Below are 72,089 nucleotides of genomic sequence, written 5' to 3'. Positions count from 1 at the left end.
ACATTACATAATTGATTAAAATATTCTGTTCGATTAATGATGACTATTCTTTAGGAGTTAACGAGTGGATAAAATATTATAGGTCTCAGTAACAACGGTCTACCTGTACTTTATAAAGCATTCATTAGTGTTACGGTAAATAACTTACCATTCGTAACCGTGACAAACAATGTAAGAAATCCCCTGTGAACCAGCAAAACAGAACAAAGACAAGTTTAAAATATTCAGATATTATTAGTTAGCAACTAGAGCAAGTTATACAAAGTCACAAGTTAATTTCACAATACAGATTTCAAATATAATACAAATGCGGTAAAATCTAAGGCAATAGGTCACAAAATATATAGTATAGCAAACTCACCAAAGTCTCAGTTTGAGAGAGAAACAGTCGTGCAGAATGAACACAGTGAGCGGTCTGACAGCAGTAGATCAGGCGTTGACGGATAAAGCGTTGGCAACGTAACTCCAGTGAATGTCCGAATGTGTGAATATGTGTCGCTCACAACACGACAGCTTGCATTTCGTTTCCCGAAAGTACGAGCACTTACTGCCATCACCAACACTGTAGAATGCTCTAGCAACGTCTCCCGGAAGTGGCAAACAGGAGGTCAAGGGCAGATAATTCATGGACAAGCCTGCTGCCAAATTTCTAAAAATGCGGATCATCTATTATACGAAATGTGACCCATTATAATTATTATTCAAAACACTAAACATTGTGACCCAATAATAATTATTACTGAATCAATAACAAAATATAGAGAAAATACACACTTGTAACATTAACAAAAAGAGAAGTTCTTATTAAACGAAGTGTATACCCTTAAATATATACGTAAATATCTCCTCCCCACTCGTGGATATGGGCCAGAGGCCTCTCATACAAGAAACATGTTTTGACTTTGACTACTGTTACATTTAAGAACTGTTCCTTATGCCATGCAAACATCTTGGTTTGACTTAACTTTGAGAGAAAGTTAATTTTGGTTTAGTCATTAAGAGTCATATTTTCATCTCATTTCTTTAGGAACGTCGTGTCCTTCCTGTAAACTCTGACGTACAGTATTTTAATAGTCTGTGGCAAGGCACGGTTTTTGATTCGTAATTTGTACACAGAGACAATTCCCTTATACATATAAACACGAAAAACATTGTTCGTACTGCACGAATTAATCACTGAATAGTGGATATTACCGTGATGTCATTCCCATAACACACTTGATCATTCCAGCTCCATAGAGTTTTTTCCTTACTTGGACCCTGTTATAATAATAAACTATGAAATTAAAACTATCAGTAAATACAAATATTTAGGCACTATCATTGATTGTCATTGATTGTCATTAATTGAATGGGTTTTTTTACCATTTTTAAGTTCTTGTATCAGGTCGTCGTCTGCGCATGCCGATAAGTAGATATTCAGGTTCCGCCACTCTTTTGTACCAGTCGACATTATTTTAAGAACACTTAATCCTCAATATTTTCTTCACTTTATTATTTTACCAGCATGTGTACCATTTCACAACACTGCTTTTACCTCAGCATTTCAGCTCATCATATCCTACTCCTCAGCCTTTGAAGTGCGCATAGCTAATTATTTCTTAATCATCTCAGTGCTTACTGAAATGTGCTATCTTGCTTTGCTTCGTCTCGTGTGTTTTACGATGAAAACAAAATTTTCTTCGGGATATTGAAGTATTATCTTATCTTATCATATCTACCGATAAAGGGTTTGTTTGGTCACCGAATCTGATTTGGTTTTCATACTCGCGGTTTGAATTTTGCAGATTCGGCACTCGGCATTTGGAATTAGGTATTCGGTATTTGAAATCTTATCACGCCTTTCGTTTTACACATTTGAAGTTCAGGCACTTCAGATTCCATTTAATTAAACTGTGTGTACCTTCATCTGGCAAATGTATCTATCCCCGACGTTTTCAGAGTCAGTATGTTTCTTTGCAGAGTCGTCATTTTGTACATGTATTCGTTATTTGAACTCTTATTATACAATTCCTTACTGAACACTTTGCACCTTAACTCTTCAACATATTATCTAGCCTCGGTGCTTCCGTCCTCTGTACATTCGAAATTTCTCGAAGCACTCCTGTTCATATGTATGAGCTTTTCGGCAAAGACGGAACAAGGACCAACAAAGTTGACAATTTGAAACGTGGTTTTAGGGATTTGAATATGAATATATTTTTTATATATTGAGGATTCGACCTTTTTCATATCCGGTATTTTTGCAGACACGACACTCGGTATTCGCTATTTGATTTGTGAATAAGCATTTCTTTTGCACATTTGAACTACAGCGTCCTTGTAATAGTATTCTTTCACCTTTACTTGTCTAATTCGGAATTCGAATGAACTACATTTGTATATGTATACATCATCGAGTGATGTTTATGTAAGGCACATTTCCAAATACAGAATAAAATAAAACCTCAAAAACATCATTTCTTCCTTCAACATGAATTTGGGTTTGGAAATGGAGATTTATGTAGTTCTGAAAACACGTTACATTTTTTATCACTAAAGTGAGGTGAAGGCACTGCGCCATCAGTGAGGTGTGTGATCCAGTGAAACCTTCAAACTACGACTGGTACTGGCGAACCAAGGTAACGTTGTACACTATCCAAAGGTTAGCTAATGGATAATCAGGCACTCTTCAGACCGAAGAACAAAACAATATCTGTACCTCAGCAAGTGACGGGTGCATCGTAAGTGTTATATAAATTTCACGTGTAAGAGATGTTTTATACTAATTGTATGAATAAAAGCTGTGAACAAACCCATATCACTGAAATAAGCAAATGCATTAATATAAAGAACCGATTTGGAGAACGGTAAATCATGTTATTATGACCATAAATATTGTCAGTCTCTCCAATCTCTATATTCATATATAGACATTATTCGAATTTCTTTTAGAAGATGCATTTTAGAAGTTGGTGTCATGAGGATGAAGACTTTTATGGACACACACACTCTTCCGTGCAGTTGATGCGGCGTTTCGGTGTAGATTCTAACACTGTTATCAAGCACAAGAAACGTCGCATGCACTTGAAGGAAGAAGTTGTCTGTCCAGAAAAGTCTTCACCATCATTATTCGTCTTTCTTCTGACGTCATTGACGGCTAACGCCTGCAAGCAAGGAAGAGCACTGTCCCCGAGGATGTACGGCAACGGCAAAGCAAAGCTTGACAGATAAATGTGCCATGAGTATAGTAACAAGGACGCTGTAGTTCCGAATTCCAAATATGTAAAGAATACATAATAAGAGTTCAAATATTAAATGCCTAATGGCGAGTGTTGAATCTGCAGAAGGAAAGCCCAGTTCGGGATTCGAATAACGAATATGAAAAAAAAAATCATGGGCTCCTTTCACGAAGCAACCTTTACAAAGATTAACCTTAACTCCCATTCTTTAACAATTCACTAAGGTTACCTTAGTCACTTGCGATACATTTGTGCTTTGTGAAAGACATTCCAGATTTGAATTCCCAATTTGTATCTAACTTCATGTTGCTCTCCCATGGAACATTTCCAACCGTAAAGAACAATACCAGTGAAGCAATGGCTTTTTGACATACAAATGAAGCACGACAAATTTGAATTTCCAACCATTTAGCCATGACTAAATACTATCATACTATCAACACCATATCGAAATACCATTGTGATTGGCAGGAAAAGATAGAACCGAGGTCAATCCGTGAAGTAAGCATTGAAGTGGTGTATTGGGCAAAGCTTAGCTATATATAGAACGAGTGCCCACAACCACCAAAATCCATTCCTCCACCGACACAGGGGCGCAACCCACGGATTGCTCTATTTGGTCGTCATTCACGACCAGCCATTTCGAGCTGAAACCTACACCCTGGAACCACACGGGAAAGAGCTACAGAACTCGTAATGAGGAGGCTGCTCTTCATGAGCGTCAGTAAGAGACAAAGACTAATAGTGAGTGAGTTAATATTTAACGTCACATCGGCACTATCTCAGCATTTAATACTGAAATGAAACATATGTCTACTATTAAAACCTGTCAACGAAGGACAGTAAAACTACTACATGTCACAAATGGAATTAAAACTAGCGTGGAAAGTTAAAGTATCACTATTCGGACAATACAATATAAAATAGGCTATAGATTGCCAACAACTGAAGATAGATTACCACACTAGGGACCATAGGGGCTTACAGTACATCTGCAACCTGCATGGACCCTAGTTGGATTTATGTCATCCCATCAGCTGTTAGCAGTTGAGACACATCTAGCCAAAAATTAAAAATACACATATGCTACGACTAAGAACAGTGGAAAGTTTAAATTTACTGTGCAAGTTTTTAGAATTTCGTACCCTCTCAGGAGGACAGTAATTTTACAATACATCTCAACCCCCTTTGAGGGTACAGCCACCAACATTTCAAGGTACTAATCCAAACTACCAATAAATATGATACATATTTTTACAGAACATATTAAAAATTCAACTAACAAATCAATTTCACTTACAAAAACCCATAATTAAATGAGAAATAATGCCTGTAAAAAGATCCTTAATTGTTTTAACTGTACTTATCCCTTGTTTTGGATAAGTTAAGTTTCATCTTAAATTTCTTAAGCTTGCCGCTGGATTACGATTATCAACCCCTAACTTTATGGTTTATGGCGAGCTGGGTCGTTTCCCTGTGAGGATTACAATCGCTAAAAGGATGGCATAATCTACAAACCACATCTTCCCCGTACAGGTTGTCATCACGTGTATTTCAACTCTTCAAATTAGACAGCTATCTTAATCTCCGTAATGATAATGCATGGATTTTTCACATAAAAAATATTTGAAACAGCTGTGGCCTATCTTATGTATTTGATAACCCCTGGAGTGTTTGTAAACAGTGGCTAACCTCAATGGTCGAAACAACACTTAAAGATAATTTTATACAAACATGGAGAGAAGATATATATATAAGTCCAAAGGGTAATTATTATAAATTGTTCAAAGATCTGCCGTCGTTTGAAAAGTATCTTTTACTACCTGTATACGTTTCTCGGCCCATCATGTCATTTCGGACATCAAACCATCAATTACCCATAGAGACTGGCCGCTGGAAAGATACAACACGAATAAGCAGAAATTGTTATCTTTGTAATTCACCGGCGATAGCCGACGAATTTCACTACCTGTTTAAATGTCCGTTTTTTTACAGCATAAGATCCCACTATATCCCTACTTACTACGGCCAATGGCCGAACCTTGCAAAAATGAAACTACTGTTTACCTTAGATGATTATTCACTTGTTAAGAATATTTCAACATTTATAAGAACTATCAATAACACCATAAACGGATAACGCACTAACATACTCATTGTTGCCAAGTGATCATAACAATTTATCATTTATATGATGACTGTATTTGTACTGCTCCTATACCACCAAAAGTGGTCTGTCGGAATGAACATTGAATTGAATTGAATTGAGAATTCAACACAGTCAAGTAAAACATGCTTGACCATGACTCTCTCATCACAAGGGATACAAAACGGAGGATCATCACGACGATGTCGCACTGCCCAGTAGCAAGATCATTGTACAGTTCAGTAATTTCAATTGTGGATGCTTGCAAGAAAGATGTTTAATTGCCTAAAGAGAAGAAAGAGAGTCTGAATAGATTACGTACTGTTTATGTTTAGGATGTCTTTGAATATATTTAAGAGACCTTAATATGGCGTTAGCTTCAGCTATGAAAATAGAACTATTATCCGGCTGTCTAGAAGATATTGTTCTGGATCCAATGACAGTGGCACAAGGTACTGCGCCACCATCCCTGGACCTATCTGCAAATAAGGATTTATAATTGCAATATTTATGTTTCAATTGAGCATATTCTTGTTTATATTGCAATTCATTGGTTTTTGATGTTTTTAAAATGCGGTCAATGTTAGGTCCACTTTGGGTCTAACCAGTTGCTAATGAGGAGAAGAAAGAAGACGGGAAGGGGTCATGTTATCTAACTCAATGCTGCAGAAATAAGTGGTTTTATTCTTAAACCAAGAGGCAGAACAAGAGAAGATTTCTCATTGCATAAATCCTCATACGGAGGATTGAAAACACAGTTATATGCAGGGTTGGACTCATTGGAATATGGTTTTGTTACATACTGTAAAGCTAATTTTATACGTCGCTGCTCAAGAGATGGCTCATCTGCCTCGACATTCAGGCTATCAACAGGTGAATTTCGAAAGGAGACAAGACAAAGTCTATCTTGATGATGGACAGAATCTAATAGTTTTAAGTTGCTCTTGCAGGCTCCACCATAGACCATGGAGCCATTATCAAGTTTAGAACGCACGAGTGATTGATATAGATGGTGAAAGGTAGCTTGATCACCTCCCCATTTAGAATTTGAAACCACTTTCAACAAGTCAAGTGCTTTCTGGCATTTAGTTTTAAGGGATTTAATATGTGGTTAAAAACGTTAAGTGTGACTCAAAGATTAGACCCAAGAACTTAGCTTCCTTCAAAAGTTTAACTGGCGTGCCATGTAGAGATAGAGTCTTTATGCGGTTTGTATTTACGACAAAATGTATGCAGTTACAGTCCGTTTGATTCCATTTGAGACCGATGAATTGCTCACTAACACAAAATCTAATAATTGCAACCATACCGAATTTTGCACAGCCACATGAAATCGACAGACGCACTCTGACGATGTGTCTCATAATTTGGGAAAGTTGTTTAACAAACGATCATCATTTTCTTGTCACCTTTAGCTACTTTGTACGAGGGGGGCGTCTTGCTGGTAGAACTGCCAGGTGGGCAAGGTGCACGTGTGAAATTGACACGTGTGATTTGCTCGGGAAACCAGACATTCGTGATTGCAGTACCTGAAACAATGAGATTATCACACGACGCTAAATCAGTTATTTGCAAGGTATTTCACTTTTTTTAAAACGAAGGTGAAGGGTGGGCCTCAATATGCTTTGGCTAAGTATCGTTTACGAACTGCACGTGCTGTTGAGATGACGGAAGGGAAGTTAAAAACTATCTTCAAAAACTGTACCGATTCAACCTGCACGGACACAACTGAGGGGACCGTCTCAAAACCCACAAATGTGAGAAAGTCGATTCATTTCAACAACAGCTGGTTAGAAACGCCATTAAGTCTCTGTATAAACAAAATACCTTTGTATCTCTGCGTATTCTGAAAAAGCATATGGAGACAAACCATTCTTTGGTCATTTCAAAATATCAGTTATGGAAGTTGCTTAAAAAATTTGGTTTCCGTTACAAAAAAGTAGGGTCAGAAAATACACGTGCACTGTGCGAGAGGCCTGATACTGTTCGACTAAGAAACCAGTACTTACGCACAATTCGAAAGAAACGTACAGAGGGTTACGAGCCTGTATATTTGGACGAAACATGGGTAAATGCTTCCCATACCACAGGCACACAATGGTTCGCTAGCTCCTCTTCAGAGTCCTGTGCCAGAAAATTACCACTTGGCAAGGGAGAGCGACTGATTGTGCTTTCATGCTGAGTGCACGAGTCGGGGATTCCTACCTGGCTTCTCCCTAGTCTTCAAGGCAAAATCTGAAAACAACCGAGACTATCATACCGAAATGAACGGAATGGTTTTCTTAGAGTGGATACACAATCATTTGATACCAGCATTGCCCCCCAAAAGTCTGATTGCCATGGATAACACTCCATATCATGGCGTTCAAGTACCTAATACAAAGGTCCCAACATCTAACAGAATGGTTGCAAAACAAAGCAATATCGTATCCAGAAAAAGCAACCAAACCTATTCTGTATGACATCATAAAGTCCAATAAAATCACACCTGTCTTTTAGGTTGATGAGTACCTGACAGAACATGGTCATTCAGTTTTGTAATTGTCACCCTAAGTATCATTGCAATAAACCCAATAGAATTCATTTGGGGCATCATGAAATCGGATGTTGGCAGGCAAAATGCAACATTCAAACTTCGGGATGTACAGACGATTGTTCAAGAGTCAATAGACACCATCACGCTGGAAACATAACAAAAGTGTTTTGAGAAAGTTGAGAATGAAATAAAAAGACAAAGTGGACTGGACCATGTCACCATCAAGCCAGTCGTCATCAGGGTAGGCAGCGACACCGATTCGGACAACAGCATCTTCTGAAAGTGGCAACACTGACTCCCATTGAACATCTCAAGTTGTAACCTGATAATGGCTTTTGAGATGACCCCATCTTTACAAAACACGTTTGTTGATTACCTGGCTGTTCTACCAGTAAGTGCTCCCCCCTCCCTCGTACAAAGTAGCGAAAGGTGACAAGAAAATGATGGTCGTCTGTTAAACAACTTTTTCATTCGGGTTTCCAAAATTATGAGACACATCATCAGAGTTGGTCTGTCAAATTCGTGTGGTTTTGTTGAAATTATTAGATTTTGTGTTAGTGAGCAATTCATCGGTCTCAAATGGAATCAAACGGACTGAGGTTTTTGGTTTAGAGAATCTAAAGCAGTTTTTAAGATACCATTTAATATTCATGTTTAAACACAACTGCAATTGCCATTCAATGGTATGCATATATTAACCACGACAAGAACTATTGAAATCATCCACAAATAAAGATCCATCAATTGAATCGTTTAAAACTTTTGATAAACTGTTTATCTTTATTCTAAAAGGTGTGACAGACACCATACTGCCTTGTGGAACACCCTGATCCTGAGTGTAATGATCAGACATGGTAGAACCCACGCAGACTTGAAATTGTCTGTTATTTAAAAAGTTGGCTATGAATTCAGGCAAACGACCTCGGAAGCCGAAGTCATGTATATCTCTTAAAATGCAATATTTTCATGTGACATGAAAATAAGGAATGGTCGCCTGAGCAGTTCGTGCATTTTTTAAAATCACTGTCACAATCTTCTGTTGTGTGTGTTTTCTCACCACAGTGAGCACACACAACAGACAATGTGCAAGTAGTTACACCGTGTCCATATTTCTGGCATTTAAAACACCTGAGCGGTTTGGGGATGTAGGTATCAACTTGAATGTTACAATAGCCTGCCTTCACTGATTTGGGCGCATTTAGACATGAAAAAGTAAACAGATAGGTATTGATTTTGATGGTTTCATTGTTTTTCCGAGTTGAAAAACGTTTGACATAGAGCACATCTTGCTCCTTCATTTCTGATATTATATCAAGGTCCGACATATCATGAAACAATCGATCTCTAACGGTATCTTTACTCGTGTTAAAGGTTTTGTGAGCAGGGACCGTGACCGGAATGCCCACGAAAGATTTAATGTTCATCAGGTTGGTTGATTGTTGTCTTTTTCCGCATTCAACTAGCAGCGCACCCGAACGTAAGCGTCTAATGTTTTTAACATCCCCAGCATACACTGACTACCCTTGGATACAGCAAAGGGGTTCAGCTTTAACGTCGTCTTGTCAGGAGTTTCAATGACAACGAAACGTGGCCAATACTCAATCGATGCAGACGGTCTGTGGTCAGTATAAACAGCGTCAATATCAAGTGGACGTTTTGTTTGTTTGTTGAGATTTCATAAGCCATGGTTAGTTTAATACGGTTCATCATCCGAACTCCCCACCCACCACGCAGTATCACAAGGACAATGCCAAAGCAAGCGGGCCGCCAGCTTGCAGCACCAAGGATACCCGGATGATATACTCCAGAATTATAAATTATAAATAATTAATCCACCAGATTGGCTCATGAGCCACTGCCTCCTGGGCATTAGACTCCAGGCAAAGTTCAGAACTTCAAGAATGCATTTCAAAATCAGAAAATCTCAATGAACATATGGGCCAAGACCGAAATTGAAACTCCACACACACACAAAGGGCCAAAGCTGTGTATTGAACAACAGGAACACAGTCCCTTATTGCCCTCCACCACCAGCATCCCTTTCTCCGCCGACACAGGGCCGCAACCCAAGGCAAACGGGTTCGTGGACCAAATATCCCCCCGGGTCCACAACGGGGGTGAACGGCTCTTAGTGTTTGTTACCCAGCACTCACCACGGCGATGTGGCCGTTCACGGGTGCCCAAAGACTAATAACTTCAGATAGGGCATTTGAAATATTACAAGTAAATACAAATCCATTTAATAAACTACATATGGCAGCTGAACAGGCTCAGGATGCTGCAACACAGGTTGATAACAGACATTACCAAATCCCGTAGTTATCGACCAGTTCCTTTCACAGGCTATGCTGCAAAACCAAGAGATCCATACTATGCAATGTGGATTTTGTACAAACATCGTATCGTTCATTTAGTAAATTCATAATCATTTGTCAAAACACAATTATTAATATGCATTTGGATTTAGATACAGTATACTACAGGAACATATGTAAACCAGGAAATTTTTGTGAGCGATAAATTAATTTAAAAATGCAATGTTTATTGTGTCGCATTAATAAATCGTCGCATTTATTTACAGCTGCTTTCTCGTGTCGACGATCAATAGTTTTGCTGATTCAAACAACAAACAGGATATATGTTTTCTAAAACAGCTTTAATCTCAAGTTGCATCAATCACATCATATACTGGCCAAACAAAGTTCCTGTGCATAGATATAAAGTCATGTTATTTTTTACGATACGTTTATTGAAAAATGCATTTCATCAAAGCGTGTGGTGATTTTACCTGACAACACGAAAATTAAAATTTGATGGTCCTCCATTAATAATGGAAAATGACATTGAAGGTCAGCTGACATGGGGGTCGATTGCACAGATCACACAATCAATAGCGGGTATGTCCAGCTCGTGCATCTATGACTGATGTGATTCTGCGCCTCAGTGATGTAACCAGATGAGCGAGGAAGGCTTGTGGGATCTCATCCCATACTCTCAGAAGGTCCCGTGAGAGTTCATGGACGTTGGCTGGATGGTGAGGCTGACGTCGTAGTCGACGGTCCATCTCATCCCAAACATGCTCAGTAGGGACCAAATCTGGGGAGTTAGAGGGCCAGGGCAGTAGGTTGATATTGTTCTGTTGCATGAAATTAACAATAATTCGCGCGGCATGAGGACGCGCGTTATCCTGTTGGAACAACAACCTTGGCTCTTGACGTAGGAGAAACGGGAGAACAACAGGCTGAAGAATCTGGTCTCGATACCCAACTGCATTCAAATTCCCATGAACAATGACAAGTTGCGAACGAGCATCAGTAGTGAAACATCCCCATACCATTACTTACCCGCCCCCATAACGGTTCCTCTCTGTCACGCAGATGTCAGTGTAGCGTTCACCCCTACGTCGGTACACAAGTTGGCTTCCATCGGATCTTGACAGACTGAATCGGCCTTTGTCACTAAAAATTACAGGTCTCCACCATCGAAGAACGTGGCGAATGTTTTGGCAACACCACAACAGGCCATCAGCACGGTGACGTTGAAAGAGAATTTGTCGGATCGCTGGACGTCGTGCGCGTATCCCATATTTTCTAAGACGGTTTCTAACGGTCTGGTCAATGATACGACGGTGGTTAAACAATGTCTGTGTGGTTTCTGTTGCTGTTTGACGTCTGTTCCCGACATGAAGAAGGCGGATATGTCGGTCGTCAGCAGGCGTCGTAACACGTTGACGTCCGGATTGAGGGCGGTCTCTGACGTCATTATGCTGTCTTTGACGTTGGACTAATGCGGTGATGGTGTTCCTATGGCACTGAAAACGTCTGGCTACTTCGTACTTACTCAAGCCGGCCGCAAGCATCCCTAACGCCTGGTGTCTCTGGTTTAACGTCAATCGCGGCATAACTGCATGAGGTTTTTCCGCAGTTGAAAGTGTTTTCCGGATGTCCCAGAGTTGGGCAACAACCTCATAACGTCACGTTACATGTAACAGTAGTGTGTGATTCACGAGACACACAATGTGCTTAAATACTGACGACCACCATGCTCTGCACGTGCGTTACATGGTAGACTTGGGAAGATGTCAATTTGTTGGCTGACTCTGAACTTCTTTCAGGTTCTAATCCAAACAAGTACCCAGTTTTTAATTTTTTTAATAGTTAAAATTTTCATGTACATAGGAACTGTGGCCATTACATAAATATCACAATACATGTCAACAATTACTCACAAATCCTAAATTGTTTTAATGTTTAGCTGCTCTGACATTACCATGTTCGACTGCATATTTGGCAATTTTAGCTCGGGTTTCAGAAGATTAATGTTTTTTTCTCTCTCTTTCTGTTCATGCCACGCTTAGGCTGCTGCTTCCATGACAACCTTGTTAACAGTCATTCTCGCTGCCTTTCCTGGTGTTTCAGCTAGCATTTCTTGGGTCAGGTAAACCCTGAGCAACAAGGGACGTAACGCTGACAAACTTCCACATGTTGCTGGTAAGTGATATGAAAAACACGACACCTGCTTATTTTATGCTTTCGTTCCAAATTTTAAAATAACAGGAAATTAACCAAGCACATTTATGCATCAAATCCAATAATGAGCTAATGTACTCCGAGGTAATGATTTTATTGTTGTTTGATGAATAAACATGTCATCAGAAATCAGTTGTTCTAGGGATAATAGTATCGTTGAATCAAACACAGTGCCGCGAATGGCACGGTGAGATGAAAGAGAGGGATTTCTTTTCTCATATGTATGTTTCTAACGCAAATTAAGGCAAATAAAATAGCAGAGGGAGTATACTGATCAAAGTCTTACAAGTCGCAGAATTTAGCGTCGCATTTATGGTATTGATTGTTCAATCGCAAAATTTTGAGAACGCAAAGATGTCCTAAGTATAATTATTCTAAATGATATAAATGACTTTGAATTGTAAATCCGTCTCCCTTAGTTAATTTCCAACGTTTTATGAGAGGAAATGTGTTTAAAACAGTTAGATAAATGACTGAAATAGTACTTTATGTGTGATTTAACAATTCATGTCGCAAATAGTATACAAAGTTAGCTATGATTAAATTTTTAAATATGGTCTTTGCGGAACTGAATTACATATTCTGAGATGAACACAAATTGCAACCTCTCTTGAAGAAAATTTTCTCCTCGCAGATACTAAAATATTTTTTGATAAAACTTCCATGTGAGTTGTCGTGAAGGCCACGTTCTTCGGTATTAATTTCTATTTTGGCTTTGCCTTCACGCTTGTACAACATGATAAGCCATCTCTAAAATAATGACGTGAAGAACTGTCCTTACAGTACACAACTGAATGCCGTGTAATAGACCTAATTCAGCTTTGTGACTACTGGGTTGTCCACCCTCTTTATGATAAACACCATCCCTTGTTCCAACCTTAACAGTTAGAATAAGCCCTGACCGAAATACTATTCAAATGTTCTTCTTCTTTGTCTTAACTGGTTAAGCAACAGGTGAACTTTCGTTAACACAACTAAACTGATTGGACAAAAATCGAGGTATGTATCACCAAGAATATAGTCCATTAGATACTGTGAAAAGTAATTTTTGCAGATGCATCCTAGCATGAGCCGCTGTCGTATTATCAGGATTAACAAATACAGATATATCAGGCAATACTGATAGTTCTAAATTATATAAACGTTCAAACTATGAATTTAAAGAGCTTTGCTGTTTTCCTTGTAAAGAGCCACTTTTAATGACCACTGTCCATAACTGAGTAGGTCGTAGTAAGACAAATTTCTATTTTACACTCGAGACACACGTGAATATTTATTTATCAGTGAGGATTATCTTCTGTTTTGTATCTCTTGCGATGAAACGATCACGGGCAAACGTGTTTTGTTTGACTGTAGTTCCACCACAAGGGACAAACACTCAGTGTTGACTAAACATAGTCCTGATGTGTGTTTCGTACCAAATAAGCCTCAGACGAACATCAAGTATCTCACGATACGGGGAAAACGTCATTGAACGTTTCACATGTCAGTCTTTCAAACAGTTATTCGTGTAAGACAAGTTTGGATACTAGATTTCAGTTCAAAACGCTTTCAGTTCTGCATGCTCAGTTACAATGGCTGGTTAGTGTTCTTTACTATTACACCTTATCTATACACATTCATATTTAAATGTATAATTTAACTTCTCAGTAATAGAGGCATTACTGGTATCTCCGACGCTCCTTGTCAAAGTCATAAAATGTCTCATTGGGACACAAAGCATATTTGATGGGTGACATTAATTTTCAATTTCAACTTATACGAGTGAGTAACATTAAACCTACTGCAAAAACAAACTTCTAATATAGGCCAGATAGCATCAGTGTTCCATAAACTCCAATGTGAAGAGTGATTTGCTGAAATATGAGTTCATGCCCAGTTTGTATTCATCAATGATGATAATTATTATGACTATGTGACGGAAATGGTATTTCAATCAGAAATACGCGATCATTAGATAGTGACAACACTGGCCAATCAGCATGTCTCAAAACATCTTCTCTGCATGTTTCAACAAGACAGTTGCCTGATCCCGTCAGTTTTGTCTTTGGGCCATTATGGTTTGCTGAATACACAACCGGGAGCATTACAGTGACTGAGTGAGTTTAGTTTTACGCCGCACTCAGCAATATTCTGTAAGTAATCGAGTCTGGACCAGACAATCCAGTGACCAACAACATGAGCATCGGCCGGCGCAATTGGGAACCGATGACATGTGTCAACCAAATCAGCGAGCCTAATCACCTGATCCTGTTAGTCGCCTTTTACGAGATGCATAGTCGCCTTTTATGGCAAGCATGGGTTGCTGAAGGCCTGTTCTACCCCGGGACCTTCACGGATGGGAGCATTACCACAGTCGTAAACCCTAGTTCCAAAATGACAGACACAATCTAGATCAACTGGTGCACACAACATGTGACTTACACTATATTGCACTTGCTATCGTTTTACAAAATATGTCAGAATTTCAGAACATGCATGGATGCAACACCCGCATTCTTCGTATGAACCATAATGGATGTATTTGTGCACACAGCACGAAACACTCCTTTCCACGTATGTTGTACATCAATAAGCAGTTGCTCCATATCACTGATTATGTATAAGGTTGTACCAGACATCGCAAAAGCAAATGTACCATCATTATTCCATTTAAAGTGCAGAATGTCCTTCAGTCCTTCGACATACCCCGCCTCATTCAAGGAGAATTCACCCTCACCAGCCTGAATGGAGTACTTTTTCATCGCAGACCTTTCGCCTCGAGAGCAGTAAAGAGCCATTCCAGACTTCAAGATGCAGGCAAATGTGCAACGCCTGAATGTGCGAAGCAGACTAAAAACGAAAATAAAAAAACTAAAACCACAAACAATGTATATTGCAGATGTACGTTGATGGATAAATGTTTCAAAGGGTAAAACGTACATCAAGTGCACTTGGGAAATAGAGATGTCTCGGGATGAAACCCGATGATCAAGAGCAAATGTCTCACCAGTCAAACTAGCAGTTTTCCGCACGTCTGTTACATTCGTTGAAAAGCACAAAGTTAATTGATTGCAATTTCAGTCTAAGATTAATCAAGAAATACGTACTTTATCTACCCTGAACTGCATGTCATTGTAACTATATTCAGATAGCATCGATTGTGGAATGCATTCATTTGAGCTTCTTGTCCACATTACATTTGGAGAGGGCGTTGTCTTATTTACAATGTAAACTGTGAACCCTGCGATATCTATGCTTATAAAGGTTGTTCCATTACAAAAGAATAATCGATGTGTTATCCTTAAAACGTGTTATGTATCAACGTTTTCCCCCACGAACATCGAATATTACAAAGGATCAATTCTGTTTCAAACGTGACATCTGTGTCACCGTGTGTTATTTACCGTTGTTTTGTCAGCGTGGTTACAATATGATATAGACAGCAACGTAGTTATACATTACCGTTGTTTGATGTCTGCGTGCCTTTCTGGCGTAGACTCATAACCCGGTAAGATTGTACATGCATCACAATACCTGGCAACCCGAATCTTGTTCCAAATATATGTATGCAGTACATACTATCATCGTTTAGACAACGGCCTGTGTCAATCATTAGGGGTGTAAATCCAAAACCACCCAGACTTGTGTGTCCAGATTGTATCACCAGTGTATTGCCTTGGAGAGTGAAACGTTTAATTTTGTATCCAATAATGAGCCCGGTCAGAAAGTAGAAATCCTCAGAACGTAAGGGGCTCCAAGTTATCGAATGTGCCTCGACGGGAACCTTGGACGTGTTCCATTTGTCGTTCAGAGCTGAAATATATGATATTTCAATCGGAATATCTTTAGAACATAGGCACACTACTAATTCCACGTGTATGGATGGAGGAAGAGGTTGGTTTGGGTGGGTCATGCGATCGGTAATGCTGTAATTTATATTGTCTCAATGTTTGTTTTGAAGATAGATGGATGGATGGATGGATAGATAGATAGATAGATGGGTAGATATATAGATACATAGATAGATAGATTCTGGTACCTTCCAGGATGGAACAACCTTTCCTTCTCCATATAGAGTAACTAGCAATTTTAATGGACAATGCTATTTTTATTCCACGTTACTGAGCTATAACAGTTTTCCTATCCTTCCACGACAAGGTGTTTAAAATTACCACATTAACCATGGATATATAGCTATTTTAAGTGACAATGTGGCTGCAATAATGCTGCTGCGACTATACACTTTACGTCATCCATCACAAGTGATTGATATTTCAAATCTACATCTATTAGGGTTTTGTTTCGTGATATTAGTTTCAATGTATGTATTTTGTTTCAAATTCTTGTGATTTATGTGATGAATTTTAATTTGTAAAAATTTCTAAAGAATGTTGAAAACTATACGTTCAAACGGGTATACTTAGCACACAATTATTTCCCACTATGAGAGTGTGAAAGGCCAATTGCATTCAAAGTGTATTTCATTGTATGTGATTTTAGTCTTAGAATATAGGTTCTTATAATGTACGGCTTATTTGTGTCATAAACTACCCGAAAGAATTATGGAAACCCGACTAGAATCCGTGCATGTTACAAAAGTACTGTTAGTCCCAACGGCCCATTCTGTGATATAGTGATAACCCTTCAGTTGGGTTTGTTTTCAAAACGCAGAACTGCCAAAATGCAGACCGGTTAAAACAACACATGACACGGTTGATTGCCTTAGCAGTGACTATTGAGTACCTTTGCCTTCTGGTATATTCCAAATCAATTAAAAGACTTTTCAGTTCAGATGTATGAATTTTGTATTTGTGTAACACTCTTTTTATTCATATGTACATTTACACATGTTCATATTTATTCACAGTCTTTACACAATTTACTTTCAGCAATACTTTCATATACATAATGGATTAAAGCAAACAGTGTTCAGTGTAACTACATTCGGCAGTGTTCATCAGTTCTTCACTGGGCCATCATAGGTAGGCCCACAGTATCCAGGTTTTGCATAGGGGTCTTCTCAGGTCGCCGAAGTTGCTCCTTCAGTCGTGTAAGAAGGTTCTCTTTTTCTTTGTGTGAACAACCTATTTGGGTGGAGGTGCAGCGCCAATGTTAATCTGTGCCAGCTGTTGGCATGCTTGTGTTAGGTGGACTTGTTTAGGCGAGAATGGAAACCCTCTAAACTGTTGATGGTACTGGGTTCTGTAGTTTCATAGTGGTTCAAAAGTTGGGGAGAGAATCTGACCTCGTCATTGTGTTGACACAATGTAATCGTTGACAGCGTCTGCTTGGGCTATGTTAGGACACTGATTTGTAGCTTCTAGCGGGCATCTGGGACTTGGAGCAGAGGGAGTATTGGTAGACCTGCAGCTGTTCGGATCCATTTCCGAGTTTTGGATCTTTCTTGTAGGCGACGGAAAGTCCAAGTCTTATGTCTTTCGCCAAGTGGCTTGGCAGAACAGGAAAAGACAGCCTCACTCGTCAGCTTGGGGAAATTCTGTCTCAGCAGCCTAGATGACAGCCAGTTCAAGGTCAGCCTGCATTGTAGCTGGCGACAGAGGTCTGTTGAGGGGTTGCTGAACATGCATCTTCATGAGCGCGAACAGTCTGGTTTAAGTCTGGCGGTCTGAAAAGACGGTGTGTACGAGAGGGTACATTGTGGAACCTGTCAAAGCATAGATGATGTAGACTTGATTCAACAGAGGTGGTTCCATCCATGAAGAGCTTGTCAGCGGCCTGCAAGGATTCTAGGGCTGCATCTGAGGAAAATGCCACAATCTTATTCTCTTCTCCGTCAGAAAACAAAACGAACCGTCTTCCATCTTGTGTTGACTTTAACTGGTCTGGTAGGCCCAACTCTGTTCGTAACTTTGGAGATGGAGTGATGTTGACTCTTCTGTGGCGGTACATGGCGCTACTCATGTTGTGAAATGACGGCAGATGTGGTACGATATCTTCATATTGCTGTCCAACTACGTTGTGTTAGACTTGTTGCATGGGTGTCGTCTCCTCTCTGGCTCCTTCTGGGTGCTGACACATCTCACGGCTCTGTCGTCACTGATTTTGTGTTTGTGCTCCGACATGCTCTTTACAAAGCCTCTGACTGTTAAGCACTGACCACTGCAGGATCTGTCAACACATATCCAGTAGATATTCTCACCTTTCACTTTGTTCTTTGCAGACAGGTGTCCACCAAGAAGAGCACGTTTCTGTTACAGGACATACTCTAATTGTCTTAGGGGAGCCATATCGGGAAAACATGTTGTAGAACTTCATACTTGCAGTATATATATACCAAACGTTAGAGAAGGAGATGTTACTGTGAAAGCAGGCGCCTGTATGTTATTACGGAGTACTAGTTGTTTGTTTCGTTGTAATGAAAGAAAGCATTTAAGCTTTGGCAAATCAAAATAGCATGAGAGGAGGAGGAAGTATTACTGAGGGAGCATGTTGTTATAGTGCATTGATCCTGACTCACATACAACGTGTTGTAAGGCACGCTATTGCAACCGGGAATACAACAACTGTAGAAACAGGATTCCTTGGCGTCATGTGGTCCATTATATATATTTCTTCAAATACCGGTGAATGTACGGGCTAGAAATCAGCTTCAGTTATTCCCTGCTTGTCGTTAAAGGCGACTAACGGAATCGTGTGGTCATGTCAGGTAACGTGCTTGACACAGGTTATTTTATCACAGTTGCATTGACAGATGCTCATGCTGTTGATCACCGCATTGTCTAGTCAAGACCCGAGTATCTACAAACCGTCGCCATATAGTTATTTTATATTCCTAAGTACGGTGTAAGACTAATCTCACTAAACTCGAAGCAAAGGAAGGTTTTCCTACTTTAAAATTGTGTTGTTTATCACGAGACATATTACATTTAAAGGGTCATTTCGATTAGAAAGAAAGCCCAAAAAGATTTGTTTCTTTAGTAAACTGTATATTGATTTCTCCCTTGCTGCTTATGCACTTTTGTACTTCAATCCCGACTTAGTTCACTGCATCACAATTCAATAAAATAAGGCAAATATGTGCTATGAACAAATCACAAATCGTACAGACAGGAGACTTTAAGTATCCAATCTTAAGCAAATATTTTCCAAATGGAAGAATTTGATTAATAATTCTATATTGAAACCAACCTAAGTTAACAGAATCATTTGATCGAAATGGAATTTCATTAATATTCCCCCATTTCATATCTGTATATTGTTTTACTATATCTTTCTCCCGTTGGCTGGAGTCTTTTGAGACCTTAATCCAACTAACTCATTCACATCCGAAGCCATGGGTAACTCGATTAATAATCGGAGGGTCTGGCACGACTTGGTTGACACATTTCAACGCATCCCTCTTACATAGATCGATACTCATGCTATTGATCACTTGATTGGTCGAGCCTCAGTTGTTTTACGGACCATGTTATTGGAATATTCTTAAAAGCGGAGTGAATCCAATTTCATTCAGCCACTCACTCGCTCCGTACCTTGTATCTTGTAGAGTTAGTGCTTATTTCAATATGCAAATACAAACTGTTACCTTGAGGTGTCGTGTTGAATAACTCAATAACTTTGGCTTCTTGTTTCATCATTCTGACTTTCTTCTGCTGTTTATCTTGCAGGCCTGGAAACATAATATTTGGACGTATTTAAAACAAAATCACGAAAATGTCTAATTATTTCTACAAGGTTCAGAACCTCATAGATTTCGGCAGAGATGTAGGCAAGTATTCTGTAGAGATAGCGTTTTATGGTAACCTGCTCGATTTATTTGCAATTCTTTGACATTCTAGTTATTGCACTGCCCCTTTTCGGCGCATATATAGATCATCTTACTTGTTACTGTCACGACACGGTGTGAATAACGCTGATGTGACTTGTGAAATTGAACTCACTTCTGTGAAGCCCTAGTCGTGATATTGCTGGAAGTATTGCTGAAACCGGATTAAAGCTAAACCCACTCACGTCTGAAATTGTTAGCGTACCTCGCATATCAGGTTAAACTCGTCTCAAACTTACGATAATCATAGAACCAGTTTCTCTTGAAACATACGCCAAAACACATGATACGTGAAAGTAGGAAATGTCTGATGCATGCCTATCATAAGTATTGTTATGCTCCTTAGCAAGTAGTTGATGGATCAAGGTAATATTCAATCATATGACAGCATTCTGAAATTTAACACAATGTGATAAGAATTCCCTCTAAAGCAATTCCTGAATTACCACAGGTTCGCTGATTTTATAAAACAACTATGTTAGGTTTAGAATAGACTTACCTTTGCATGTGACTGGACTGGTGCTCTACACTCGCCTTATGCATCTGGTTTAATCACTGGTGGATACTGACTCGTAAACATAATCTTATTGCATAGTCAAAACTGCGACTCTGCAATGGTTGTTAATGCTTAATGCTTGATGTTCATAAATCATTAATATATTCCACTCATGAAGCCAAGTCTTTATTTGGAAGGGTGTAATGGCAACTTAAGCACTGAGTCAGAAAGTTAGGCCTTTCATTAAACATTAGCATGTAACCTACATTGGTGGTTTAAATTTGTGCTTTGAAATTCATAATAAACACACCATATGGGACACACTTTGTTTGACCAATCCTGGCCTTAAGGCACCATGTGTCCTGCGGACATTCGGGATAGGGAACCTGCAAAATTTAAGATGAATTTGTGTTATATGAGCAATGTTTAATTTTTGGGTTATATTCCATACCCTTGATATAGGAGTTTTGGGAATTCATTCTGGAAACGAAATTTATCCTAGTGTGTCGCTAAATGTAATTTTGTATTATGTCATTCTAAGTCTATAACACTTTTTGAGAGTACGGCAAATCATATGTGTTATAATATATCATTTAGCAAATGTTCCATTGAAAACCTTGAAATAATGTCGTACAGCAGTAAAGTGAGTGAGTCAGTGAGGGATTTTATTGAACAATATGCCAACTATATGGTTTGTAAATAATCGAGTATGGACCAGACAATCCAGTGATCAACTGCATGAGCATCGATCTGTGCAAATGGCAACCGATGACATGAGTCAACCAAGTCATCGAGTCTGACCAACAGAGCCCGTTAGTCTCCTCTTATGGCAAGCATGGGTTGCTGGATGTCTGTTCTACCTCCACGGGTATGCAATAATAAAAGGAGGGTACTTGAATAAAACGAATCAAACAACAAGCTTACGGTAACTGGACCAATGATGTACGTCAAGAAAAACAAAATTTCATTCAAAAGGGTAATTAAATAGAATGGTTCAAACAAGCTGTTTCTGACAATGTAACTGGACCAATGTTGTACATCGAGAAATGAAGTTTCAGAAAAGGAGCATTTGAATAGAAAAGTTCAAACAAACTGCTTAAGCCAGCTGGGCTAATGCCATATATCGATAACAAAGTTTCATCGAGAAGAGTGATGAAATAAGTGTTAAAACAAACCGCTTACGGCAGTTGGAGTAATGTTAGTGAGTGAGTTAATATTTAAAGTCACATCGGCAATATTTCAGCCATATCGTGACGGGGACAAACACTGAAATGAAATATATGTGTGTTACAAAACACCTGTCGACAAAGGACAGTAAAACAACTAGAATATCACAAGTTTAATTACAACCAGCATGAAAAGTTAAAACCAATATCACTATTTAGACAATACAACATAAGAACAGGCTATAGATCGCCAACAACAGAAGGTAGAGCACCACACTAGGGACCATGGGGGCTTACAGTACCTTTGCTACCTGCATGGACCCTAGCTGGATTTACATCATCCCTTCAGCTGCTGGCGAGTGTACAAAATGCTAGCCAAAATTAAAAGAACAAGAATACTACGAATAAAAACCTGGTAGATTTAAATTTACATCGAATATTTTTGGACTTACGTGCCCTCTCAGGGGGACAATAATTTTACAATACTTAAACCCCTTTTGAGGGTACAGCCACTAACAATTCTAGTCACAAATCGAAACTACCAATTATGAAAATACATCTATTTACAGCACATACTATTCATAATTCAATCAATAAATCAATTTCCTTTAAACAAACAATGATTAAATGAGAATTAACAGTGTTAAAAAGATCCTTGACAGTTTTGACATTGAAATATTTATCCCTTGTGATGGAGAATTCAACACAGTAAAGCAGGATATGTTTGACCGTGACTCTCTCATCACAAGGGATATAAAACGGATGATCCTCACCTTTCAATAGGTATGCATGAGAATATCTAGTATGGCCAATACGACATCGACATCGTCTTAAAATAACCTCTTCAAATCTGGACTGACAGCCCAAGTAGGTGTAACCAATATAAGGTTTTATGTCATGTAATTTATTTATACCTATTTGGGTGTCCCACGTGCACTTCTTCTGCATCAGATCAGGGATATAAGTTCTAATGCTTGCTTTGTAGTCAGAGTATGGAAGAAGAAGTGGTGTCACAGATTTGTTGAGTGCTGCTTTTGCAGCAAGATCGGCCATCACATTCCCAGAAATACCTACGTGACTGGGTAACCAACAAAAGACGATGTCATATTGGCCAATAGCAAGAGTTTTATACAGTTCAATAATTTCAATTAAAAGTGGATGTTTACAAGACATATTTTTAATAGCCTGAAGGCAAGAAAGAGAGTCGAAATATATTATATACTGTTTACGTTTCGGGTGTCTTTGAATATATTTAAGGGCTGTTAATATGGCGTTAGCCTCTGCTGTAAAAATAGAACTGTTATCTGGTAATCTAGACGATATTGTTCTGGATCCAATGACAGTGGCACCAGCCACAGCGCCCCCGTCCTTGGACCCATCTGTAAATAAGGATTTGATATTGTTATAAGTATGTTTCAATTGATTATATTCTTGTTTATACTGTAATTCATTCGTTTCTGATTTTTTAAAATGTAGCTAATGTGAGGTCAACCTGTGGCCTAACCAACTGCCAAGGGGGAGAGGAAAGAAGACGGAAGGGAGCTATATTGCCCTGCTCAATACCAGCAGCAGCAATAAACTTCTTTATTCTGAGCCCAAGAAGTGGAACAAGAGAAGACTTTTTGTTATATAAATCCTCATAAAGAGGATTGAAGACACAGTTATATGCAAGGTTAGATTCGTTAGAGTATAGTTTTGTGATATATTGTAAAGATAATTTGATACGGCGTTGTGCAAAAGATGGTTCATCGGCCTCAACGTAAAGACTGTCAATAGGTGAAGTTCGGAAAGACCCAAGACAAAGTCTTAGACCTTGGTGATGGACAGGATCAAGAAGTTTAAGACTGCTTTTGCAGGCTCCACCATATACGATGGAGCCATAATCAAGTTTAGAACGAACGAGTGATCGATATAGATGGAGAAGGGTAGCTTCATCACCTCCCCATTTTGAATTTGAAACCACTTTCAACAAGTCAAGTGCCTTCAGGCATTTAAGGAATTTAATATGTGGTAAAAACGTTAAGTGTGAATCAAAGATTAGACCCAAGAACTTGGCTTCCTTCATAACTTTAATGGGCGTGCCATCTAGAGACAGTTCAGGGTCTTTATGTGCTTTGTATTTACGACAAAAATGTATGCAGTTAGTTTTTGCTTTGGAAAATTTAAAGCCGTTTTCAAGACACCATTTATTTACCTTGTTTACACACAACTGCAACTGCCGTTCAATGGTATGCATATTTTTACCACGACAAGAAATATCAAAATCATCCACAAATAACGATCCATCAATTGAATCGTTTAAAACTTTTGATAAACTGTTTATCTTGATGCTAAAAAGTGTGACTGACAAAATACTGCCTTGTGGAACACCCTGATCCTGATTGTAATGATCAGACAGGGTAGAATCCACTCGAACTTGAAACTGTCTGTCATTTAAAAAGTTGGCTATAGATTGAGGTAAACGACCTCGCAAGCCGAAGTCACATAAGTCTCTTAAAATACCATATTTCCATGTTGTGTCATATGCTTTTTCAAGAAAAAAAAGATAGACACAGCGTGTTGTTTATTAATTAGTGCGTTTTTCACAAATGATTCTAGACGCACTAAGTGGTCGACAGTACTTCTGTTTTTTACGGAAACCACACTGTATATCTGTTATGAGATTATTTGTTTCTAAGTACCAAACAAGTCGATTATTTATCATGCGTTCCCTGGTCTTGCAAACACAGCTAGTTAATGAAATCGGACGTTAATTGGATGGATCCGTATGATCACGTCCAGGTTTAGGTATTGGTACTACTATGGCGTCACACCATGAAGGAGGAAAGTTACCTGATGTCCAAACATCATCAAAAATATTTAAGAGAGTTTCCAGACAGGATTCTGGTAAATGCTTCAGCAGTTGATAATGGATGTTATCAGCTCCTGTAGCAGTGTCATGAGCTTGATCAAGAGCAGTATGGTGTTCATGCATAGAAAACGTTTCATTATAATCTTCCCCATTATCAGAATTGAAATTAATAGTTTTCTTTTCTTGTTGTCTTTGATATTGTTGACATTTAGGTATATAATTTGAAGAGGAAGAAATGTTTAGCGAGAGTTTCGCCCAGTTTATTCGCAATATCTTATTTATCAGTAAGTAATTGATCTCCATGTTTAAGATGATGGACAGTGGATTTAGTACCTTTAATTTTTTATAATTACCTTTACCTTTAATTTTCTGGAACATGTTCCATACCTTGGACATTGGTGTCCGAGAATTTATTTTAGATACATAATTTTGCCAAGATTGGCGTTTGTTCTGTTGAAAAGTATGCCGTGCTTTAGCATTTAAAATGTTATATTTATTGAAATTATGTACCATGGGATAGCGACGGAAATAATGTTCTCCTTTTTTCCTTTCCTTCCTAGCTTATTTGCTGTTGTCGTTAAACCATGGTTTTCTTATGTGTGGAACTGCAAAGGACTTTGGTATACACTCATCAGCTATGGAATTCAGTTCATCAGAAAAACATTGAATAGCATCAGGAACGTCAATAAAACGTTCAGGATTACGTTTTTCCGCACACAGTGTTTCATATAAAGAACAGTTAACCTTTTTAAAATTCCGCCTTGATGATGGAGGAACATCAGACGGAATTACAGCTTTTAATATAGTGGGAAAATGGTCACTTCCAGAGAGGTCATCGTGGACTGACCATTCGAATTCATGAAGTAGTTCTGAATTTGTGAGTGATAAGTCGAGAGCAGAATAGGTCCCTGTACCAGGGTGTAAATATGTATTGGAGACATCATTATAAATACATAAATCGTTGTCAGAACAAAAGTCCTCCAACAACTTACCTTTAGTGTTTGTGGTAACACTACCCCAAAGTGTGTTGTGCCCATTTAAATCTCCCATTATAATGCAGGGCTTCGGGACTTGGGCATATAGAGCTTGAAGATCAGTTTTGGCAAACGTTGAAGACGGCGAAATATAAAGAGAGCATAGCGTAAACGCTACATGTAAAGTAATTCTCACTGCAACAGCCTGCATATTAGTATTAAGGGAAACAGGGTTTTGAATAACGTTTTGTCTGACCAGAATGGATGATCCACCAGTTGCCCTATCACCCGGAGGTGAAAAACAATGATATGCATTAAAATGACGAAGGTCAAATGTATCTGTTTGTTTTAAATATGTCTCTTGGAGACTTATGGCTGAAGGTGTAAAATCTTGGACTAATAGCTGTAATTCATGTAAATTAGTCCTCAATCCTCTGCAGTTCCACTGTTCGATATTATTGGAATAAACCATCTTTTGGGGGGATTTATTGGGCATCTACCCCGCACTCTTTTGGACGTTTTCAGAAACCTATATTTATTAAACAACTGAATTTTGTTTTGCCACTTAGTTTTTTCAAAGGATCTAGCCTTTAAGGTTTAGTTTTAACGTTTTCCGAAGATTTTGGAGTTGACTGAGAAGATGCCTCATGATCAGAGGATGCTACTGATTGGATTTGAGGCGAAAGTGAGGCGTGTGACTAGATATTGTAGGTGAAAAAACTTAGATGAGCTTCTAATGTAATCCACGTCAGGTCAGTTTGACAGCTTGCGGTTGATTTTGTTATACTTGCTTCCGACGGTGTTTTAGTTATGGAAGCATAGCTTTCTTTAGGTTCAGAACTTTGGACCTGTTTTTTGACATCTGCAAAATTAATGTTTCGTGTGAATTTTAGTTTGTTGATCTCCATGTGATACTTCCAGACAGAACATTCTTTAGAAAAAGATGAATGGGCACCAGTGCAGTTTGTACATTTCTTAACGATATTGTCACAATCTTCTATCGTATGTGTCTTTTCACCACAGTGAGCACAAACAACAGCCAATGTGCAGTTATTAACCCATGGCCGAACTTTTGGCATTTGAAGCATCGAAGAGGGTTTGGAATGTACATTTCAACGTTGATGTTACAGTATCCTGCTTTCAGTGATTTGGGAACATTTGGAGAAGAGAAAGAGAACAAATATGTGTTTGTGTTGACAGTAGCATCATTTCTACGGGTTGTAAAACGTTTGACAAAAAGGACACTTTGATCCTTCATCTCTGAGGCGATGTCAAGTTCTGACATGTCAGCAAACAAACGTTCACGGTCCCTGACAATTCCTTTGCTCGTGTTAAGTGTTTAGTGAGCCGAGATCGTAACTGGAATGCCGACAAAAGATTTAGTGCTCATAAGATTGGTGGCTTGCTGTCTTTTTGCACACTCAACCAGAAGGACACCGGAACGTAATCGCCTAATGTTTAACATCACCGGCGATGCCTTGTATACCTTTAGCTACGGCAAAAGGATTCAACTTTAAAGGGGTCTTGTCAATAGCCTCAACAACAAGAAAACGTGGCCAGTAGTGAATTGAGTTGGGCAGTCTGTGGTCAGTTTCAACGGGATCAGTATCAAGTTGACATTTGCTCTTTTTTTGAGGGGTTTCGTAAGCCATGTTTAGTTAGTTAGATTTCATCATCTGAGATCCCCACCCACCACGGAGTATCACAAGGACAATACTAAACACAAGTGGGTCTCCGACTTGCAGCACCAAGGATACTCAGATGATATACTCTAGTGGAAGAATTATAAATAACTAATCCACCAGACTGGCCCATGAGCCACCACCTTCTGGCATAAGACTCTAGGCAAAGTTTAAATACAAGAACATATTATCATGTTTCAAAATCCAAATAATGTCACTGTAATAATAAGGCCAAGTCCGAAAATCAAAAAATATGCATTGACATATACACAGTCCATACACGAGTTGTTCGCGTTACCCAGCACCCACCACGAGGAGGTGGCTCGCCACGGGTGCCTGCAGTAATGTTAGACATCGATAAACAAACTTTCATCGAAAAGGATAATTATATGAAACGTTTCAAACAAACCACTTATGGCAACTGGACCAATGTCATACATTAATAAACAAACTTTCATCGAAAAAGGTAATTGATAAACGTGTTTAAAACAAACCACTTATGGTAACTGGACCTATGTCACACGTCGATGAACAAATTTCATTGAAAAGGGTTCATGGAATACAATAGTTCAAACAAACAGCTTATAACAACTAAATCAATGTCATATATCAATAAACAAAGTTACACTGATAAAGGTGATTGAATAGAATGGTCAAACACACAGCTTATGGCAACTAGACCAAAATTTAACAAATTCGTTGTAATCATAGTTAGAATAAGATATGGCTTTTGTTATGTTATAGCAGTTTGTGAACTCCCTCTGAATCGAAGCAAAGGAAAGTTTTCCTCCTTTAAGATACGCTTGGCAAACTGTCTTGCGGGATGAAAATATGTGTTAGGGCCGTCGTTGAATATGCATTAATTATTAGTCGAGAGAAAATCTTCAAGAATTTTACCTTAATTGTTAGAAGCTGTACTTACCCACGATGGGTTACGGCCATTGAGATCAAACATTATGATGCAGGGTTTAGGTAGTTGGTCAAGTAAAGAAGATCGAATTGTTACAGAGTGGAAGATGGAAAGATATACAAGGAAAAGAGTAATAGCTATATGTAAAGTTAGACGAGCAGCAACGGCCTGGAGAAGTGGACAACCGTGTTTCACCAAAATAGAAGATCCACCAATGGCTCTCTCTCCCGGCCGAGAGGAAGAATAGTACTGACGTAATTCGAACTGATCATTTTGTTTCAGATATGTTTCCTGTTAACCTAATGCTGATGTTATGAACAAATTTAGTTACGTACAATTACTGAGGTTATGACTTTTTCGATTACACTTTTGACGTTTCAATATTTAGATTAACAATTACAGCTCATTGTTGCATTTTGCTTATAGTCTGAGAAAATGATGTCATAGTGGCTGACGGAAGCAGTTTGCACAGAATGTGATTGCTTTGATTCCATCCAAGTCAAATCAGTTTGGCAGGAAACTGACACTGACTGAGGTTTTCTCGATACAGCAAATGAATAGCGAACAGTCGGAATAGGTTTAGAGTTCAGTTGATGTGAAACTTGATTCTTGTTTATTGATTTGGGCACAGTACTCATTGGAAACGTGAACAGATAGGTGTGGTTTGGTGCAATAGTATCATCTTGCTCCTTAACATTAAAACGCTTGACTGAAGTGACATTTTGATCTTGAAGTTCTTCCACTATTTCGTCCACTGACATTTTCGCTAAGCAACGTCCTGTGTCTCGCACAATTCCTCTACTAGAGTTGAGTGTTTTATGTGCTCTGACAGCAACACTGACATTTGCAAAATAATGTTGTTGTACAATTGACAGTTGCCTCCTTGTGCATTTAACACGGAGCTGACCATCCCGAAAACATGATACGTTCTTGATCTCTCCGATCTCAATAGATTGGATGGTCTTTGAAATTAAAAATGGATTCAGTTTGAGGGGTTCGCCATTTGGACTTGGAAACATATGGTATTTAGAGGTTGACATCACCAGATTGGTCCATGGACCACCGCCTCCTTCCATAGGACTCCAGGTAAACGTAGATATATAATATTACTTGCAAATACAAACAGTCGTTGTCAAAAATGTACAGAAAAGCACAATAACTGCAGAAGAATATTGTCCATGCAAAAGGCAGTGCGTGACCAGCCAATGTATAGAATTGAGCCGATTCTACCACCCGTGTAGGTGAAGTCAGGGCCTCGTGTGTTCCAGGGTCCGTGTGTACGATTCCCCAGATGAGTGCAATGTGTGAATGCTAAATTCACTGGAAAAGTGGTACATCAAACATTAATTAAAGCTCGATATCAGATAACAATACCTTACATACTTTACATGTACTCTCAGCTAAGATGCGATCAACCCATGCCCTTACCAGACTCGTTTTCTTCCAACAAATCCAACGTTGGCGACTATTTGTGATCTTGGTTTTACCAGATGGTACAGTGTTTGATGTTCTGCAGATCAGCTCCTTTGGGAGATATCTTACATATGTACAACTAGCAAACTGCAAACATTTGCTGAAACAATTCAAGATCCCGTATGGCTTGAATTCAGCAAATGGACTGTCAATGGCACATTGCTGCTGTAGTGCGTATTTCCTAAATGCAGACATATCTTTGATCTCATTTAATCTGTACATCGAGACCAATGGCAAGGTAAAACACAACCAGTGCAAGTGAGGACGCATTTCCTGAACAGCTTGCATTCAACAGTTCTGTTCCCTGGTATCTAGAATGTTAAAGTTGGCGAATGGTTATCCCTTCTAATCTTCTGAGAAATACATAAATGAACAATTGTCACAACTGTCCCCGACTTGTCATTTGATAAAATTTCTGAGACAGTTTCATGTCTTATTAATCAATGAAACCGATACCAACAGCAGGGATGGGGTGCTGGCTGGCGCTGTGCTGTGTTGTACGTGCTGAGTAACTACAGATCTGGGGTTTGTGGAAGAATACCTATAAGTGTCAGACCATCATGACCATTATCGTCACTGATGAATAAACTAGGTATAAACTGAACATTCAGCAAATGACACTGCACCACCTTTCCCTTTTCACAGGAAATGGAATGCCCATGGAACGCCCACTGTCAATACTAAATGACCTTTAACAAAAGGTTTGTGTTTTGCAGCAGACTCAATACAAACAATTAATTTAGTGTGTGTTTTCCCACTTAAAATGTATAATAACAGTAATATTCAGCTTTGTCTTGCATTGAGAATGTAAGTTTCTCACTTTACTTATTAATATATAAAGAATACGAGAAAAATTCATTCACCGAAAAGACAATTACCCGTAACAGATAGAGTTATAATCAAGTATTCAAAATAGTGTTACATTAGTGAGTTCTATAAAGATCATGATACATAAAACACCCAGTTATGATTTCTCAGTGAATACACGATGTCTGTAAGAATTTTGCTAAATGTCATATACGTTATTACCCTTTCTTTAGAATCGAGAGTTTTCGTTACGAATGGAACTAAATCTAAGTACTAGAATATGTTCTTTGCTGAGAAAGTGTAGACCGAAATTTAAACATGTACTGCAGGTTTCCTATACACACGCACTCAGCGGTCAGTAAATGCTCGTGCTAGGTCCAGACAACCTAGTGATCAACAATATGAGCATTGATCTACACAACTGACATGTCATGGCGATGACCAATGTCAATCGAGCCAGCGATCCTGATTACTCGATCCTTTGGTTGCCTCTGAAGTCAAGAATGAGTTATTGAAAAACAATTCCACCCCGGATCTGCAAGATCAATATCCCCCGTGTACATTTCATCAATGTTGATAACATGGTCCAACACCAATCCACTGATGTAATTAAAGAATGAATAAACTGACATTTTTGTACTCTTTTAACCATTCCATATGAAAGACTTGTGGTTAGTTGTACGCTGAACACCAATTTTATTCTTAAAAGACGCGTGGTTAATTAATATCGAACGATTAAAAGTTGCCAAAAAGTCGACTCCTTCACTCTCACCCGCCAACGAAATCACAGACAGGTTACGTAACTCGCCAGAGATCCTGTGAGGAAGGATTTTCAGTTAGTTGTGTATAACATGTGTAACAAGCTCGTAAATTTGCTGATTTCTCAAGGCCAACAAAGACATACCGAATCGTTAGGTTGCCGTCGAATACTTTCAGGTGTTGGGTGTTGGTGTCACCATGTACAAATTCCCACGGGACCCCTCAGTTCGTGCTAAATATGTTGTTTGTAAGTGCCAATCGAGCGTTGTGGAAGCTGTGTGTATTGGACACATACCTCTCTTATAAAATAGAAGGTGCTATTAAGATTTATTTTCTAGTAAATGATTGATACCAAAAGGGATTTTGTATGACACAACTTGTAACATGAGGATTTCTACCTCAGAGCGATCGAGGTTTCTGTTCAAGTGACAATAACTAATATTATAAGCAGTACATGTATTACACTCACACCCACTTCGCTTCTAAGAATGAGACTGTTGTGTTATAAGCTTAGATTTTGTAACTCGGTGAAAACAATCCTCTATAGTATACATTCTCTATATTCATATAGACTGGCGGGTGTTCCCGACAGGGCGCCGCCACTTGTTTAAATTGTGGCATCACGGTCTAAAGTCAGTTGGAGAATCAATTGGATAATGGTTTCTTTTCATCAAGTTAAATGATCAAAACTACTCCTTACTCGTAGTTGAGTATGTTTTTGAATCAAGACGAAAAGATTTTGACACATTTTGTAACAGAATGATTTATAACCATTACCATAACCATAACCACAACAAGCGATTTTGACAGAATCGTCTATGAAAACACAATCTCGGAAAATAAGCAAAGCGGGTGACAATTAGGAGATAAACATCATGTGTTGGCCAATTTCCGGGTGTTATTGAGTATTTGAAGCACGGTAATGCATTTGGAACCGACGGCCAACACATGATGTTTATCGACATTGTAAACACAAAAGTAAACCAAAGGGGTTTTAGTGTCTGCACTCGTTTACATCGAATACGGACACAGCAGTGAAGTGTCATCAGCTGGCCGTTTCAGCTGGTTCTCATGGTAGCATCTGGAGTTGCTCATTTGTGACGTCATTCTAACTTTACGTCACAACATGATTTGAATGACGTCACCACTGTTGATGACACATAAAAACAATTGTTACGTGTCAATACGCAGTGAATCGAATACCATTTAATCATGTTTTTCAACCAATCAGATTGCAGAACACAGTAACGTTTGGTTTACAATATTAAATGACAGTATTTCTCAAAACAGTTGTCACGATTGCAGGTTTAGCCAAACCCATAAACAAGGTAACTTACTTCTGGAAATGTTCAGGAATACCACAACAACCTACATAGGTATAACTCCTTTTACGTTATTTAGACGCGGCCCTTTGATTGGTTGAAATTTCGTTCACGGGAGAGCGTTGCGCACTGTTGTCAAAAAGGTCGATTTAAGATAATTAAATGTCGAAATAAATAGTTATAATGACCGGGTTTCATTTATAACGATGTCAGTAAATGATATATTCATTTGTACCCCCTAGAGTATATGTGATCTTTAATATATTCCTATTTCAGTTTGGCACCCGTGAACGGCCACCTCCTCGTGGTGGGTGCTGGGTAACGCCAAGAGCCGTTCAAACCCCCGTGTGATCCCGGCTCAACTAGGTCCATAGCACCCCATTGCTGGTTGCAAGGAGCGACCGAATTGGGCAACCTGTTTGCCGTGGGTTGCGTCCCGTGTCGGTGGAGGACGGTAGTCTGGTGGTTGAGGGAAGTAGGAGCCTGAACCGTGTTCCTGTTGCTCAACACACCACTTCGGCCCTTCCTTCACCTAGACGGGTGGTAGAATCGGCCCGATTCTATCAATCGGCTGGTCACGCCAAGCCCTGTGTGTATGGACTATATCTATTTGTCATTACACAAAATGGATTTGTAAATGTTAACCTTTTGGTCTTGGCAAAATTGTTCATATACGATGTTGATAATTTTGAACTATGATATTTTGCACTTTGCCTAGAGTCCTATGCCAGAAGGCGATGGCTCATGGGCCAGTCTGGTGGATTTGTTATTTGTGACTCCTTTGTGCTGCAAGTTGGAGACCCACTTGCTTTTAGTATTGTCCTTGTGATACTCCGTGGTGGGTGGGGAGCTCGGGTGATGAAATCTAAACTATAAACCATGGCTTATGAAACCCCAAACAAAAAACTAAACGTCCTCTCGAAACTGACCTTGGTGACAACGATCTCAGAATGTCCAAACCAATTGATTACTGGCCACGATTTGTTGTCATGGAGGTAAAGGATTTGACACCAATAAAACTGAACCCTTTTGCTGTGTCTAAGGGTATCCACGGCATTGCCGGCGATGTGAAGAATATTAGGAGATTGCGTTCAGGTGCCCTGTTGATTGCGTGTGCCAAGAGACAACAGTCAACTAATCTTTTGAACACCAAAACCTTTGTTGGCATTTCTGTTACCGTCTCAGCTCACAAGACCCTCAATACGAGCAAGGGAATTGTTAGAGATCGTGAGCGATTGCTGGCTGACATGTCGGAACTAGAAATCGTTTCCGAGATGAAGGATCAGGGTGTACTTTATGTAAAACGTTTCTCTACCCGTAAAAATGGCACAACCATCCAAACTGATACTTATCTGTTTTCCTTTTCACTACCTAATGCACCAAAATCTCTGAAGGCAGGTTATTGTAACCTCAATGTTGAGATATACATTCCTAACCCTCTTAGGTGTGTCAAATGTTTGGGCACGGTGTAAATACTCGCACATTGTCTGTTGTGTGCGCTCACTGCAGTGAAAAAACACACACAACAGAAGATTGTGACAGTAAAGTAAAAACAAAATGTCCTAACTGCAAAGGGGAACACCCATCCTTCTCAAAAGACTGTCCTGTTTGGAAAGAGCACATGGCAATCAATCGAATAAAATTTACACAGAATGTTAGCTTTGCAGACTCAAAGAAACTGTTTCAAAGCTCAGAACAAACACAAAGCTATGCTTCCATTGCCGGAACGTGAGCAACCATCCCTACAGTCACCAAAGTATCTGTAAGTTGTCAGACCAACCTAACATGGATGACAATAGATACTCCTCAACTTATTTCACCTGTCATATCTACTCAAACAGCAGAGCCACTTCCAAGTACATCCCCAATCCAAACACAGGCATCCTCTGATGATGAACCATCTTCTCAGTCAACAGTGAAGTCACAACAAATTACTACCAACAAAGGTAAAAAGCCAGATTCCTCGAAAAGGCTCAGTGGCAGAACCCCTAAAGGATCTGAAAACAAAATTCAGTTGTTCAACAAATATGGATCACTCGAAGACATGGACTTGTCTGAAAACGTCCGTTCTAGGGCACACAGCTTGTTGCCCACCAAAAAAGTGCCCCCCAATAAATCCCTCTAAAAGATAGGTTATCAGAATAATATTATTCAGTGGAATTGCAGAGGACTAAGGACTAATTTTAATGAATTGCAGCTGTTAATCCAGGATTTTACACCGTCAGCAATCTGTCTACAGGAAACATATTTCAAACACTCAGATACTGTTGACCTCCGTCATTTCAATGCTTATCTTATTTATTAATGCTTATTTTTCACCTCCGGGTGATAGGGCAAGTGGAGGATCGTAAATCTTGGTACGGCAAAATGTTATACACAGTTCAATAGCGCTTAAAACAAATCTCCAAGCCGTAGCTGTGCGACTTACATTGCAAGTTGAATTTACGCTTTGTTCATTGTATATTCCACCTGCATCTACTGTCCAGTTAACTGATCTACAAGCTCTTTACAATGAACTTCCTAAACCCTGAATAATCATGGGCGATTTAAATGCCCACAACCCACTCTGGGGTGGTGCTATTACGAACACCAAAGGTAAATTACTTTTTCTTTCAAATAATGATCTCTGTATTTACAATGACGGGTCTCATACATATTTACATCCTGGCACAGGAACATATTCAGCTCTTGATTTATCAGTTACTGATTCTAATCTTTTAAATGAATTTGAATGGTTGGTTCTCGATGACCTCTGTGGGAGCGACCATTTTCCTACAATACTAAAGCCTGTGACCCCATCTGATGTACTTCCATCATCACGATGGAATTTTAAAAAGGCCAACTGAATCTCTCTGTACTGGCAAACTTTATTCAGAACGTTTTATTACCGTTCCTGATGCTGTTAAATGTTTTTCAGATGTGCTCAATGGCATTGCTGACGAGTGTATCCCAAAGTCTTCTGCAGTTCCACACATAAGAAAACCATGGTTCAATGATGAATGCAAACAGGATAGGAAGGCAAGGAAAAAAGCAGAACATTATTTCCGTCGCCATCCTATGGTGCATAATTTAAATAAATTCAAAATTTTAAATGCTAAAGCACGGCGTACTTTTAAACAGGATAAACGCCAATCTTGGAAAAATTAGGTATCTAAAATAAATTCTCGGACACCCATGTCCAAGGTATGGAACATGGTCCAGACAAATAAAGGTAAAGGTACTAAATCTAGTACCCAACATCTTAAACATGGAGAGCAGTTACTTACCGAGGAATCAGATATTGCAAACCCTGGGTGAAACTCTGGCTAATCACTCTTCCTTTTCTAATTACGTGCTAATTTCCAGCAGAATCAAAAACAACAAGAAAAGAAAACTATTAATTTTAATTCAGGTAATGGGGAAGATTATAATGAGCTATTTTCTATTCATGAACTCCATACTGCTCTTGATCAAGCTCATGATACTGGTACGGGAGCTGATATCATACATTATCAACTCCTGAAGCACTTACCAGAATCCTGCCTTGAAACTCTTCTAAATATTTTTGATGATATTTGGACATCGGGTAACTTTCCTCCCTCATGGCGTGACGCCATAGTAGTACCAATACCTAAACCTGGACGTGATCATACGAATCCGTCCAATTATCGACCTATTTCACTAACTAGCTGTGTTTGCAAGACCATGGAACGCATGATAAATAATCGACTTGTTTGGTACTTGGAAACAAATAACATGATAACAGATATGCAGTGTGGTTTCCGTAAAAACAGAAGTACTGTCGATCACTTAGTGCGTTTGGAATCATTTGTAAAAAACGCCCTGATTAACAACATGTTGTGTCTATCTTTTTCGATCTTGAAAACGCATATGACACAAACTGGAAATATGGCATTTTTTTAGAGATTTACATGATTTCGGTTTACGAGGTCGTTTGCCTGAATTCATAGCCAAATTCTTAAATAACAGACAATTTCAAGTCCGCGTGGGTTCTACCCTGTCATTAAAGTCAGGATCAGGGTGTTCCACAAGGCAGTATTTTGTCTGTCACAATTTTTAGTATAAAGATAAATAGTTTATCAAAAGTTTTAAACGATTCAATTGATTGATCCTTGTTTGTGGATGATTTTAATATTTCTTGTCGTGGGAAAAATATGCATACTATTGAACGGCAATTGCAGCTGTGTTTAAACAAAATAAATAAATGCTGTCTTGAATACGGCTCTAAGTTTTCTAAATCCAAAACTAATTGTATACATGTTTGTAGAAAATATAAGCCCCATAATGACCCAGAACTATCTTTAGATGGCACTCCCATCGGAGTTGTTAAGGAGGCCAAGTTCTTGGGCATAATCTTTGAGTCCCACTTAACATTTCTGCCTCATATTATGTTCCTTGAAACTAAATGCCTGAAGGCTCTTGACTTGCTGAAAGTTGTTTCCAACTCAAAGTGGGGAGGGGATCAAGCGACCCTCTTACACCTATATCGGTCACTCGTCCGTTCAAAACTTGATTATGGCTCCATCGTATATGACGGAGCCTGCAAAAGCAACCTTAAACTTCTTGATTCTGTCCACCACCAAGCCCTAAGACTTTGTCTTGGGTCCTTTAGAACTTCACCTATTGACAGTCTCTACGTTGCGGCTGATGAACCATCTCCTGAGCAGCGCCGTATAAAGTTAGCTTTACAGTACATTACTCTATTGAATCTAACCCTGCCTATAACTGTGTTTTCAATCCCCTTTATGAGGATTTATACAACAGGAACTCTTCGCTTATCCCTCCTCTAGGATATAGAATTAAACCCTTTCTTTCTGCGGCCGGCATTGAGCTGGAAAACATAGCTCCCTCCCGTCTTCTTTCGTCTCCTCCTTGGCAGATGGTTAGGCCACAGGTCGACCTAACATTAACTTCATTTAAAAAATCAGAAACGAATGAATTACAGAACAAACAAGAATATAATCAATTAAAACATAACTATAGCAATTATGAACCCTTATTTACAGATGGGTCCAAGGAGGGTGGCGCAGTGCCTTTTTACAGCCGAAGCTAAAGCAATATCAACAGCTCTTATATATATTCAAAGACACCCTAAACATAAACACTATATAATCTATTCCGACTTGCTTTCTTGCCTTCAGGCTATTAAAAATATTTCTTGTAAATATCCACTTTTAATAGAAATAATTGAATTTATAATGATCTTGCTACTGGCCAATACGACATCGTCTTTTTTTGGTTACCCAGCCACGTGGACATTTCTGGGAACACACTGGCTGACCTGGCACTCAACAAATCTGTTGACTCCACTTCTTATTCCATACACTGATTATACAGCTATCACTAGGTCTTACATCCGTGATCTGATGCAGAAGAAGTGGGACACTCAAGTAGGTATGAACAAATTACATGAAATTACAGTCCAGATATGAAGAGGTCATCATGCGACGATGTCGTATTGGTCACACATGATATACACATGAATATTTGCTTAAAGGTGAAGATCCTCCGTTTTGTATCCCTTGTGATGAAAGAATCACAGTCAAGCATGTCTTGCTTGACTTGTGGAATATTCCATCACAAGGGATAACTTTTTTAAATCAAGAACTATGAAGGATCTTTTTAGTAATGTTAGTGCTCATTTAAAAAGAATTAGACCTGTTACATGACTTGTAAATAGATGAACATTTTATGATTGGAAGTTGAATTAACAACTATTATTGTTAGTGGCTGTATCCTCGAAGGGGGTTGAAGAACCGTAAAATTATTGTCCTCCTGAGAGGGTACGTAAGTCCCAAACAGTTGAAGTCAGATTTAATCTTCCACTTTTTTAATCGTAGAATAAGTGCCGTTTTAAATTGTGGCTAATCTTGCATACAGTCGCCAGCAGCTGAGGGGATGGTGTAAATCCAGCTAGGGACCATGCCGGTAGCAAAGGTACTGTAAGTCCCCATGGTCCCTAGTATGGTGATCTACCTTCTTTTGTTGGCAATCTATGGCCTGTTTTTATATTGTACTGTCCAAATAGTTATGTATTAGTTTTTAAGTTTCCACGCTAGTTTTAAATCCTAACTGCGATAGTCTGGTGGTTTTACTGTCTTTCATCGACAGGTTCTTCATAATATGCATATATATATATTCTTTTTTATGTCACGTATGTTCTCGTCACGATATGGCTGCAATATTGCCGACGTGACGTTAAATATTAACTCACTCACTCACTCACTCCCATTTCAATTGCTCAGTGGCGGGGCAGCTCAAAGGTTTTATAAGCTATGGAACAGAGACCTGTGGTACTAGTGGCACATTTTCTTGACAGTCCTGAGGAGTAGCATATATTCTGGGTTCGTTGACAGTCCTGAGGCGTGGAATATTCTGGGTTCATTGACCAAAATATCAACCGATCGTTTTCCTCAGGGTCCACTGTGATTTGCATCTTTGAAATCAAGTATTCAAAGCCGAGACGGTTTTAAAACATTGATAAAACACTAGAACCTCTCACTCACACACTCACTCATTTCTTCTCAAATTCAAAAACTTCTTTTCTAAGCTGAATATTATTTTTGTCAAAACAAGATAGCATATACTCGATTCAAGTTCAATGATATATTTTTTATTCATCAAAGAAGATAGTGTAGCATGCAACAACTAATAAGGAAATGTGAAATGACATTCACAAGCGTGTTTAATGACCACACTGTCCTCTTACATGACCTAACATGTTCTAGTGTGTTTAACGTTAAACGTTCCACCTTCCTTGCAAAATTGAGTCTTGACATGCTTGCCATAGTAAACCACTCTTTCACGGGAGAGAAGGCCCACGGAAGCCTCTAAGGGCCATTCATTATTTTTTTTGTTTCTTTTTCGGGAATTTTAAGACGTGTAAACTCGAAATTCAAGATTGGTAGTATAACTTTCAAGAAAATGTGTCGATGTAAAGAAGAAACGAAAATTACGAAGGCCTTTTTAGGACCAATGTTATCTTCAACATACATACTAACAAGAAATCTTCCGTGAATTGTCGGGATCATATAGCTTGAAAATTAAAATATTGAAATGCACATTGAACAAATACCGCCCAAAACAGAAAAACAAACGCATGGCCCTTGAAGTCTTCCATAAGGTTCGTGGCGTGCTGATAAAGATTAGATATGCTCTACCTTTCATGATTCACCGCAGGACAGCATAGAGCGCTCCACTGACTAAGGCGATCTACAACCATGCTTTGAACTGTTTATACAGCTAAACGGGGTGGTGACAGTCATTGTACTTGTGTTGAATTCCTGAGAAGTTACGTAGGCACTGAGTCGCTTCTCTCGGGAAACTGACGAAGGCCTGTTTGAAGTGCCTAGGAATTCCCCAGAATTTACATTAACACAATTATCCTCAATATGCCTAACGTGTATGTAATGTCATGTATAATTATATTAACCCATACCTTGTTGTTGTGGTTGCAGTATTGTCCATGTAAATTCCGAGTGTTTTGATTTTTTTTCCAATCACTTGTATTCATTCCTTTGATCGTCTTAAAACAAATAAACGAAAAAAAAGAGTGCCTATGTTGATGATGTACAAGCAACAATTTGGTTTGAAAATACCTTTTGTGTAGTTTTGTTTTGTATGGTTAAAACGATGTTAGATGCACAAAATGAATGGAAATGTCACTGGGTTTGCTACTGTTGAAGTGTGAGGATTATGACAAAGGAGCGGATTCAAGTTTTCCTGGATATCAATAGGAACAACATTGTTATTTTTTGTGTACTATTCTTCATGGTTTTGTCGATATCGGAGCTCGCGACAACTAATAAGGAAATGTGAACTGACACTCACGTGTTGAGTGAAGACACTGTTTTCTTATATGACCTAACGTGCTCTAGTGAGCGTGATGTTAAACGTTCCACCGTCCATGCAATATTAAAAAAAAAATATTTTGTCTCTGACTGTCAGCTCCATATACAATAAACTGTCGTTGTAAAGTCGGGTACAATGTGTGAAAACCATTTCTCATGTCCCACGACGTGATATTGCTGGGATACTGCTATAAAGAGGGGTGGAAACATACTCACTCAATGGTATGATCGAACACAGTAACTTGATTCCCTGCTGTGAACACATCTCATATCACTACTGCTCACAATGTCTGTTCGATGATCAAAGTCAAATTATTTATCTAACCATAACAAATCTGGTGACTAATACAGGTGACTAGTTTGGTTAAAAATATTACAATTACATAACATCCCACCACACTATCAGCACTCCCCTCCACTTTCCCGCAGTTTGTATAAACAACGGACCATGTGAAGAGCAGCTGTTTTCTCACTGTTCCCCTGCAGTACGAACCCTTTGTATATAAACTGTGCGCCGGACTCTGACTTGATGCTTAGTATTTTTCAGCATTATGTTTGCGCACACCGTCAATGGCTGGTCAGATCCAGCTGAAGTACCAAATTTGGAGCCCCATGAAGATCCTGGTGCTTGTCGTAACATTGGGCTAAGGGGATTGGGTGGTGAGAATCGCTGGCCTGGTTGACACATGTCATCACATTCTCAGTACGGAGACGATGCTCATGTTGAACATTTGATTGTCTGCTCGAGGCTGGATTATTTACAGATCACAACAATATAGCTGGAATATTGCTGATTGCGGCGCTAAACAACAAACGAACAAACCAACTTGAAGTTGTCTTTAAACTTTGACACGTTTATATTATTATGAGTTGCGTCAGCGTAAACAAGGAGACAGATGGACGTGATATTGGATTCACCATTTTGACGAAACCCACTCCAGATGTGTTGATTACTAGTCAGAACCATGAACCAGGTGCAAATTCGAATTGGGGATAAACGATCTTGATCTGCACGTTGAGCATATCCCGCATGCCCACGACCACTGAAACATGCAGTAGCAGGTATTGATGTCACACTCAGCCAGGGAACAGCCGTTGAACAAGGAGGGATTTACGTGGCTGTGTTTCCAGCTTCACCTGGACAATTGCGTCTTGAACTGCTACCTCAAACAGCAGGTGAGACATTTTGTTATTCATTATTATGTTCATCTTCATAGGATCAGACACATAAATATCCAATTGCGTGTCGTACTGAAAGGAGATCATATCGAAGGCCATATTGTGTAAGGATATTCATAGGTGCTTTGTGAGATACGCTGTTCACTGCATGTATGTATGTATGTATGTATGTATGTATGTATGTATGTATGTATGTATGTATGTATGTATGTGTGTGTGTTTGTGTGTGTGTGTGTGTGTGTGTGTGTGTTCATTCATGCATGTATATGTTTGATGGATGGTTGTCTATGCCTGTGTCTTTGACCGTATGTGTGCGTTTGTGAGTGCGTGTGTGTCTCTACACGAGCTAATATTTTGCTATAACTATATGTGCATGTGCGTGTGTACACTCGCTATATCAATATGTGTAAATGGGTGCGTGTAGGTAGACATGTGCATGGGCAAAGGTGTAGATATTTAGATGTGGACCTGTATGGATCTACGTATAGGTATGGGTATGTATTTATAGATGTGGACATAAAAGCGTGTCCGTGTGTGGATATAACTGTGCAGATGTAGATGCATATGTACACGTACATGTACACGTACTCACATCGGCAATATTTCAGCCGATTTAACAAATTACAAATTCATACTAAATGCAGAGATCCGAACGCACACTCTCAGATCACGTCACTTAATCGCCAGCTTACAAAGTCAGCAACCTCTCGGCCACCGGAGCAACAGTAAGTAATGGCGGGCAAGTTGCAATCTAGAACCGTTTTTTTGTGTATGCTTATGACACATGTAAACTGGTACCGCTGCCATAGTCAAAAGCTATGCAAGCCATATGGACAATGGTCCAAAGAAACATATGCCATGATTGTGACTACTATAATTTAGTTGGAATAGTAGATTTCTCGTGGCTTCGGACAAGCTGTAATATCACTGAAGAACTCGTTTCCTGGTCGTTCTGAGTTCAATAGCTGCTTAAGAAAATATCTGACAATCTGTATATGAGACAGCACAAACAACAGTTGAAAGATAGCATACATATACATTCATTTCCTGAATAAATCTGCCAATCTTGCTAGATTTTAGTCAGTCACAACTAGTTTTAAAGTGGAAATCCTTGCATATCAAGAAAACAACAACATTCCTGTGATGACAATTAATGGACGCAGCTTTGTTACTTTATATTACAGAGGCGGAAATCAAGAGACGCTTTTTGAACGCCGACCCTTATGGTAATGGCAGTTCATGTCTCTTATGAAAGGGTTTCCTGATTCACTAGACAATCAATAAGCAATGATTGTAGCACTCAAGGGTACTGCACCACGTAATGCCTTAAAACATGTAGCAGTAGCAATTGTGACAACCAAGGGGTACTGCATCTAGTGATGTCACAAATCATGTAGCAATAGCAATTGTGACAACCAATAGTGCTGCACCTAGTGATGCTACAAATCATGTAGCAATAGCAATTGTGACAACCAATAGTGCTGCACCTAGTGATGCCACAAATCATGTAGCAATAGCAATTGTGACAACCAATAGTGCTGCACCTAGTGATGCCACAAATCATATAGCAACAGCAATTGTGACAACCAATAGTACTGCACCTAGTGATGCTACAAATCATGTAGCAATAGCAATTGTGACAACCAATAGTGCTGCACCTAGTGATGCCACAAATCATGTAGCAATAGCAATTGTGACAACCAATAGTGCTGCACCTAGTGATGCCACAAATCATGTAGCAACAGCAATTGTGACAACCAATAGTGCTGCACCTAGTGATGCTACAAATCATGTAGCAATAGCAATTGTGACAACCAATAGTGCTGCACCTAGTGATGCTACAAATCATGTAGCAATAGCAATTGTGACAACCAATAGTGCTGCACCTAGTGATGCCACAAATCATGTAGCAATAGCAATTGTGACAACCAATAGTGCTGCACCTAGTGATGCCACAAATCATGTAGCAACAGCAATTGTGACAACCAATAGTGCTGCACCTAGTGATGCTACAAATCATGTAGCAATAGCAATTGTGACAACCAATAGTACTGCACCTAGTGATGCTACAAATCATGTCGCAATAGCAATTGTGACAACCAATAGTGCTGCACCTAGTGATGCCACAAATCATATAGCAACAGCAATTGTGACAACCAATAGTGCTGCACCTAGTGATGCCACAAATCATGTAGCAATAGCAATTGTGACAACCAATAGTGCTGCACCTAGTGATGCCACAAATCATGTAGCAACAGCAATTGTGACAACCAATAGTGCTGCACCTAGTGAAGCCACAAATCATATAGCAACAGCAATTGTGACAACCAATAGTGCTGCACCTAGTGATGCCACAAATCATGTAGCAATAGCAATTGTGACAACCAATAGTGCTGCACCTAGTGATGCCACAAATCATGTAGCAACAGCAATTGTGACAACCAATAGTGCTCCACCTAGTGATGCCACAAATCATGTAGCAATAGCAATTGTGACAACCAATAGTGCTGCACCTAGTGATGCCAGAAATCATGTAGCAATAGCAATTGTGACAACCAATAGTGCTGCACCTAGTGATGCCACAAATCATATAGCAACAGCAATTGTGACAACCAATAGTGCTGCATCTAGTGATGCCACAAATCATGTAGCAACAGCAATTGTGACAACCAATAGTGCTGCACTTAGTGATGCCAGAAATCATGTAGCAATAGCAGTTGTGACAACCAATAGTGCTCCACCTAGTGATGCCACAAATCATGTAGCAATAGCAATTGTGACAACCAATAGTGCTGCACCTAGTGATGCCACAAATCATATAGCAATAGCAATTGTGACAACCAATAGTGCTGCACCTAGTGATGCTACAAATCATGTAGCAACAGCAATTGTGACAACCAATAGTACTGCACCTAGTGATGCCACAAATCATGTAGCAACAGCAATTGTGACAACCAATAGTGCTCCACCTAGTGATGCCACAAATCATGTAGCAATAGCAATTGTGACAACCAATAGTGCTGCACCTAGTGATGCCACAAATCATGTAGCAACAGCAATTGTGACAACCAATAGTGCTCCACCTAGTGATGCCACAAATCATGTAGCAACAGCAATTGTGACAACCAATAGTGCTGCACCTAGTGATGCCACAAATCATATAGCAATAGCAATTGTGACAACCAATAGTGCTGCACCTAGTGATGCCACAAATCATGTAGCAACAGCAATTGTGACAACCAATAGTGCTCCACCTAGTGATGCCACAAATCATGTAGCAATAGCAATTGTGACAACCAATAGTGCTCCACCTAGTGATGCCACAAATCATGTGGCAATAGCAATTGTGACAACCAATAGTGCTGCACCTAGTGATGCCACAAATCATGTAGCAACAGCAATTGTGACAACCAATAGTGCTGCACCTAGTGATGCCACAAATCATGTAGCAACAGCAATTGTGACAACCAATAGTGCTCCACCTAGTGATGCCACAAATCATGTAGCAATAGCAATTGTGACAACCAATAGTGCTGCACCTAGTGATGCCACAAATCACGTAGCAATAGCAATTGTGACAACCAATAGTGCTGCACCTAGTGATGCCACAAATCATGTAGCAATAGCAATTGTGACAACCAGGGATACTGCACCTGGTGAAACACAAATCATGTAGCAATAGTAGATACTACTGTTCAAAATAATACTTTTTTTCAAACTGGTGAGTTTGACGTCGATCAAGGTGAACCTGAGTACAGTTGAGGTATAAGACCTTTTCGTCAAAGAAATATTAGACCCTTTCTCTTCGCAGCTGTTGTGGGCAATCTGCCCTTCAATAGCCCCTGATCAGTAACTGCACCTTTTTCCTCTCAGTAGACCTATTTTCCCAACAATGAATATACACACTGAGACAAACGTCAGTGTGATCAGTTATATCTTGATAACTAATTATACGACTTGTGTTAAGGTTACATGTCACCGTCTACAGTCTGCAGTCTGACTGTATCTGTTTGATCACCTCGTCTGTGAGTGTGCGTGCGTGTCTGTATGTTTGCCTTTGTTTGTTATAATCTCCTTGCGTATCTGCCTGTATCTGATCGACTGTATAGTAACTGTATGGCCATATTTGGCAGCCCGACCATGTCTTTCGACGTCTGTCTCTTTGCATATACCAAGTGAATCAAACCAAATATGAACTGGGTGGGGACAGGTTAACCGAGTATCATCGTTCACCGGTACCATGTCTGATATGGCTCCAACCATCCTCTCTTCCATATTTCTGCAGTCACCGTTATGTTACATTGTTATGCCACCTGTAAAACATTGCTATAAGCTCTGGCACCATTACACCTACCTCCACCATTACCCTTACAAGCCCCAGCCCTATCACAACACCTACCCCGACCCGAACACCACACACTACCGTAAACTACCCCTACACCTACCCCAACCCAAACCGTACCCAAACCCTACCCATATTCCAACCCCAACCCTACCCCTGCATCTACCTTAACACTTACCCCTACCCCTACCCAAACCCTACCCCTGCATCAATCTCGACACCTACTCCTAAATCTACCTCAACCCCTACCACTGCATCTACCTCAACACATAGATCTACCCTACCCCAAACAAAACCCCTACCTAAACCCTTATCCTACCCATATCACAACTCCTACCCAAACCCTACCACTGCATCTGCGTCAACATCTACACCAACCCAAACCCCTTCCCAAACCTTAACCCTGCCTCTATCTCAACACATACGCCTCCCTCAACCCAAACCCCTACCCTACCCCTGCATCTACCTCAATACATACACCTATCCCAACCCAAACCCTACCCTACCCCTGCATCTACCTCAACACCGACACCTACCCCAACTCAAACCCTTCCCAAATCCTACCCCTGCATCGACCTCAACACCTACACCTACGTCTACACTATCCTACCCATATCACAACCCCTGCCCCTACATCTACTCCTACCCTACATCTACCTCTACCCCAAACCCTATCAATACATATACCACAATCCTGACCCCTACTTATTGCTCTATGTTGACGCTTACACTATCCCTCCCCTACCACTACTGGTTCTACATTCCCTACCCGTGTCGTCTCCTACCCGTGTCGTCTCCTACACCGACTGACAACGCTGCACAATTCTTGACCTGACTCAGCGACAGCGATTTTCTCGAGGAATAGCGTGCCACATTATATGGCCCTACTACACCTATTCATGTAATGAGACAGGATATGCTACACGAGAACACTGTCGAACAAAAAGACAAGAATCCACAGCGGCCTGCAGCCAGGGTTCAAGGTTCGTCACACTGAAAATCTGCTGCGAATTCACTGGAATACACAATCGTCATTCGCCCACCCCTAACACCTCATATGTTATCAATTTTTCAACCCCATTCTTCATCCCTCCCCTCTTCACGCTACCATAGTTTCTGAATTATCTATCCTAATCTTAAACCCGAAGTCCTGGTGACACAGTTGTTAATCAATCACGGCATGTCCTATACTCAATTCGCAGTATGGTCTCGCCTACAGGTCGTTACGTCAGAGCATTGCTGACATGCTACTGGAGCCTGTGTCAAATCCATCCACACCTCCAGGTTTGAATATATGTCTACACATTTCGGTACGGATATCTGCTGCTTTCACTCTCACCACATTGCCTCTACACATCTTACGAGTCAAAGCAAGAATGAGAAATACAATACAGTTAATGACATGGTGTGCTGCACAAGATCCTGTTATGTAAGACAAGATGTGCTGTATTCCATCGAGTGTTGTATGACATTATATGCTGTATAACCTGGTGCTTTAGACACGGCAACAGTGACCGAAGACCCGGATTCGACTCGCACCAATTGCTGGAGTCCCCAGCAGTGATATTCTTGGAATATTGATAAAAGCGGCACTCACTGACTAACTGACTGACTCACTCACTTACTCATGTTACAATTCAATGGATTGGACAACTGAACGTCTTTAATGTCTTCGTTGGCGTTGCCACGTGAAACCGTGAGACGTTAAAGATGACACGATTTGATTGATTAACGCTCGCTAGTCCGGCGATAAACACATTACTGGTCTGCTTTGACGTGAATTAGGTGTCTATATCAGGCTGCAGAATGACATTCCAATGGGTAGTACGATACAATCGACAAAATGACAACTAACTAGAAACGTGGATCTAGACAGCACCATGAACACTAAAAAGCTTGCGAGACCAGGCACGAAATGCCGGCGTACCTCCGATCAGAATACTAGAATGGATACCGAAATACGTATTTGTGTCAGTGATCAAACAAGTAAACTATGTCCTAAATTCAGTCCGGTTCTCGAGGAAAAGCTCAGTGGGGAATGTACATGACATCATAGTGGAAGAGTGAGTCAGTGAGTTAGTTGATATTTACGTCGCACTCAACAATATTCCAGCTATATGACGGCGGTCTGTAAAAAGTCAAGTCTGTGCCAGACAGTTCAGTTACCAACAGCATGAGCATCAATGTGCGCAAATGAGAACCGATGACATGTGGCAACCAAATCAGCGAGCCTGACCATCCGATGCCGTTAGTCGCCTCTTACGACGTGGAGAGTAACCTTTTATGGCAAGCATGGGTAGCTGAAGGCCTATTCTAAACCGGACCTTCACGACTATCATAGGGGAAGAAAGCACTCCACGACAACGTGTTTTCATTAGAGGAAGAATGTCATTCTTTTATGTTCCAGATACAATACATTTTATGCTTTACACAGATCAGAACACACGCTTCACTTTTCTGAGGAGAACATGTGTTATGTTTATTCATGGGGCGACAGATATAATACGACACTGGAAGAATTCTAGCTACCTACTCAGCAGAACATTTTCCGATGAATACACAATGTCATTCAGAACGTGGTCAGATGTAAAGTATGTTATACTTTCCCGGTCAGGAAAAGATTGTAGTACTTTGGGAGCTGTGTCAATTTAAATTTATCAGCGGAGTGTGACTGTGTGTGCTGGGGATTAGGTGCCTTACTCTAAGGGTGTGGGTTCGAATCCCGCACGGGACTAAATCCAACTTGTGACATTTTACAAATGTTATTTGTTTGATCTTTTTCTCGTACAAAAATAGATTCAATATGGCAGACATGTTAGCATGTGGATTTGTGATAATTTGGTCACGTTATCGCAAATTATGTCTTTTCGCAAGCAACATACTCTACACCATACTGAGACTGGCAGATATAACTGGTCATCTTCATGAGTTTAATGCTGGTGAGAAAATACATAAGAGGATGCCCTTGCGTACGTGTCGTTATTACTCAGATGTTTTCGGATGTTGAAATTGGAGCAGGGGATAGATGCGTGATTTTAATTATTATTATGATTAAATATTCTTGAGCATAATGTTTGGATCAATGTGTCTTTTGAACGATGTTTATGTAAACTAAATATTTAGATATTTAATAAGGTGACGCAACCACTTCAATCTGAGTGCCGTCATCCGCAATATACATTGAAAAGTGTTTGGATTCTTCCTGGTAAACAAGGATAATTCTGCAGCTACATCGATAAATGGGGTGCTTCTTTTGTACACATTGGATAATGAAGTCCCCATCTTTAATGCTTAATGAGTTGTAGGCGGCCAATCTACCATCACAAGGGAGACATTTCAATTTGACGTAACGTGGTATGCACCTGATAATCCTCTGATGATCTTGAAAGGTTATCAGTTACCGGTAGGCCGGTCATCAGAGGCCTTGCCACAGCGTTTTGTATTTTCTTGGCCATCTCAAACTGGAACTTCTTCCCACACTCTAAAGACATCGAATCTACTATTGTGGACTCTCCTGAACACGACGTGTTATGCATCTGGTTCACAATGGTACGTTCAAGTGTTCTGCGGTGAAGCTTGTTAATATTGTTGAAGCAATTAAATAACGGCCTCAAGAACATACTGGACATCGAAACATGATATTTGATAGGATGCGTTATGTTTGTCACAAGTTCACATATTATAACTAGGTCGTTATCGAGAAATATACTCATGTTACTAATTATTTTAATTTCTCTTTTCAGTTGAAAATAATGATCAGTCAAAATCTCCTTTTACTGGGCCTGGTTGTGTCTTCTATCAATGGTAAGTAAGTTAATATTCGTTTTATGTTCTGATAACACGCCGCACTTAATAATCATCAGTTACCATTTGTGAGTTGTCATTTTTATCAACTTAAACAATCCTTCACCAGATATTTTTCATGATGCATACTGATGTATCAAAATATTACTGTAATTTGAAATGGATACATTGCAATTTTCAGAATGATGTTTAAATGTAAATCAATTTTTGCTCGGTCCAATATTACATCTTTCTGTTTTATTTCAATGTTCCCTTGGTAGCTGTGTGTTTTTAAACTATTTTCATTACGCAGTGCTACAATGGAGGATTCATTTTCCAGTTACCTTTAATGCTTTTTAGTAATGTTGCAACAAAATATTTTCCTGTCATGTTATCAGCAAGAAAAGCTTTCCTGAAATAATTAGAAAGTTATATACTTCAAGGAAGTTGGATGAGGCCAGGATGGAGAAATTACTTGATCAACGAAATGATGACATAGGCAGAGGAGTTTCATTACTTATGATGCACTGGAATACAATATGAACGAAATATTTTCTTAAACATTTGTCATATATCAGTTACATCAAATCCGTTCAACATGTCATGTTCCAGGCATTCCTTCAACAGACGTATCGTGTCTAGGTGGTGTCGGTCTGATTGGTGAAGTATACACAATAGTCGGTTATAGAAGCAACTACACTGGCTTCGTGTGGATTCGACCTGATAACCGGTATGTCGTCACCTGTAACCCCACCTGCAGCCATGTGGCGGGATACAGTGCAGTCTTGAACTCTACACACTCCACGCTTAGTATAGAGAATGTGAAGATTACCGATTCTGGGACGTGGAGAATCGGGGACGCTACTGTTATCGATGTTGTCGGTGACGATGTGTGTAAGCTGATGGTGGCTAGTGAGTATTAATACGTTATATACACGCATACGTGGTAATCACGCACCTCCCAGTCTCCCAGTGATATCAGTAAAAAACCCTACGTAGCGTTATATATTTTCAGAAACCAAATTCAGCACATTAAAAAGGTAACTGTTACATATTTATGCAAATTAAAACAACAAATCTGAAATTGTACAATTTACACTTAATCAAATACATACTCATGTGAACATCACTAATGCCAGGAAGTATGGTTACCTTGGCTGCGTCACAAATTTAATGGCCATGCATTTCTGCAGTAGTGATTGTTTTGATTGTATAGACAACCGCGGGCGACCGCATCAGTAACCTTCCTTCGCATGTGCCAGCCTCTGGATACGCTTCCTCACAATGCTAATCAATCATCAGATTCTCAGCCTCAGAATCCTCATGTTACCCTGTGGATGATTTCTTCAGTCAAAGAATTATTTTCACAGGATGATCTCTCTGTTCGAGTGGGTTCTGTACCCAGTCACAGGCTGACATGCCGCTCTTGGCAATAGTCAGCACAGGGACACCGTCATGTATACGGACAAACGAAGTGACTTTGACACAGTGTTCCCATATGGGGATGAGTATTGCTGCAACAGGTAGACCTTATGATATGTTAATCTGTTGCGGGTTACCACCTTGTGAGATGCAGGTGAATGTTTTTCAGCTACGAATGAAGAGAGTATGCTGCAAACTAATTTCCGGGAACAAAAGGATTATGTTTGAATTATAAGAACTGTCGATTATTTTCCATCACCAGAATGTACCCTTTGCAGTGATGGGTACACTCACACACTTGAACTTGACACAGCCCTCCCTGCTCCTTACAGTCCATCTCAACGAGTACTATTGTTCAACCCTGCTCCTTACAGTCCATCTCAACGAGTACTATTGTTCCGAAGAAGCTGGTTTAAGCCTAATTACTGGTGCTGTCGTAGAGACGTTGAAGATGAACCACAATGTCAGTGATGTCACTTCAGCGATCTTTAACAAGACTATCATTATATCCCTTTCACGTCTTAGCGACGTCAGAGTGAGGTTTACGTGTGACGCTACTAATTATGATCTGACCTGCCGTGGAGTTCAGTGTTTTTAGTTCTTGCATAATTACTTTTGTCATTTATTTTCTCCATTCATCTTCTCCAGTGTGGCTCTCTGGAGAATTACATATATGTTTTTTGTTTGAATTCCTCATGCATTTATTTATTCACTCATTTATTCATGTAAAACCTTCCTCTTCATTCCATTTGTGTTCATTCATTCATTGCAACCAGGTCCACCGAAGTGCAACATCAGCAGCGATACAGACACCAACGCTCTGCAACTTGGTACAAATCTCACCCTGACAGTGGATCTCAGAGGGTACTACTGTTCTCAACAAGCAGGGTTTTATCTCACAACTGGCAACGTCACAGACGTCTTGTTACAGAACCACACAACGAACAACATCACAGACACTCTCCTGCCTCACTCCTTCATCGTCACATCTGACCGCTTTGGAGACGTCAGTGTCGCATTCAGGTGTGACGACACCGATAGAACACTTTCAGTCAGTGGAGTTTCCAAACTGACAGGTCGGTGCTCTACTGTAATACTAACACTGTAAAATGTTTGTTCAGGGAACATCATTTAAAGAAACATTGAACATGATTCTAAAACAATTTCAAAATTCAGATCCACTCTTTGTTAAAAAAGGTTGACTGTGATAGCAACATTCAGCATTATTACACTTCAGAATATGTAACGAATTCAAAAATGGACGTGTCGATTACGAGTCTGATACAAATATCTCATCAACCAAAACTGCATTCCACAAGAGATATCGTATGTGTGACATCAGACGATGTCGCCTAGGAGATATTGCTTTGAAAGTAGATTTTGCGTAATACCCTGACAATGCTATTACATCATGAAATTGATGACGTCACAATGCTGAGACATAGTTGCACTGCAAATCTAATTAACGCCAGTGCTGTGTTCAGAGATGTACATTTTTCATTGAAAACTATGGTTTTGGATGATAAGTAGAATCTCACCCGCATGTCTACAGATCAGTTATATCAACACTCATTGATGAAGTTAAAACTATGCTCGGCAACCCGTGTTGATATATTCGATATCAGTAGAACACTTGGATGAGATTCTCTATTTATAAGACAGCATTCAAGTCAGTAGACAACAGCAATGTCTTCACAGCTTAAAAATGCCTCTTAGTGCCACCAGACTTATGATATATTCGACATGATGGCACATTGGCCTCCGTTCTTTTGATATTTGACGTTTGCTTTCCAGGATGATTGCTGTAGTGTTGTATTGCCTCAGCTCATGTTGATATCGGCTCAAAATGCTTTTCACTTATTTGTCTGCTTTCTCGTCAATACAATCAACTTCCACAACTATTCTCTCAACTTAAAAAACATGTATCTCTCTTGTTCTGTTTGTAGCCGCTACAACTACAACCCCCGGGTTGACAGGTAGGTACTTAATGGCCTCCAACACAACTTTGATTGATGATCTGTCTGTTCGAGGTAGTGAGTGAGTGAGCTTAATACCGATAATACCGCAACACGTTCCTGGGTTTCTCCAAGTTAGAATGAGGTCACAGCCATCGTGGAAAAAGAACTTGCTGGTCAGACTCAATATAAATTTAAAATTTGTAAATGTGTTTGGAATTTGGCTTTTATAATAATACTTTGATAATAGTAATTCGAATCAGAATCGCATGGCATAATCAAGTCTTGAAAATACTACACAACTATTCTGAAGTCTCCTTTATTGTCTGTAGGCCACGGGCCTGTAAACAACACATTTGCAAATTTTACATACATTTAAACATGTATACAATAGCAAAGGTTGAGTTTACAACACATGATTATAATGATACAGTACATGGAGAGATTTTACACCATAATATATATGTTAATGAACTGGCAAGTATTTATATTAACTTAGTTCACCTGCTTGGTATTAGTATGTCCATAATGTTCTCTACGAGCATAATAGACATTACAACCAAATAGAAAGTGGTACTGATCTTCTACTCCGAAATTGTACAATGAACAATTGCGTGCCATTACATAAATATATTGCCATCTACCCTCGTCATACTTTACTCCTAGCAATCCGCATCTATATATATATATATATATATATTAATCAATAGTTTTGTAGGGTTTTCTTTCGATACAATGTTTTAGCATTCTAAATAACCTTTATTCAAGATGCGACAAATTACTTCCCAGTGTAACTGATTGTGTTGTCTAATTGAGAACATGTTACTTTTCCGCGTGTTCTATTCGTATTTTACCTTTTCTATTTAAGAAACCAGTACCAGCAAATATAACAACAGTTTGCAAACAAGCTCACCATCGCCATCACCGTCGCCATCGTCATCACCGGCGCCGTCGTCATCACCATCGCCATCGTCATCGCCATCGCCATCGCCATCGCCATCGCCATCGTCATCGCCATCGCAAACGCCATCTAAGGTGTCTACAACGCCGAAAACCGCTACTTCAGTTACTGAATCATCACCAACAGACCTCACCCTGGGACTTGCTATAGGACTACCAGTATTCGTTTGTGTTATTGCACTGATTGTTTTTGCAGGCATTTACCAAAGGGGGCGGCTGAAAGGAATTGGAAGGTATATTGTATCAGGAAGCCGTCCTCGTCACACAAAGAGTGAAGTTGGAGAAACGCGTATGTCAAAAACCAACCCGGAACAATATAAATGGGACTGATTGTTGTCCAGAGCAACCAGCACTCACGCTCTTCCCAACTGTCTCTACAGTGCTGCTGTCCACAATAAATGAAAAACTACTTCAGGAGAGTACATCGTATCATAATACAAATAATGAAAGTCAAGAAATGAGATTGTCCTAAACTGATCCAGTACAGTATACCTTTATCTGTTTGTTGCTCTGACCGGACATCAGCAATTTACTTCACCGTATTCTGAACTCTGGAGTCGTTCGCAGATTACACATATGAAACTAAAAAATCTGGGTTCTTTTTCAGTCTTCTTGACGAATAACTGGCACCAAAACAACCAAACCCATTTATTGTATTGTATTGGCTATGCACTCTGTACCGGCAGCTGAGGTTAAACCGTATTGGTAGCATATAAGGTTATAACGGTAGGGTACAGGAATAGGCAAATGGACACATTCTTCAACACGCGTGACTCGTATTTAAACCTCCCACTGAAACAATCGTTTCCAAGAATAGGTAGAATATTAAAGCAGCTAAACAACTGTACAACGCTGGTTTTCGTTTTCATATTTGGAACAGAAGAATAAAATAAACCCGACAATGATAAGGTAAACAAAACATGAATTACATATTTATGCATGCCAGAAAAAAAACAAATCAAGACAAAAACATGATGAAAAAGGGGTTTGTTACGGTTATATCAGTAATAATATGGTCATCAGATTGGACTTACGGTCGAGTTATTTTGTATGGCATATTGCTCTAAGGATAACGCTATTTTCCAGGCCATTATGATCTGCAGATGCGCGAGGTATTTCAGTTAACTGACGGACAAATCTTAATGCCAGGAAAGGTAGCGTTACCATTTGATAGGAAAAATGGATTTAATTCCTATCAATTGATAATAACAACAACAGCATCGGCTTTGAAGCATTTACGGCTAACAACAAAGGACGGAGGTCACTGGCACACGTTTTATTAATATGGAAACATCAGAGAACAAAACAGGTGACGTCACTGTTCAACTGCTAGAGCACCAGTCGATGGTTTCATTGCAGCATCTTGTAATTTATAGTACAACTGTCATGTACATAATGGCACAGGTACATGTGGCAAATGTGACCCAAGTTCAAATGAGCGGTAGGTGATTGAACATACGACTTACGACGTTGCCTCAAAACGGGAATGGAAATGGCTCTTCGTCAGGCACTTTGCGGGCATTATCAAGTTACAATGGCCCGCGTATTTCTGATAACGTGAGGTCATTTTGATGATAAGTCTATCCATTTTAACAATAATGTTGTTAAAAGACAATACCCGGTGTAGCTTACTGACATTATGGTGATCAGGTTTTACATTATGTTTATTTTTTGTTTATAGTTGAGGTTCCAAGAGGCATGTTTTCCAATACATGCACGCTCGCACGTACGCACAAAAATACATCACTGTAAGAGCTAGACACACAAGGTCAGTGATATCCTGTTACGGCCATAAAAAGATCAGATCGCGTACTCTGTCTACCTCTCCGTGTCCATGTCCAAAAGCTATGTATACACACTGGGGTTTCCCGGACGTCATCGATATACATGTATAGTACATCACAATCATTAGAATATTTGCGTGCATGTTGTAGCTCCGACCAGGAAGTCATTCAGACTGTCATAGTTTTTTGGTCAATATATCTGCCATAGCATATGACACAATGGGAATGTGTTGTTGTTTTTAAATGTTATGATTCATTACTCGTCACTAATATTAGTCGTGGTTGTAATTCTCTATAGCTAAGCGTATCCTGTGTGTTCATATCTTCTTTCTTAAATCTAAAGGGTGACTGGTTTGTAAATAATAAGTACGCTTATAGCACTTATAGTAATATATTTAAGCAATATCACGACAATTATTTGTCAGTTAGCTTGATAGGTTTTGAAAAGACAACACGATGAATTTCCCAGTCTAGCGCCTTTGTCAGTTTTAGTAATTACTAATGTTGTCAGGGTCGGTCCCGAGAGGGAATGCTTGCACGCCAATTTTAGCAATATGCCAGGGATGTGACTAGAAATGAACTTCAGACACACAGTATCCCATACTGGGAATCGACATCCCAGAGTGAGATGTACCTATTATCTGTACATGTGACTGACTCTTTCTTATTCAACTTATTGTATATGTTGAGATTGAATATCCAGTGAATGAGACCCCCAGGATCAGGTACTACCTGCGGAATGAAAATCGGAAATATTTGGATGTTGCAGTTGTTTAAGGAAAGGGAAAGGTCTCATGTATTTACATATTTCCACTCCGATATCCCAGCGTAATTTCCTTTCGTGTGCATTATTTTTACTGCACTTAACTTTAGATTCCAAAGTATATATTCCGAGTTAAGTCATCGTGTATGTTCCTACATATCCTAACAATCTGATCATATTCAAATGTCTGTCGTCAAAGGGCAGCAAACCAGTAAGTTGACTTTCACAGATTAGGTATAGAACAACAGACTCTATAAACCAACTCTATGCGAATGTTTTGACAGAATATTGTTTGTCATTAACTGAAATTATTCAACACAGCAGAAATATTAGAAATAAGGGTGATCAAGGATCAATATGTGCTTGCTATATATCATTTTACCATCACTTTTGATCATCCTGGTCATCAATGACTGTGTTGGCCTCACGTACCACAGCCATTAAGTGCATGCTGTTGGACACTGAATATTACGCCTACATGTCGACAGGGGATCGTAATGCCATACGTTATGCTGTGATTCGTCCGGAGAGGATACGTGAAGATCCAGGTTAGAACTGGTCTTCAGCAGCCCGTGCTTGTCCTATGAAGCGATTGATGGGATTGGGTGGTCAGGCCTGCTGATCTAGTTGACATATGTCATCGTATTCCAAATGCGCAGGTCCATGATCATGGTGTTGATCACTGGATTGTCTGTTCCAGATTTGATTATTTCCAGACCGCCGCAATATAGCTGGAGTATTGTTGAATGATTCATTCATTCATTCATTCATCCATCCATTCATTCATTCATTCATTCATTACTTTCGTTCTTTGTTTACGCAGTATGAGTGATGTATCACATGATCACAGTCTGTCCAAATGAAAACGATCTAAATGATCGGCACTAGCCATGCCAGACAACAAGTATTGTAAACCAAAAGTCACTGTGTTCTGTAATCTGAATAGATTCCCGGAAACTGCAAGACTATTCACTGCGTATTTACACGTAAACAATTGTTTTGTTGTGTCATCAACAGTGGTGACGTCATTCAAATCATATTGTGACGTAAAGTTAGAATGACGTCACAAATGAGCAACTCCAGATGCTACCATGGGAACCAGCTGAAACGGCCAGGTGATGACACTTTACTGTTGTACTCATACTCGATGTAAACGAGTGCAGACAGTAAAACCACTTTGGTTTACTTTTTTGTTTACAATGTCGATAAACATCATGTTTTGGCCAATTTCCGGGAGTTATTGAGTATTTGAAGAACGGGAATATTTCATTTGAAACCTCCGGCTGACGCCGTCGGTTCCATATGCATTCCCGTGCTTCAAATACTCAATAACACCCGGAAATTGGCCAACACATGATGTTTATCTCCTAAATGGCGAATGCGACGTCTTTTGTACCAATATCCTAATTCTAGTAAATAAACTTTTGATTGCGTACCGTTGGGTTTTGTGTTGTTAGTTTGTTTGTTGTAGTTTTCATTTTGGATGTCTGGTGCCTGTGCTGGGGGTACTGGTTGAGGGGAGAACGTGCACACATGCACGAGTTTCGGCATCACGCACACTCCAGACCCATAAACGTGTGGTTGTTGTGGTGGGACAGTGGCTAATTATATGATAGCAGAATGCCTATATGATGCACTTGATGACTTATACCAAAGGAGGGTTTCTCTTTATGACTAGCAGCACAGGAGTCATATACAGCAAAAGGACTGACGGCCAAAAAAACCCACATAGGCATTAAGTTTCTTTGCAGAAGATCATTGACCAACGCATGTAGTATAAACTAACGGACAAAAGAAACGACACCTAGTCGAAATCCCTGCCCATACACCTGTTATTAAAATTCACTGTCCATATTGCAATAGTGGTTTGTAGTTTTGTAATATCAGTGATTTCGACTTGGTATCGTTTCTTTTGCCCTTTAGTTTAGTCAACATTAGTTGTTTCAGTTCGGGATCAAGTGGTCAGGCTCGCCGACTTGGTTGATGCGTGTCAAATGCGTAGTTCTATGTTCATGATGTCGACCACTTGATTTTTGGTCCGTACTTGATCATACGCCGCTATGACGCAGGAACATAGATGAGAATAGCTTTATTCAACAATCAATCCAACCAAATTTATTTTTCAATGAAGGGAAAGTCATGTGATAATACGTGTTGGAACTTTTGTTCAGCAATGCTTTCTTGACGACAATGTATCGGGTATTATAGGCCCCAGGACCTGATTGAAGCGTGTCATCGTATCTCAGTTACATTGATGTTAATCATGTCAGCCAGTGGATTGTTACTGGATTTTCTGGTATATCTTCTCTTGAAGATGATAAAGATATATTTATTTAGGACTTAGACACGTTAAATGCGCAACAGCATGTGTGACCACGCGTGTCTCAGTTTCTCTCAAAACATTAAATCCAGCAACCTAAAGACCTGTAATTTGAATGCATTTGTACGTCAATGTCTTACTTTTCATTCAAGTTTACAAACCTATATATCGTTATGTTTTTTTATATCAACATTTAACTCGTTACAGAAAGTATATGTTTGTATTACCAATTTTCTCTGGTGGTACTGTTATCAAGACGGCATTGAAGATTTTTCTCTGATTGAAATGACACTGAGCAGGTGTTAGGAGATTTCCGATTATACGAAGCCGTTTTCGACGAATTGCTCATTCATGTGTATAGTTGTCTCGGGCGTGTTCTAGAAGTAGGTCATCTTAACTTCCCTGTTTATTGTATCTTACCTGTGACTCGTGGGTAATGACGCTCCTGGCAAAACCCCTAGTCACGTGATAAGATCACGGGTGACTTCTCTAGACAAACGCACTAATTGTAATAAAACCTTCCATAAATCACTTCCTGTTCTTCTTGAACTCGTTCACAGTGAATGTTACATGCTAAGCGGGGTTCAAATATCCCATCGCTCGACGCCAGGGACAAGTCAGTTTTCACTTCGGCCAATCCAATAATGTCCTTAGGACACTAGATAATTTCCGCTAACAGTTTCCAACTGCAAATATACTTGGATATCCTCAAAATATAGCAATTTCATTTCGCAGTGATAATGATAATAATGTAGGGTTTTCTTTCTTGGCCATACATAACGTTTAAATAAATAGTCCAGTGAACATTAAGATGAAGTATCGTATTGATTTAATCTATCATAGTTTCATCATCATGATAATGTCATACAAAACAGGGCAAGTGGTAAACAAGTCAGGTCAGGCCAATTAACCTTCTTAAAGTCGCTGCTGGTCCAGAGAGTGAGAGAGAGAGAAGAGAGAGAGAGAATCAACGTTGATGAGTTGCTAGCCAAGAGAGAGAGAGAGGGAATCAACGTTGATGAGTCAACGTTGATGCTGGTGGTGGGTAGGGTTGGCAACTGTACTGTCACATTACGATATATTGCGATATTGTGTAAAACATGGTTACTAATAATGAAATTACTGTTTACTGTTGCCACTGACTACTGTCAGGATCCGGATGTGATTGTACAAGCGATCAGTTTCCAAACTGAAGCTTGCACCCTAAAGCTTGAAATTCTAGAAGAATCGTCGGCATCCGCCATTTGGGTTTCTTTATTTACGACTGTCGGTACCAATCTAATCTTTTTATTTACATGGTTTATTGGTTACACAAAAGCAATTACATGACCAAGAGGCACCCCAAACTATTAATATATGATACTATAAAGGAATTACATCATCACGAAAATTACAGATCATGGTCACGGAAATTGTCGATCGTATCGGGTGAACCGTTTAGCGAAACGTGTACCGTATCATATCGTATTGTGAATCTCGAATTGCGATACACCGCTTGACTGTTATTATCGCTCATCCCTAGTGGTGGTGTGTCAGCAATGAGCGCCACAATCCAATACTCCTGTGATTGACACCATTTGGGGTGGTGTTCAGTCCGTTTACTAACTCCCGAAGTCTCACCAGGTTAAAGGTCTTAGATCGTTCCTTTCAACATCAAATGCGTCGCTTTTATGTATCTGATAATCATGTTCCTACATAAATACATTGTTCGTTGAAAAACAAGACGCAAACAAATGACACACTGATGACTATCCACAACCTAAACAGGACAGCTTCAACGTTATCACATTTCATGTACACCATGAATCCAAACACATGTTCAGGAAGAGAATTGTGACAAGAGGAAGCAGGAATCCTTCTCCGCACCTGTCCGATGCATTTTTCACATCTGGAAAATAAGGGTCATAGAATAGAATATCGATAAAGGACAAAGTTACATACGAAATGACTATCAGTTCTGTAATATCGCAGATTCAAGGGTCAGACAATGTTGTAACATATTTATGCCGCCAACAAATAAAAATGGCCACAAAAATACATCGTTCCATTCTGGTTTATATTTTTTCAAATATATTTTAGGTGTGTTTGTTCAGATGGAGCAGAAACAACCCCAAAAATGGTTATGAGGTCTACTATGGTTGAGCGTACAAACTCACATGCATTTACAGCAGAAGGAGAACCCGGAGAGCCACCTGAGTTGTTCAAGCAGAGCACCGCGCACACATCATCACAGATACCTTCTGTATTCTTCATTTCACACGTGGCACAGTCAGTTCCGCAATATCTGTCACAAGTGTTACCATAGTAACCAGGCTGACATGCAAAGCACTTTCCATCCCTATTACATGTCCTCTCAGAACACGTCGAACTACAATAATTGGCACAGGCCACACCCCAGTAGCCGTCAGAACATCGGGAACAGTAACCAGACTTCTGTGAACAGGACTGACAGTTGGGAGAACACCTCCTCTGGCAGTCAGTGGACATCCACCCGTCTACGCACCCCGTAGTACAAACTGTAGACTTTATTTCATGGTCATAAGCACATTCCTGGCCTCGACAGCGGCTGTTACACGGTCGATCACAGTGATGTCCATGGAAGCCGTGGTTACATCCTCTGGTACATCTACCTTTTCCAGATGGCTCACATGCATTGTGGCGGCAACCGCTTGGGCATTTTGTGGCACAGTCGTCACCAGTCCATCCGTGACGGCAGCCCTTGTTACAGGTCCCATTCCACGGGTAGCACGAGTTGTCCACACATCCTTCACTACAGGCTCGGTCACATCTATCTCCCCACCATCCATCATCACAATGTTCCAAACAATGAGCTGTCGTTCGATTACAGTAAGCACGCCCGTCACTGTTCTTCCGGCAGTGTGGAGGACATGATGATGTACAGGTGGATGTGTAGTACCCGCCCTGGCACTGTAGGCATTGTCCTGAGTCCTTATGACAACCACCGCTGTCACAAAATCCAATACACCTTTTGTCACAGCGGTCGCCATACCACCCTCGTACACACTCTGAACAGGTCCAAAGACAGTTGAAATCAGCAGATGATTGACATATGAACAGAACTGGAACATAAAAGCATATCATCAACAATATGTAAATAAGCCATTTTATTATCATAAAGAGTTCATAATCAACAACTAGTCATGGACATCTGTTCGTCTTCGTGTATTAGCATATTAGTAGGAGTTTTGTCACTTCTTTAGCGACACAGGCAATGAGGCTGTTTTATTTCTGGCCTTGATGATTCTTAGCGAAGTCGTTAAAATATCACAGCACATATCAATCCTCTTAGATTACAACACGTTTAGAAATACGAAATAAGTTGCATAAGTTTCCTTTGACTGACCACATTCAATGAACCCAACTAACGCAAATTCAATTGGATATCGTGTCACTTTCCTAAAACTGTAACAGTATAATAAGTTTAAATGTCGGTTCAGGTGCTTGATATGTTATATGAGAAATGATAATAAAGATTGCAAGTCGTCAAGTTCCGGTAATGAAATAGAAACTCTCAACATACCTCAGTTACTTAATCTATTTTTGTCTGCACATGTAAGATCACTGTTATTGAGTACTTGCAAAATTCTAGCGTACACGTACGCAATACACTTGGCAGGTATTGAGTTTTCAAATAAATACTTGCGTAATTTCCGCAGATACCCAGCTTACCTGAACCTCTGATTTGATCAGGACCCATACCACACCACGAGTCATCTGCTAGAAACAAGAATCTGTTGTCTATTTTTGGAATGAATGAGTGAATTTAATTTTAGGACGCATTCCCCAATACTCCTTATATATGGTGGCGAGCTGTAAGTTATCGGGAGTGGACGAGATAATCCAGTGATGAACATCGATCTGCGCAGTTGGGATATGATGACATGTGTCAGACCATCCAGCGAGCCAGACTAAACAAATCCCGTTAATCGCCTCTTAGGACAAGCATAGGTTGCTGAAGATCAAAACTGGATCTTCGCGTGTAGAAGGATTTTCGAAGGTTTATCATCAAGCTATACTCACCTAATAGGAACAGGTTCCTTGCCATCTCTCACACCTGAAGAGATTTCTCTATGGAACAAAAGTCAATACATGAATATTTACTTTCCCTCTTGGGAGATCATAACAGAAAAATGACAATGGGCATATTTTTAACATATTCATTTCGGACGAAGATGAAAACGATGAAAGTTAAATCTTTCAGATCTCTTTCACGATATGGCACTTACAGCATCCAGAGAAGCACGTCCCGAACCCCATGTTCTCGACGCTTCAGGTTTGATACCTCTCAAGCCCTCAACTGACATTGGGAGTACCCTTATATGAGAATAGTCAGGAAAAACAAACCTTCTGGGACGCATACACACAAACACACATATACAAACATACATAAATATGTTTCCACACAAAAAAATATCACGTCTGCCCAGAAACTCCTCACAGATATGAATGACTCACTTCGACCAGGAAGGAGCAATGGCATCTTTCCTGTCTGCTATAAACAAAAAGCACTACGGGTAATTTTAACGATCGTCAATACTTTTGATAATGCCAGTAAAAGATCTGGAATGGCTGGGTGAAAGAAGACAGAGATGTAAGAAATACCTATGGGAATAACACAGGGAAACAATAACTAAAATTCCGTGAGATTACTCACAATCGACACTTTCCGTACAAAAATGATGCACGATGAATTATTGTCCATAAGACCTCAAACTCTCACAAGAACGGTTTTTCCAGTTGCGAAATGTCACTGTCTGATTTGAGATACGATTAGTAATGGTAAAGTTTCAGTATTTAGAGAAAAGGTCCTGTCCTGTATCATATTCCAGTGTATTGACGTACTGGCTGCAACTGGAGGCCCTCTTGATGCAAGGTATATTCCAACTGCCTCAAACCTGCTACAGGAGGATCACGCAGTTGCATACGACGCCCCTGATAGTCCTAGATGTGCTCTATTGGACTGAGGTCAGGGCTCATTTCAAACCATTGAAATGCAGTAATGGCGTTGTTCTGGATAAACACTGTCACGGCATGGGAACAATGCGGCCGAGCAGTGTTGTCCATAAACACAGCTGCAGGTCTGCTAGCAAGAGTATTGTTAAAATGAGGCACGACTGGGTTCAGCAGTTCTAGGATGCAGCGATCGCCGTTACTTAAGGTTTCCCCGTTTCCCGTCATAAAGTCCATCATGCAATCATGTGATAGACGTCCCCACGCCGTTATCGAGCCCCCTCCAAAGGCGACTGTTGGCATCATGTTCCTCTTTGCAAAGACGGCATTTCTGTGTCTTGTTTGCCAGTCGAGAGGTGTGAGACGGAGCAATGTCACGGAAAACCAGAACTCCAGCCCTCAACTTCTCTCACGTTGTACTCGTATGTATACCTCAGTATGCTTCAAGGACCTGATGCTTTCTAACTAGTTGATCTATTTGAGTAAAATAACTAAACATGCTGATGAAGAACACTCTCCAACAACACCCCTGAGATTAGCTGGTGTCACCAGTCTAGAAGTTACGTAGGCCTGGAACGTTTTACCAGCCCTCACATATGTGTTGTACATACGCTGGGCAAGACCCCATTACACTGTAAAGCCCCGTTTAATTGATGACACATATGTTAGGACTGCTATGATTTAATGAAGTACCGTATGTTTAACAATACTACCGTATGCCAACAATAACTGAGAAAAGCGATGTAGTAATTATTTCGTTTTAGAAAATGAGGCCGGGTTAAACCAAAGCAAAGCGAGAAAATTGAATAATGCACACAAGGGACATGTGCTTGACATCAGTACAAATGTTATAATTTGCGTGAAGATGACGTTTCACCAAGGAGCATTGTCTGTGTTACTATAACCCTAGATTTTATATTGCCATTGTATGCATTTGTAATAACTCAATTGATCAATAGACTCAGTTATAGGTAAGTTTTGTGTTTATTTATTATTATTAATTATTGTGTTTTGCTTTCATTCTTGACTTACACCGATCATTTTTTATTTTTGAAAATCCGCCAGCATATAATCTTGTGTGGTTAGGGTTATCTCCAGAGACTATACTCACCGAAAGCTAAAATCATCTCATGAATGAATGGTAACAGTGGAAACCTACCTGTGTCACCCGCGTCGAATGTTACCTCAACTGTGTGGTGTCCGTTCTCAGACACGTTATATATGAAAACCAACAACGATTACACTGTTGAAATAAACAGACAACTGTGGTATTCATCTGGTGTTTTAAATATCGTGCGTTGGTGATACCATAATAATTACTTACCTCATTACCGGGAAAAGGGGACGCTATTTCCAAGACGGGTTCAATTGTTACTGTATAGTGTTGATGTTCCCGCGATTCCTTTACCGAGAACGTACTCAGTTACATATATTATGTTGACACGTGCACCTCAGATATAGTCCAGGTGATTTCCCTGTGATTTCCAATGTTTCTCACCTTTGGAATATGTGGGGGATTTCCCTCTTCCTGTTATTGTTAGTTAAGTAGGGCACTTATTAAGTGTGCCTGTTTCTGTGTTGAAACAACTTTCGGATCTAAAACTTTCGTTAACGAGTTCTTACCTGTGCTGTCAAAATTAACAGAGCCAAGGGGAGTTTTGTGAGACCTTACTTTGTTGGTCTTTGGAGGACAACTGAATGATTAAGCAAGCCCCAAGTAGGTGTTTGGCGTTCACAAACATTTAGGTCAGAGAGACGGGAACTCGGTTCTATGATGTGGAACACCAAGTGAAACACAGACGTGACTAAGGTATACAAAACAGACGTGACTAAGGGATACAACACAGACGTTACTAGGGTATACAACAGAGACGTGACTAAGGTATACAACAGAGAAGTGACTAAGGGATACAACAGACGTCACTAAGGTATACAACACAAACGTGACTAAGGTATACAACACAAACGTGACTAAGATATACAACACAAACGTGACTAAGGTATACAACACGGACGTGACTAGGGTATACAACGCAGATGTGACTTAAGGTATACAACACAGACGTGACTAAGGGATACAACACAGACGTGACTAAGGGATACAACACAGACATGACTAAGGGATACAACAGGCATCTCCTATGGAAGCAACATACGCGGGGCCAGGGTATATAATGCAGACGTGACTAGGGTATACAACACAGACGTGACTAAGGGATACACCATAGGCGTGACTAGGGTATACAACACAGACGTGACTAAGGTATACAACACAGACGTGACTAGGGTATACAGCACATACGTGACTAGGGAATACAACACAGACGTGACTAAGGAATACAACACAGGCGTGACTAGGGTATACAACACAGACATGGCTAAGGGATACAACAGGCATCTCCTATGGAAGCAACATACTCGGGGCCAGGGTATATGATGCAGACGTGACTAGGGTATACAAACACTAACACGACTAAGGTATACAACACAGACGTGACTAAGGGATACAACACAGACGTGACTAAGGGATACAACACAGACATGGCTAAGGGATACAACAGGCGTCTCCGAAGGGAGCAACATACTTGGGGCCAGGGTATATGATGCAGACGTGACTAGGGTATACAAACACTAACACGACTAAGGTATACAACACAGACGTGACTAAGGGATACAACACAGACATGACTAAGGGATACAACAGGCATCTCCTATGGAAGCAACATACGCGGGGCCAGGGTATATAATGCAGACGTGACTAGGGTATACAACACAGACGTGACTAAGGGATACACCATAGGCGTGACTAGGGTATACAACACAGACGTGACTAAGGTATACAACACAGACGTGACTAGGGTAATCAAGACAGACGTGACTAGGGAATACAACACAGACGTGACTAAGGAATACAACACAGGCGTGACTAGGGTATACAACACAGGCGTGACTAGGGTATACAACACAGACGTGACTAAGGGATACAACACAGACGAGACTAGGGTATACAACACAGGCGTGACTAGGGTATACAACACAGACGTGACTAAGGGATACACCACAGGCGTGACTAGGGTATACAACACAGACGTGACTAGGGTATACAACCCACACGTGACTAAGGTGTACAATACAGACGTGACTAGGGAATACAACACAGACGTGACTAGGGTATACAACACAGACGTGACTAAGGAATACAACACAGTCGTGACTAGGGTATACAACACAGGCGTGACTAGGGTATACAACACAGACGTGACTAAGGGATACAACACAGGCGAGACTAGGGTATACAACACAGACGTGACTAAGGTATACAACCCAGACGTGACTAAGGTATACAACAGACATACTAAGGGATACAACAGGCATCTCGTAAGGGAGCAACATATGCGGGGCCAGGGTATACAACACAGACATGACTAAGGGATACCACAGGCATCTCGTAAGGGAGCAACATACGCGGGCCCAGGGTATATAATGCAGACATGACTAGGATATAGAGCATAAACGTGACTAAGTTATGCAACAGAGGCGTGACTAAGGGATACAAGAAAGACCTTATTAACGATTGCAATACAGGCGTGGCTAAGGGATAAAACCCAGACGTGGCAAAAAGATGCAATGCAGGAGTGGCTAAGAGGGACAGCAGAAGCGTGGTAGAGGGAGACAATATGTGCCTGGCTAAGGGATGCAAAACAGGCGTGGCTAGGGGACAAAACACAGGCGAGACTACGGATACAAAATAGGCATGAATAAGGGATACAACACAGGCGTGACCAAGGTATCCAACATAGACCTGACTGAGGGAAACAGCATAGGCCTGGTTAAGGGATACAACATAGGCGTGGCCAATGAAAGCAACACATGCATGGTGAAGGAATGCAACACAGGTGTAGGTAAGGAATACCATGCAGGGATACAGCACAGATGTGTTTAAGGGATACAACACAGGAGTGGCTAAGGAATACAACACAGGTGTGGCTAAGGGATACAACACACGCGTGTCTAATGAATGCAACACTGGCGTTGATAAGGAATACAATTCAGGTGAGTTAAGGGATACAACACAGGCGTGACTAGGGGATACAGCACAGGCGTGGCTTAGGGATACAACACAGGTGTTTCAATCGTGGCTAAGAGATACAAGCAACCCAGGTCACTGGTTTTCTGGGGTCTCCATGGTCATCAGCCCCGATGGAGTTGATCCAACTATGAGTCTGGTGTCAGGTCTATTGATGGTTCAGGGAATGCTGAGATTGACGAAGATGTGGTTGCTTTCACAAAATGATAATATTTCATCCTCTGCAGTTTATTAAGCTTCCCGTCATAAGCAAACAACAAATCCCCAAAGATTCTGCTTCATGTTTATAACGTAGACGTATTCATATACTATTCATCATGTATAAAAGATCTTACACATATGTACGTTTTAGTCACGGTGTGCCTGAAATACCGATGAGGCGTTGCATTTTAACTCACTCTCTCATTATGAGAATACGATAGCGTTAAAGTACCGTCGGAAATAAGCAGAAAACTGATTTTTCGTATTATGTCTAAAATTTATGTATTTAAGGTGTGAAAGTGTCAAATATCTCTAAACCAAATTCGGCCAATCTACAGTATCAGTGATAGGGAGATAAGAAACGAAAAAGGACTTTACTGAGGAGAAATTAGTGAAGACATTAAGTTAAAACAGTGTTTGCAATACTTTTCTTTAGCAGGTAGCTATCGCGGCCTGTTGCTACCTGCAAGCTTAACATCTACAGGCCCTGAATGAAATCTGCAGGCCCATTTGGTCAAAGTCAAACCAATAAATACAAAATACAGCAAAGTGTACACAGTTCCACACTGCTTCTACAAAATCAGTCGATGCCTTATGGCACACAGAGCATTCGTTATTTGTTAGACTGGTGTTGACATTCCTACGCCAAAGCGCTGATATACCAGGTAGTGTAACTGTTAAAAGTTATCGTAGCATGAAGGATCATGGGTGATACCCAAACGTTAGGAAAGAAAAACAGAGGAAAACATTCAAGCTGAAAAATAAGTGACAGATAATTTACTGAAGACCATAGGGGCTTTCACATATTTGAAACCACCGGCCCGATACAATAACAACCAGCGCTGGGCCTCCGGACCCCGATTCCAAAGTGATTTATTCAGAACCGACCATAGCTTTGTGCATATTTGTGTACAATAATATTGTGTTACATATCTAACATGTTTACAATGCTTCCAATGACTAAACACGATTATAAATGACGCAGATGTCCTATATATTTTGTCACCTTTGTTCCAGTGTACGTATATCTGACCGCTATCGCAACTCTCCCGAGAAAATACTATAGATTTTGACGAATGATTTCTTTAGGAATTACGTTTGAGAGGAAACGTAGGCGATTACAGGGAATCCCTGGTTGTATACCGATTGTAAAAGCGGGGAAATAACCACTGCGGTATGCATTATAACGTCTTTAGAAAGACAGCTGAATAAACTACCTGCATTTCCTGTATTAATGGTGGTGGTGGTAGTGTTGGTTACTAGTATATGATTATTAAGAATGTATATACATGAACGCAGCACGTGTGATTGTGAGCTAGTAAGGCGTACAGTCGCTTTGAACCTCATAACGAAAAACTAGTCTCATTAACCTATTCAGACAATCACGTACTTTTCAGCCGATCCGAATGTTCTCGTGTGAAAGTGAAAATACACGTCACAAATAACTCTGGTTACACTGAATTCCAATTTCTTGTTTCATAACAAAATGGGATTCACGAGTGAACTTTCTCACTTTGGACTCTGATAACATCATATTTTTATATTTTTATTCAGTACACATTAACTTAGAGATCAAAGACAGCCCTTGTTTGATGAGGTCGTAAAATGATTCACAATGCATGTGGCTCACTGCTTACACCTGTTGCGTGGGGTTTTCTTATGCGCTTATTCAATGTAGTTCTGTAACGCACACTGAGACTGATATAATATCAGTTCCGTACCAGACCGACAAAGTTTCCTAGCGGCAGGGCACTCTTTGAGATTTCCACTTAAGGACGGAACCCAGACAACATTAAATGAGACTGTTCTGTAATCAGTGTTTTGACTTGAATACGTTGTGTCGACCCGTGAATATCAGGGTTAGTAAAAAAAAAGACACTCATGGCATAGGTCATTTTTCTCAACTGCTGACCTGTCACTCCCTAGACCTTCCATACCTACATGCCTACTGTATATCCTTGTTGGAATCAATCATTTACGATCAGGGTTAGAATTGATCTTGAGCAACCCATGCTTATAGTAAGAGGCAAGTAAGGGAATTGGGTGGCAGGCTCGCTGACCTGGTTGATTCATGTCATCCTAACGCATTTGTGCAGATCGATGCTCATGAGGTTGATCACTGAATCCTGTGTTCCAGACTCGATCATTTACAGACCGGTGTTATATATATCTGGAGTACTGCAGCAATCACTATGCCTATTATCGAAGTTAGAGGCCACATGGAATGTTTGAAGTGCACATCTTTACATTTCGAGATTTGTATTAGTGTGAAAAATCAACGGAGGGCGTTGATGTCTTACGCCAATATCGAAACTTTTAAATATTTGCCACGCGTGTAAAACGAAAACACTTCTATGGAATTAGATAAAATTTATTTCATTTAGTGTGGTTACTAGCATTATTTTCAATTCTATGATAACTGAAGTTTCTGTAATAAAAACGAAAACAAAACAACCTATAAAAATAAGTAAAAAAATACGTCTGGTAGGTCTCTCATGAGTGTAAACAAATATGGCGTCGCCCGTAAAAGTTATTGATTTCGTCAAAATTGACGGACAATTGGTTGGACGAGTTGTGAATGTTATCAAGAGATTGAATACCCTCTGCGTGTACGTTGCCAGGACTGCACAGTAACACAACATCAAAAGACGAGCGGCGATCTTGTATCTCTATCACTGCCACTGTCAGCCGCATCCATTCGCGTCCTCCCGCACAAACATATTGTCACTGCCATGCCTCCCGTGGTTTCTTATGCTGGGGTCAAAAGCACTTCCCAGAATCTGAACACAGTAGGCTTGAAATCGTCTTCGTTCAAGGTTGTAGGCTGTGTTTTCAGACCTAATTTTCGGTGGAGTCTTCGACATAAACATCGAATCTCGACAAGTGGGAATTTCAAGCCGAGATGAAAAGGCGTCACTGGCATCCTGCGCAAAGCGTCGCCGAATTATTTACAGTAACTCGTCCTCCTATGAAGAACATTAAGCTCAACTATTTGAGACATACAGTTCCCTGTTATTCACATTCATCTTTGCTGTTGAGTTTGCCACTCCTAATTAAATGCTCCCTATAATCTTCTTCTTTGTGAACACTGACGTTCAGGCAAGATTTAGGTCACGTAGTCAAGTTCAAAATATTTACACTTCGCAAGTGTTTTGATGAATTACATTATTGCTTTTGAAAACAAATCCTCAACTAAAAAGAATTAAACTTTGATTACGACTTGATTCTGTCTTTCTTTATTTTCTTGTGATTAGGCGCCGTATAGGAAATACAGTGCGTCCACGCAGCGTACGTCTTTCTTTAGTGAAGCGGTTGACATTCCAATCACCAATATGATGTATTAATCCACGTTATATGGTTCTATTTAGGAAAGCAAAAAATTGCTTTATTTTAACTATATTTTCACTTTTTTAGAACGTGGGTAATAAAAGGATACAAAACTCGATCCCCTTTCATATCTCGCTAAAGCTCGTGACAAGCCAGAATTGTTTCACGGGGGGACATAACCTTGATATGAAAGGGAAGCTCGTTTAATATCCTATAAATCAACACGAGTTGATAAAGTAACAAATATCCGAGTCTTGTCTTGAGGATATGTTTGCCTTTATCAACGAGTGTTGATATGATTGATATCAGTAGACACGAGGGTGAGATTCTGTTTATCATCCAAAATCATTCTTCATTAGTTTTCAATGAAAAATGTACATCTCTGAGCACAGAACTGGCATTAGATTTGCAGTGCAGCGATGTCATATAATTGTGACGTCATGAAGTTCATGACGTCATAGCATTGTCAGGGCATAGTGTAAAATCTACTGTCGAAGCAATATCT

General features: G+C 39.9%; 2 protein-coding genes across 3 annotated transcripts; one reads left to right on the top strand and one right to left on the bottom strand.

The window, feature by feature from the left end:
* The first annotated feature begins 41,382 nt into the window (after nt 1-41,382).
* Nucleotides 41,383-58,113, top strand: LOC137291194 (uncharacterized). The gene is made up of 6 exons (XM_067822487.1): nt 41,383-41,666; nt 49,755-49,815; nt 50,407-50,706; nt 51,993-52,292; nt 53,163-53,192; nt 54,040-58,113. The coding sequence occupies exons 1-6, from the start codon at nt 41,559-41,561 to the stop codon at nt 54,459-54,461; spliced, it is 1,221 nt and encodes a 406-aa protein (XP_067678588.1). The 5' UTR covers nt 41,383-41,558; the 3' UTR covers nt 54,462-58,113.
* Nucleotides 58,114-60,269: 2,156 nt separating this feature from the next.
* On the bottom strand, nt 60,270-65,413 carry LOC137291215 (scavenger receptor class F member 1-like). Of its 2 annotated transcripts, XM_067822510.1 has the most exons (5): nt 65,294-65,413; nt 63,040-63,087; nt 62,689-62,733; nt 61,155-62,078; nt 60,270-60,886 (listed from the first exon to the last, which is right to left on the bottom strand). In XM_067822510.1, exons 2-5 carry the CDS (start codon nt 63,062-63,064, stop codon nt 60,789-60,791), a joined length of 1,092 nt encoding a protein of 363 aa, XP_067678611.1. In that variant the 5' UTR covers nt 63,065-63,087; nt 65,294-65,413; the 3' UTR covers nt 60,270-60,788. The 2 variants fall into 2 exon arrangements, with proteins under 2 accessions (XP_067678611.1, XP_067678619.1); XM_067822518.1 differs by lacking the exons at nt 62,689-62,733; nt 65,294-65,413 and adding an exon at nt 65,129-65,226.
* Nucleotides 65,414-72,089: the final 6,676 nt, after the last annotated feature.

The sequence above is a fragment of the Haliotis asinina genome, chromosome 1 (assembly GCF_037392515.1).
Source record: "Haliotis asinina isolate JCU_RB_2024 chromosome 1, JCU_Hal_asi_v2, whole genome shotgun sequence".
NCBI classification, from domain to species: domain Eukaryota; kingdom Metazoa; phylum Mollusca; class Gastropoda; order Lepetellida; family Haliotidae; genus Haliotis; species Haliotis asinina.
This window is presented reverse-complemented; position numbering and strand designations above follow the sequence as displayed.

Bases quoted from the DNA above. Each gene is read 5' to 3' on its own strand.
- LOC137291194 (XM_067822487.1), top strand. From the start codon at position 41,559: ATGTCACACTCAGCCAGGGAACAGCCGTTGAACAAGGAGGGATTTACG. The intron at 49,816-50,406 runs GTAAGTAAGTTA...GTCATGTTCCAG, and splicing joins GGTTGTGTCTTCTATCAATG to GCATTCCTTCAACAGACGTA. The intron at 53,193-54,039 runs GTAGGTACTTAA...TTTCTATTTAAG, and splicing joins TACAACCCCCGGGTTGACAG to AAACCAGTACCAGCAAATAT.
- LOC137291215 (XM_067822510.1), bottom strand. From the start codon at position 63,064: ATGGCAAGGAACCTGTTCCTATTAG. The intron at 62,079-62,688 runs GTAAGCTGGGTA...TTTATGTTCCAG, and splicing joins TGATCAAATCAGAGGTTCAG to TTCTGTTCATATGTCAATCA. The intron at 60,887-61,154 runs GTGAGTTTGTAC...CTTATTTTCCAG, and splicing joins TCCTTCTGCTGTAAATGCAT to ATGTGAAAAATGCATCGGAC.